General features: G+C 32.2%; 6 protein-coding genes and 1 non-coding gene across 10 annotated transcripts; 5 read left to right on the top strand and 2 right to left on the bottom strand.

The window, feature by feature from the left end:
- The first annotated feature begins 7,355 nt into the window (after positions 1 to 7,355).
- Positions 7,356 to 10,237, top strand: LOC125579145 (protein CUP-SHAPED COTYLEDON 2-like). The gene is made up of 3 exons (XM_048742805.1): positions 7,356 to 8,409; positions 8,514 to 8,797; positions 9,325 to 10,237. The coding sequence occupies exons 1-3, from the start codon at positions 8,220 to 8,222 to the stop codon at positions 9,955 to 9,957; spliced, it is 1,107 nt and encodes a 368-aa protein (XP_048598762.1). The 5' UTR covers positions 7,356 to 8,219; the 3' UTR covers positions 9,958 to 10,237.
- Positions 10,238 to 15,374: 5,137 nt separating this feature from the next.
- On the top strand, positions 15,375 to 17,059 carry LOC125579144 (protein yippee-like At5g53940). 2 transcript variants are annotated; one of them, XM_048742803.1, is made up of 5 exons: positions 15,375 to 15,537; positions 16,140 to 16,183; positions 16,355 to 16,463; positions 16,566 to 16,621; positions 16,707 to 17,059. In XM_048742803.1, the coding sequence occupies exons 1-5, from the start codon at positions 15,442 to 15,444 to the stop codon at positions 16,780 to 16,782; spliced, it is 381 nt and encodes a 126-aa protein (XP_048598760.1). In that variant the 5' UTR covers positions 15,375 to 15,441; the 3' UTR covers positions 16,783 to 17,059. The 2 variants fall into 2 exon arrangements, with proteins under 2 accessions (XP_048598760.1, XP_048598761.1); XM_048742804.1 differs by lacking the exon at positions 16,355 to 16,463 and having other exon boundaries at positions 15,376 to 15,537.
- Positions 17,060 to 20,813: 3,754 nt separating this feature from the next.
- LOC125579704 lies at positions 20,814 to 21,032 on the bottom strand. Its single transcript, XR_007317759.1, has one exon. It is a non-coding gene; the product is annotated as a small nucleolar RNA U3 (small nucleolar RNA).
- Positions 21,033 to 22,648: 1,616 nt separating this feature from the next.
- LOC125578976 lies at positions 22,649 to 25,542 on the top strand. The gene is made up of 9 exons (XM_048742146.1): positions 22,649 to 22,834; positions 23,674 to 23,947; positions 24,049 to 24,163; positions 24,241 to 24,365; positions 24,451 to 24,532; positions 24,613 to 24,724; positions 24,800 to 24,957; positions 25,025 to 25,145; positions 25,246 to 25,542. Exons 1-9 carry the CDS (start codon positions 22,649 to 22,651, stop codon positions 25,540 to 25,542), a joined length of 1,470 nt encoding a protein of 489 aa, XP_048598103.1.
- Positions 25,543 to 29,366: 3,824 nt separating this feature from the next.
- On the top strand, positions 29,367 to 41,637 carry LOC106431088. The gene is given in 9 exon segments (XM_048742145.1): positions 29,367 to 30,567; positions 30,640 to 33,472; positions 40,597 to 40,696; positions 40,801 to 40,842; positions 40,919 to 40,975; positions 41,054 to 41,129; positions 41,132 to 41,297; positions 41,299 to 41,456; positions 41,459 to 41,637. Coding segments are annotated over 9 exon segments (4,758 nt in total). The 3' UTR covers positions 41,584 to 41,637.
- Positions 41,611 to 45,445, bottom strand: LOC106431123 (phytosulfokine receptor 2). 3 transcript variants are annotated; one of them, XM_048742800.1, is made up of 3 exons: positions 45,306 to 45,439; positions 45,098 to 45,218; positions 41,611 to 44,914 (listed from the first exon to the last, which is right to left on the bottom strand). In XM_048742800.1, exon 3 carries the CDS (start codon positions 44,731 to 44,733, stop codon positions 41,731 to 41,733), a length of 3,003 nt encoding a protein of 1,000 aa, XP_048598757.1. In that variant the 5' UTR covers positions 44,734 to 44,914; positions 45,098 to 45,218; positions 45,306 to 45,439; the 3' UTR covers positions 41,611 to 41,730. The 3 variants fall into 3 exon arrangements, with proteins under 3 accessions (XP_048598757.1, XP_048598759.1, XP_022546871.2); XM_048742802.1 differs by having other exon boundaries at positions 45,106 to 45,218; positions 45,306 to 45,438; XM_022691150.2 differs by lacking the exon at positions 45,098 to 45,218 and having other exon boundaries at positions 45,306 to 45,445.
- A 19,683-nt stretch (positions 45,446 to 65,128) lies between these two features.
- LOC106431083 (early nodulin-like protein 2) lies at positions 65,129 to 66,538 on the top strand. Its single transcript, XM_013871891.3, has 2 exons — positions 65,129 to 65,509; positions 65,590 to 66,538. The coding sequence occupies exons 1-2, from the start codon at positions 65,326 to 65,328 to the stop codon at positions 66,351 to 66,353; spliced, it is 948 nt and encodes a 315-aa protein (XP_013727345.3). The 5' UTR covers positions 65,129 to 65,325; the 3' UTR covers positions 66,354 to 66,538.
- Positions 66,539 to 67,873: the final 1,335 nt, after the last annotated feature.

Here is a 67,873-nt window from a genome sequence, read left to right as displayed (position 1 = left end):
TGTATAATCAAATCCCTAAATCGACAAGATCTATTCCGAGGAAATTCCGAGGAAAACCTTTCTGCCCTCGGAATTTCCTCGGAATTTTTAAAATCCCCCCAACGGCTCTCCAACGGCTCTCTAACGTCTATAATATTTCCTCGGAATTCATCGGTTTTTTCCGAGGAATACTATTTTCCTCGGTATTCCGTCGGAATATTCCGACGAAATGAATTTTCCTCGGAATTCCGTCGGTATATTCCGAGGAAATTCCGAGGAAGCCAAATTTTGGGTTTCCTCGGAATTGCCTCGGAAATTCCTCGGTATATTCCGAGAAATTCATTTTCCGTCGGAACGTCCGTCAGAATACCGCTGTTTTCTTGTAGTGTACCTACTCCATGATGAGAACCATAAATATCTGACGAAATCTATCATTTTTACATGCAGAATGGAAGGTTCTGATTTGGATGATGCAGTGTGTGAAGACCCTTAATGTCTTGTAGATAGTGTTTCCGATAGATTGTTCTCAATTGGTGACGAAAATGACAGTTATAATGGATAGCCTTCACTGCCCATATGGAAGAATTTAAGTGAAGTAAAGTGTTCTTCCAATCTATCATATCTCAAGGACAAATAATCTAATGGCTGATAAGTTTTCACATAGTGTTCGGGTTCAGTCCTGTGCTATTATTTATGTTGATCAGTTCCACCGAAATAGTTCTCTAATTCGTAATTTTCTTAGAATTGTTTGGCTATTCTTGTAGAAAAGTATCTTTTGGTGTGCTTCACAATATACAGTCTTAATAAAAACATAAATGAGTGTATGGGAAGGAGAAAGACATCTAAATCACTGAATATTACTCTTTCTATTTCATAAAGAATGTCATTCTAGCTTTTTATTTTGTTTCAAAAAATGTCATTCTACATTTTCAATGTAAATTTTCATATTAAATCTTTTCTACCCTTTTAATAACCAGTAGATGTTTAGCTAAATTATTTGCATTTAAATAATTGTATAATAAATAAAGGTACATTAATATAATTTCTTTTTTTAATCTTCGTGAAATGTGTATAAGTGACATTTTTTATGAAACAAATAGAGTATAAGCAAAAGAGAAGATTAAGAACAACAACATAAAAAACATACAATTTTGATTAATTGATGAGAGTAAACACAAAAGAGTTTATGAAAAATCATACTCCCCCTATTTTTATAGTTAGATTTTCTAGATGTTTTACACACATTAAAATAATAAATACACATTTTTCTAATCAATTTGTGTTTAATCTTCACTCTATTTTTACTAATTATTTGTTGGAATTTTTTTTTGTATTTAAACCATTTTCCACTTACCGTGTATTCACACTTATTTCTAACCATTCATGTTTTTGAAGAGTAAATTTTATGTTCACTCAAGAATTTGTATTTAAGTAAATCATTGTAAAAGTAAATGAAATTTAGTTGATTTATCCTTTTTTAATGAACATTAATATACAAAATCCATCTTTGCGGGATAAGAAAAAATTCAAAAAAAAAACTAATTTCATGAACAAAATGAGTATTAGACTCAAATAAAGAAAAAGAAAGAAGAAAATTCATCATTTTCTTATTCAATGAAAATTGATGAGGATGATATTATCATTAATATCTTCTTGGCAGATGATCGGTCTATAAGCGGTTGCAACTTGATGATTAGACGATTTAACGACTTCGGCAAGAATTGTGGCGATGGTTTATAGAGTCGCATGTTTTTTTAATGATTTTTGTATTTTTAAATAAAAGATGTTTTGGACAAGCCCGCCATGGGATATTACATTTTTGACGAATGTATACATGTGATCATTTTCGAACACTGCATATTCCTTGAGATTTTACTACAGAGAACCTTACATTTACGACCAATGTATTCAATAATCTAGAGATTACAGAGCTTTTGCAAAAGGATTAATGGCTTGGTTTATTTGGGATCGACTAGTTTAATGCAACCTAGAGTTGATGATCAAAAGAAGGGTATTGATAGTTACTTAGTTGCCAAGTATGGTCACAAGTGGGCCAGAACAAGAACCGCTGCCGATAATTTGTGATCGAACGAGCAACATTCTTTCAATGTTTACAAAAAATGTCAGTCTACGCTAATCTAAACATCGTAATCAAAATCATAGCAACGGTGAAGATGGCCACGAAGAAGGGTTTGATGGACAGAGTATCGTCTTGGTCAGCTCAAGGAAAAGATTGCAAAGCTCAGACACAACCGTTAGAGCCTCCAAAATTAAAGTTCAACTTCTTATAATTATAGTTGTATACAAACTTGTGCTCCTTGTAGATGAATCACAGTATCAGACTCTTCATTTTTATTTTTTGTAACTCTCTTCCATATATACCAAACAGGGTTCTAGTGGAGGTGGAGATGGGTTTGAAGTTAACGCATGTCATGGACATGTTCTTATTGGCTTTCCAAGGTCCATCTTTAATCTCTATACTCACATGTATATATGTATTTATTTCAGTCATGGACGTGTTGAACTTATTGGATGTACTTTTTTGTAACTCTCTCCCAAAATCCTTTGCATCATTTTCTTCTTGAAACTGTTTGATTCTCATGTTATTGCTGTAGGAAAGTCCTCTGACCTTGTGTTGATGGTTCTTGATGCCTCCAAAGTAAAATTTTAGTTCTCAATGATTTTTTATTTGTCGCTGTTTCTTTATCTCTATTTGGTTTTCCTTAGAGTGAAGGTCACAGGCAGATTATGACTAATATTGGCAGGTTTACCGAAGGGTGAACACAAGAATAAATCTCATTATATTGCATCAAACCGTGTAAAAATTGTGTGTATTGGATTCAATTCATGTTTATTACATGTGTGTGTCTATTTAAGCGGATTATACATATGGATTAAAAATAGTTGCATGTGTATACAGGATTGAAAGAGAACCGAAAATGTGCGTACAAAATCAAATCCAAATATATATATATATATATATATATATATATACATATATATGCATTTGTATGAAAGTAATTTGTGAAAATTGTTGACTAATAACAAAAATGGTGAAATTTGGAATAAAAGTAATGTTAGAACCAAATAACTTTTTCACTATATAAAGCCAATGCATAATCTTTCACACCCAAAATTTTCCTCTCTTCTAACATATATATAAAAAATTATTTTTTTCTATGATAAGTATGTTTTCTTAAAAGGAAAAGGAAACCGAGAGGCTATAAATATGGGTCTAAGTTATTGTAAAGTTATTCATTCACATAATAATATACAAACCCTAAATGGATATTGCCTCAATCGTTTATGCTTTCTTTGTTTTTTCCAAGTTTTGATTCGTGTTTATTCACAACCAAATCACTTCCCCTGTTTACATTTTCCCTCATTATTTAAGCTCCGGAGCCGTGACACAGGTCTGAAACGAGCTTGGTTCGAACCGGCCACATGGAGCGAGAAGAGACGCCACTGTCGAACTCGGTCTCGGTCTCAGCATTCTCCTCGGGCTCAGGACTCTCACGTTCATGGTCTCGGTTATAAAGTTATATAAATTGTTATATATAATATTTTATTAATGATTTATTTTTAAAATAAATAGTATATATATTTTCTTAATTGAAAAATTGGTGTTACATTGTAGAAAAATTGGTTTTGTCCACACGTGTCTTTTCAATTCCTATTCACATTCACTAAATTGAAATGTAAAAGTCCAAAACCATTGACCAAACATATATCATGCGAGTATACAGTTTGTAAATTAATAATATCTGGTGTTTGTGCCATTATTGACTCTGCTGCATTTTTCGTGAACCAAGCTTAGCATTCTCCTTCCACATTTCTTCCAAGCTCAAGTGGATCTCTATCAATTCCTCTGAATAATTTATCATTTCTAACTTTTTAAAGATACCATATTATCCACTTATAATGATCTCTATTGAGCTTAAGATCTTCAATATTATATTTTGCCATACAAGATAATCCTTATTGGTGTATACACTCGAAACCTGAAATAAGTTTGGATGAGAAAGTGTATTTGATAAGGTCCAAGTTTTTCTATCTAGGAGGTATTCAAAAATGGCATGAGTAACAAATTTATCAGGTATCTAACACTATCTGAACCCAAACTAAAACACTTACTTTGGGTCAGGTTCGGTTTGGTTTGGATATTGGTTATTATGTCAGGCCTAATCACATCTATGACTAATGTAAGAGTTCTTGTTACAACTACATTTCATGTTAGTAGCTGCCAAGATGACGCATTTTCTTAGGAGCATTAAGCGTGGAGTTTAGTAATACTAGGCTCCGAATATACAACCTCAATTTAGAGCTTCAGGATATTGCTAGCAACCCAGTATCTTTATTTAACAATATATTGTACACTCTTTGTAAAGCTCCAACAATATCGCGATGTCTAGTTTGGCTTATGGCCAAGCTCCAAATTAAGGGTATATCTTCTGGAACAACAAAACTTTCGAGAATTTCCACATCCTAATCCTTCAAATTACTCTAATAAAATCAGTGACTGTCATTTTGGGATGAATTATCGCGGAGCGTTAGGTATGTCCAACCTAGGTAAAGTTGGAATCCAAGGATCCTCCCATGCATTCACCTCCTAACCTGAATGATTCTTCTGTCTAATTTCCAACAACAATAATTGCGTTGCAGCTGAGAGGATAGTCCATATATATGAAGGGATATTTTAAAAACTTTTTCTCAAAAGCGAATTTAGTCTATAATATTTACCACACAACATCCGAAACCGTTAAAATCAAGAGATTGTACTAAACTCTATAATTATTTTGCCAATTGTGTATAGAGCAACATTTTCAAGATTTATAAATTTCTAAGTAAATAATAAATTGGATTATGAAATAATCACACTTCTCTCAATTCACATCTAATACAAAATTCAAAATAAAAAGATATTTTTTTCAGAAGAGACATAAAAATATATTGTTTTAATCTTGAAAATAAAATATAATTGTACTTCCTTTTGTTGGCTCAGGAAAATGTTAATTGGTTTTGGACTGGACATATTTTAGACTGGGCAAATAAATATGTTTGGACTAAGATGAGTTTAAATTGATTAATCGGCTAAGCAGGCTTGCTTGTTACTTGGTCGTAATTTCAATTCCATGTATTCCATGGTATTTAAACGACCCAGTGATTTATTCAACCATAAAAAAGGGTAGTGGGTTGTCTTTTTTTCCCGTAGAGATGAATGCTCCGGTGGCCAGCGTGGTCTTACCCAGGTGACTTTCTATATTGGAGCCGAAGCTCCCTCAAGTAATCACCACTGCATCAGCGCGCTGGTTGATTTATTCAACCAAATTTAAAAAGTTCTCACCACATCCAATTAAGCGAATAAATGAGCTTTAGAACCAGCAATCAAGAAAAACGTTTTTCATGGGGATGAGGAATTGCATGGATATCTCTCCATTAAATCTCATGGTTTGACCGAAAAGTTTTTACCAATATTGTGAACATTTTATAAGTATTCAGTCTAGTTTTTATCTAAAAAGAACCAACTAAATATTATATTTTGGTTACGCGTCCCTTGGTTTTTTTTTATTATGTACTTATTTTATTAGAAAATACAAAAATTTAAAACGATTTAAATACAATTTTTAAATAAAAAGGTGGTGTTATTTAGCAAAATGTGAAACTAATGAAGAACAAGAACGAAATTCTGTTTTGTTTCTTTTCTCTAAACAGTTCTATAGAAATATGCCACGAATAAAAAATTAATCCTCACACGTTAGTTTCTACGAAAAGAATTGTATTTGATTTCTTCTTTAATTCATAACACGATTTTAATGTGGAAAAATTATATTATTTTAATATAGTTTCAACACTTATAAAATAATTCACCAACCACAACACCAAACTTTATACTAAGAATTTTTATATTATTATACTACTAAATTATAATTTTGTTATTATTTAATATTTAAAATACAAATAATTATTATTATATAATATTAGTACATAAAAATAAATTACAATAAAAATATTTCAAAATAAGATATTTATTATTTAATATATTATAATATTTATATAACAGATTTAAATAAATTATTTCAGTATACATAATATTTTACTATAAATATTCAGTTATATTTTATATGTGTTTATTTTCTTAATTAAATAACTCTTGTAACACACCACATTCTCTAATTATCTTAAATTATTCATTTAATAGTTAATTACTTAACTAATTAGTAACAAATATATTATTATTTTTTGTCAATATGACACTAATTATGCGGAAATTATATTCAATCAAACAATTAAATCGGGGCACTGAGTTAAGATCATCTGTAATGGTACACAAAAATGTTCTCTATATTTTACTCTAAAATAGAGTAATTTTACTATAGAATTCGATTTGTTCCAGTGATTCACTCTATAATAGAGTTACTTTATAATAGAACTACTTTATAATAGAGTGAAATATAGAGTAATATTATTCTTTTACTATATATTTGGAGTAAAAAAACAGCATTACTCTATATTTCACTTATTATAGAATGAATCATTGGAGAAAATCTAACTCTATAATATAGTTATTTTATTTTAAAGTAAAATATAAAAATAATTTTTATGTGCTATTGGAGATGCTCTAACATACATCGCATCTGAAAGTGGATCCCAAGCATCACGTCATTTTTATGTGCCTTCTGTATATGTTGAATCGTTAAAGTGTGGAAAAAAAAATTTATATCGTTCAAATTCTCTAGAAAAAGTTGGTCAATACTTGGGTTAATACACCATTTTCACCATCTAGAAGTAGTCTTTTTCAAATATTATCATTATATTGTAAAATACTCAATGGAGTGTTTCACCACTAGGTAGAATATTTCCAATGTAAAACTATTTATTTTTCTCTAAAATAGAACAACATAAAAGCAAAAGAGTATCTCTTATCCTACTCTATGTTGTGTCAAGATTCTTTTTCCTTGAAGATCCAAACTTATGTCGTTTTACGAGGTTTTGCACATAAAAACTATTAATTATATGACAAGCAAATGAAATTGTGATGTATCTTATCACTGCCCTAAACACGTGTATAAAATTTATATAAGCTTGAAAAAGTATAACCAAACTAAATATCAATATTATATAAATAATGATTAAACAAACCTAAAAACCCGCCTGCAGCAATATATTCTAGTGGCCCTATATTCTATTTGGTATGTTTGGTTCAATTATTGTTAAATCTTGCAATGACATTCATAAAACTCAAAAATAACTATATGTGTTTTTCTCTCTGATCTTACAAATTTGAAGCCAATACATATTAGAACCCCATCACATGACAAAAGAAAATGGGAAATGAAAACAAAGTCTAGATAAAAGAAAAGAAAAAGACAGAGGGGTGAAAGGTGGAGAAGGTGGTGGCGTGTAGTAACGAAATCTCTGTCAATTTTTTGATAATTTTAATCATGTACTATGCTGACACTCCAAGATTTGAAACAGCCTTATCTATATAATATCCAAATTTTAATTAAAATAAAAGGAAAACTCTTCATTGTCCGAATTACTAGTGTATGCGTCTAATAATCCCTTACTACAAGTCCACAGTATATTGTTTCGATTAGTCGTTGTATCCACAATTAATAATATGGTTCCCAAACGCAATAATAATATATAGAAAAAAACAAGATCCTAGACAAAATAAAAGACTCATAAATAAAAAGATACAATCTGCATCATCTCTTATATTTTCATCACTGACAGGGAATACCACTGCACTTTTTCTCATGCACGCACGCATACTCGGATAATAAAAACCACGGACGCTTCATGATTAATTTGGGTTTTTAATTCGTTTAATTAAAAAACCTCGACTCTGTAAAACAAACTATAGATAAACTAAAAAGTGATGTAATAATCTACTTTTGGCTTTGCTCTCTTTACTACAAGACAAGGTAGAGAAAACCCCCAGATTCCTATGAGAGAATAGACGTACCTGTCTTTTTATTACAATTATTATGGTCTCTACGATCTTTTTTTGTTAATTTAACTACAAAAAAACTCCATATATTTCGCCGTTTTTGTTCTATCAAATCCCAATGTATAAATATATACTAATAAACAAAATAAAATATCGTCGACATTATAACCACATCCTCACTCAAGAACCATCTATATCCGTATCCGTGTATCCTCCCCTTCAAAACAGTTTGTGTCTCCTTAGGGTTTAATATTTCTCTCCCAAAAAGTTTTAACATCAGTTCTTCATGGACATTCCACTTTACCACTATGACCACGGCGGAGACAGCCAATATCTTCCGCCAGGTTTCAGGTTTCATCCCACAGATGAAGAACTCATCACCCATTACCTCCTCCGCAAGGTTCTTGACGGTTGCTTCTCAAGCCGCGCCATTGCAGACGTTGATCTCAACAAGTGCGAGCCTTGGCAACTTCCCGGTAAGTGAAAACAAACCAACTTAACTTACTAACATATATTTCTTGTCATTTTTTTTGAAGCTTTAGTTTTCACTAATTGAACCACTCTCCAATCAACTTTTTAGGGAAAGCTAAGATGGGAGAGAAAGAATGGTACTTTTTCAGCCTCCGTGACCGGAAGTATCCGACGGGATTGAGAACGAACAGAGCAACGGAGGCTGGTTACTGGAAAGCTACCGGAAAAGACCGAGAGATCTATAGTTCAAAGACTTGTGCACTTGTTGGGATGAAGAAAACTCTTGTCTTTTATAAAGGAAGAGCTCCTAAAGGAGAGAAAACTAATTGGGTTATGCATGAATATCGTCTTGAAGGCAAATTCTCTTATCATTTAATCTCTAGAAGCTCAAAGGTATTTTAATTAAATTTGTAACCTTTTTATTATTTTCTTACTAGAAACCTTTTTTTATCTCTGATTAAACCCTTAATAAATTAGTATATAATCTTTTGCTTCTTTATTTTGTTTTCTAAGAGTATGACATAATCGGTGACGTTGAGTTCTTGTTTTGCTTTTTTCTGCATTTAATATCGATAGCTGAAAAAGCATGGCTATTTATTAGGGTTGAAGTGAGATCATCATGGATCATAAAATAGAAAAGATCTGCTGGTTTATTTCTTGGGATTTCAATCATAATGGTGTTTTCTTAAAGCATGAAATTTTTGAACTTTTTGACAAAATAAAAAATAAATACATCCTACTTTTGGAAAGCTCAATGCGAAACCCAAATCGTAAACCCATATTCAGGATTTTCTGACATGTCTTCAGGATTTTCTGATATATATTAAATATTAAAATTTCAGTAAGTCTATTTTAGGACCCTTCTCTTTTAATTAATTTTACTTAACGTTATTCTCCCAAATTTCTTTTTACTCCCTCAGGACGAATGGGTGATATCTAGGGTTTTCAAGAAAACCGGTTTAGCCAATACCGGGGCCTCCGGGGGAGAAGCAAGTGCTAGCGTAAGCAGCTGTACCGGTGGGTCTAAAAAGACGAAAGTACCCTCAACCATCTCCACAAACTACCGTGAGCAACCAAGCTCTCCTTCCTCCGTCTCACTCCCTCCTCTCTTTGACCCCACCACAACACTCGGCTATACCGACAGCTGCTACTCCTACAACAGCCGTAGCAGCAATACAACCCTCACAGCCACTGCGATAACCGAGCACGTGTCCTGTTTCTCCACTGCCACGACTACTACTGCCTCAGGCTTAGATGTTAACGTTGACTCATTCAACCATCTTCTACCGCCTGCTCCGCCTGGGTTTGACCATTTTTCTCGTTTTGTCTCTAGAAACGTTTCAACTCTATCTAACATAAGGTCGTTCCAAGAGAACTTCAATCACTTTCCTTACTTTGGTTCGTCTTCTGCATCGACCATGACCCCCTCCGTTAATTTGCCTTCTTCCCACGGTGGCACCGGAATGAACTACTGGCTACAGACAACCGCGGAAGAGAACGAGACAAAGGCTGGTCTACTTAATGGTGGACTAGATTGCGTATGGAATTACTAATCAAAAGAGGCGTTAACTACATAAGTGTGTTCCCTTCAAGGTTTTCTTAAAAAAAATCCTAGGACGGTTATGATATATCTAAGTGTGATAAGGAGCTTAATAATATGCCCCTAGCTTGATTTTTCGTTTAATTATGTAGCTTTTAAGTGTATCGTCCGTGTTAGTTTAAGTTAAGAAAAGTGTTAAGTGGACTACTTAAAGTATGTAAAAGCTATCGTCGTTATGTATTAATGTTTATCATCATGTTAATTTCATGGTGTCACTATATTGATATTTCCCATGACTCTGGGCATTGAACACGTTGTGTCAATCGTATATAATCCGACATAATGAATTCAATTAATCGATAGCCTTTTATGTACATTGGTTTCGTCTTGAAGCCAAGGCAGATTTGATATGGCGGTTATCATAACCGGGTTATGCATAGGTTTCTAGAACTAAACTATATGGCGTATTTCCCATTATCTTTTCCGATAGTAAAACGTATGGTAACCTGTTTAGATGATTGCCCATTATTAGCTAAACGTATGTGGCTAGTAATTTATGCAATAAAAGATGATCCAATGTAACACGACGTGTATGTAGAGCTGTTCGTTAATGTTAATGTATAACTTCTCTCGGTTCACATCATGTACACAAAATTTCAAGTTTTAATACCAAGTAACAAGTATAAGTACTTTCTAATGTAATACAGTGGTTTAATAAGTCTATCAATCGAAATTGAAAACCAGTTCCAGTTATGAGCAATCTCTTGCTATCCAACGACCAAAGACAACATTTTGGGAATAAATATGGTAGTTATCGATTTAGTTATGGCACAACTGGATGAAATATTCGTTTTCATTTTCAGACTTTTAAAAAATTTACATACAAATCGCATAATCTCCAAATTATTAAAAAAACATTAATTTATAATTATTTATAACTTTCTAAATTTTAGATTCCGCTCTGCGTTTATGCATAGGTTTCCAAGACAAACTATTCCGAATTTCCGAGAATAAAAAGTTTGGTAGCTCATTTTTGATGATTGCATAATTAGCTAAGCGTATAATGTGCCTACTAATTTATGCAATTAAAGATAAGTTAAAAAAAAAAATTATGCAGTTAAAGATGATCCAGTGCAACACGTGTATGTAGACTTGTTCATTTTATGTTTCTAGCTAATGTTGACTTATAAGAGAAGACACTCGTTGGACATTTATAACTTCTCTCGGATTACAATCGCGTATACAAAGTTTCAAGCTTTAATACCAAGTTACAAGTATAAAGTACTTGTGTACTTGGTGTCCACTGGTTTAATAAGTCTATCAAATAAGCTTTTTCTTGCTATCTAAAGATTAATATAATATGCTTGCGCGTGTTGTTAATATCTTCAAAGAATAAAAGTGACATTTCGGATTAACGTCATGCATTGTTTAACAGTTAAGATATTAAATAATCACAAAGATGAAGTAGTTGCGATCAAGGATTTTAAAACGGGGATGGTGACTATGATGGGCAGGTTGACGAACGGACAACTCTCAAGTTCAGGTTCTGTACAACAATCCACCTCATTTTTTAGAAGGATGGCTTTCGTTTTTCTATTTTTAGAAAGAGACATAATTAATAATACAGATTATTACCATTATGCGTTTTCATTTCACGTGTGTATAGTCTATGCCTACATATATATATATATATATATGTGTGTGTGTGGGGTTAACACTGTGCCATCATCAAAATCATTACCATCATCAGTTATGGCTTTTGTTGCATCACCAACCTATACTACCTAGTTCTAAGACAAATTTGTAGTCACAGACATGTACGTCTCGCTAAATGGCAATTTTTCATGATGCCAAGGGGTATACATACTTATGCTTATGATTTTGAGTTTCCTTTGGAGACAAAATTAATCTCTCTTTTTCCTTTTGATTCTCAGACCTCAGCTGAAATGACTACAAGTCTACAAGATTTAGTATTACGTTGCTTTTTCAAAGGCGTCTGATTTAGTACGTCATGACGCCCACACTGATTACAGCAACGTAAGAGTTATTATGTGATTTAACGGCTGAAATTGTTTGAGAAGAATAAATAAAAAGGGTTTTCTGCAAAATAAAAACCTTCAAGTGATTTTGTTTTGCAAGTTTATCCTCCAAATGAAAAAAATGCAAGTCAAACCTCCATTCAATCCGCAATATAACCCTTCCATATAGTAGCCGTGTATGATATGTGTATATTTTGACGGATTTTAAAACTACGTTTGACAAGAAATTTTAACCACTGATGCAACTCACGTTTAATGTAATATTGACATATTGTTGAATATACTAGATTATATAACTAACCTAACAGTGGAAATAACAGATCTTCATCTTCTTCCTCGAGAAATCTCGTGAAACCCTTTAGTCACCAACCTTCAATGTCACGAATGCATCTACAAATTTTGCTTCTTCTACCATTCTTCTATGTTTATTAAATAGGATTAATCCGAGAGAGGATGGTTCTTGGATAGCTCAAATTCACGGGATTAATTCACGGGAGTATCGAAGAGCTTACCGAACATATGCGTTAATTCCTGCAAATTCTGAAAACTTGAAACTACCTAGTTTTGACAAGAAATTTTAAAACTAACAAATCTTTTTGATATTACGCTAATATCAAAACTAACAAATCTTAGTTTTGATATTACGCTAATATCAAAACTAACAGAGACGTCTCTTAGTTTTTTTAGTTAAAAGTATGTCTCTTAGTTTTTTTAGTTAAAAGCTAAGAGACCGTATCTTATATTACGCTAATAATTCCATTATAAGAGACTTGCATTAATCATGCAATATAAATCTTTCACCAATATAAAATTATAAAAAGTGAAAAAGTAAGAAATTAAAGAGAAACAAAATGTAGAAAAGAGAAGAAAGAAACGTATCATCTTAAAGAGACTATATTCGAAGATTAGAATAAGTGTTTTTGACATATGTCAATTTGTAAACCACTCAGCTGATTTGAAAAAAATAAATATAATTATCTGATTAAAGTAACATTTTTAAGAGACCAGAAGAGGTACTCCACAATCCTGATGCTCTAAGAACCGGTTGAGTATAAAAGAAAACATATGTTACTCCACTATTGTTTCATTGGTATAACTAAACCTAAACAAAAATAAAATGATTATACTAATAATATTTTTTTTCTTTAAGAAACTTGCACGGGTTCAAACCGTTAATGGTGCTCTTAATATCTTGTTTGTGTTGGTGCAATGATATATATGGTATCTGCATACATACAGAGATACTGCTTTAGCTGCATAAAGAGGTAACAATGTAAGGGTTGTTTTGTCGGACTAAAACTGATTTCAAGTATTTGTAATCTTCCCACGAAGAATATTCCCAAATTTCTATTTGTATCAACCAATAATTTACAAGAACCCTAAGTATTCAGATACAAGGACATGGCAATATTCATGTTTCGCAGCAAATGACAAAACCTGAGAGGGAAAAGGATATTAAAACACATCAAACTTAGACGATGATGGATCCTTATGTGGTTGTGGACCTTGTGGTCCCAACAACATCGAACGTTCCATATCGCGACAAGTGGCCGGTGCACAACCGTTGATGGACTTGGCCGGCGTCGGCGAAGTAACGGGCGCACGTTATACGGGCATGCATGCGGTGTGTTTACTCGTCCTAATGAGTGGAGAGAGTGGGCGTGGTGCAAGGAAATGGCAATCCACGCGTCGTACGAGATCGGAACTTGTTCCTGGACGATATATCATTCATGTAATTAAGTTTCAGGATAAACTAGAAAACCCAAGTAGAAATGAGAGATATTTAAAGTTGGAAAAGAGACGTAAACGGAAATTGTTTTAACAAGAAATAAATTGAAATTAAGAGTAAAGCGAAAAAGCAAAGGCTTGGACGTTTTCGGAAGGAAAGACAGCTGTATGTGAGAATAGGGATATGGGTTTTGATGAATGACATGATCATATATATAAATGCATGTTCTTATGACACTCATTAACATACGGGCATGCACGAAACATCCAATCAAATTATACGGGCATGCACGAAATTAACATACTTACAGTTACAAATAAGAGGGAAAATGTTATAATTTGAATGATTGAATAACATTGTATCATTAAAAGAAATTGTTATAATTTGAATGATTGAATAACATTGCATCATTAATTGATTAGTTCTTATGACTTTAAGTTAGGTTTACAAAAGAAATGATGATCAAATTATAACATTTTCCCTCTTATTTGTAAGTATGTTAATTTCATTAAAAGAATGTGTGTATTTAGTGGATTTCAAAAATAAGGTTAATTACCAGCCATGAGTCTAGAACCTTTGCTAGAAAAAGGTAGCATACAAAGCGTAAGTCTATTATAAAAGAGAGTTGGACCAGATGCTACCGTCCTTCACTTTTCTCTTTGATAAGTTGGTGTCTCGCAAGCGGAACGAACGATGTCGTTTTTTTTTGTTAGATTTACTCACATGAAAAGTTTCGATGCTTCTTCACTACATATAGTCATGGCAAATAAAAATTTTTAGATTTCAAAATTGTTGAACTGATATATTTTACAATGTTCTTATTGAGTCTCATATGCAAAACTATCGAAATTGTCCATGGCGTTCTGGTGGGACTTCACATAGATAATATAAATAGATGGTTTTATGCGGCGTGCGCAGAAATAATAATTGTTAAACTATTTTATTTATTTATTTAAAATATATTTTCATTAGTTTTAAGTTTATTAATTTTATGAAGTAAAAATTAATCTTGTACAGTATAAATTCTATAAATTAATACTCTATAAATTAATAAACACTATAAATTAATATTTTTTTCGGTCCAAGTTGAACCGGTTCAAATGATACAAATCGATAAAATAATAAGATAATAATTTTTTAAAAAGTTCTATGTAAATATATGGTCCCACTAAAATCATAAATTAATATTCTATCAATGTATACATTTAATGTAACTACAAACTAAACATTATATTGTTGGTTTTATATTCACAATAAAAAATACTTCTATTTTTTTAATATTTCAATATATTTTGATAATATTTAGTAAAATTATATCAAAAGCACATATAAATTCTATGAAAAAATACATCAAATAATATAATAAAACAATATGAAAATCAAAATTTGAAATCTAATTAATGTATATATGGTAAAATCAAATATTTTTTTATTTTATAAATAAAAATAGAAAAAATCTAAAAAATATAATATTTTTATAAATTAGTAACTCTATAAATTAGAAAATATCATAGTCGTAGCATTACTAATTTATAAATTAGAGTTTTTAACGTAATATAATCAATAAGAAAAGTCAACAAAAGATCCAAAGACTTTTCTTGACGAGGAAAACTTTAAAAAGAGCCCAATAAGGCCCAATATATCACTTATAAGGCCTCTGAGTTCGTAAGTGACTGACTGATAAGAAACAAAACAGAGACAAGAGAGAGAGAGAAAAGGAAGAGCAAGAATGGGAAGGATATTCACGGTGGAGCTTGAGGGAAGATCTTACAGATGCAGGTTTTGCCGAACCCATCTCGCTCTTCCCGATGATCTTATCTCCAAGGTAATACTTTAATCTCTCCTCTTCAACACTTAAATAGTAGATAATTCACTAGTTCCCATCTTTCTTGAAATTACAAACCATTTCTTGAGCTTGTTAGTTCGATTCCTATTGCATAGCGCTATTTGGAAAGTTCGTTATCTTGGTGAATTCTTTGTGGAAGCACTCTATATAGGTTTCTTGGTTTAGCAAGTTAGTCTTCATTCCTCTCCAAAAAAATGAATTGCAAAAAAAAAAATGAAGAAAAAGCTTTATTTAAGTTACTGTTATAAATTCTTAAGTTTAGTATTTTTCTTCTGGGATTAAAGTATAAAGATTGGAGAATTAAACTTATATTTTAAGATAAAACATATACTTTACCTTTTTTTTACCTTACTGAATTTGTTATTACAGTAACTTATACTCAAACACTTGTGTCATTAGAAGGTTTATCATTTGACCAGAAAAGAAAGAAAGAAAGAAGTTTTGTCATTGAAATATGAGAAACTGAAGCAATTATAGCTTATGGTATAATGTTTGTTTAAGCTGCATGTTGTGCTTATGAATATATCCATTTGGAGTGTAAACCTTATTCTGAGTCACTGACTCATCTTTTTTTTTTGTAGTCTTTCCATTGCCGCAGAGGAAAGGCTTACCTCTTCAATCGTTCGTAAGTATAAACTTTTTTTGATATTATTATTTACTCAGGTGTTCTGTTTCTTCAATGTCAAGTTGTGTAAAGTTTCACTTGGCTATTTAACAATATTAGGCTTTAGCATTCTTTTTTCTCTGCTCTGTAACTGTAATGCAATCTTTATGCAATGAGTTTGGATATGTGTAGAGTGAACATAAGTATGGGTCCTTTAGAGGAAAGAATGATGCTTTCTGGTATGCACACTGTTGCTGATATTTTCTGCTGCTGTTGCGGACAGAATGTTGGTTGGAAATATGTAAATCTCTCACCTAACTCTACTCTTTCTTGTTAGTCTCACTACCACGTTTCTTGGGAGTTACTCATTTTTCATTGTGGCTTTCTTGTTTTTCTTTTGTAGGAATCAGCGCATGAGAAAGCTCAGAAGTACAAAGAAGGCAAATTTGTTCTGGAAAGGTAACATCTTCTCTTCTGAAAGTCCACCCGGTTTCAGCCATAAACTCTGGTTTTATTGCAATCAATTTTCTTTTTGTTTTTATAGGGGAAGGATCGTGGATGAAATGGATTTATCAACAGAGGTTTACATCGATACTCGAAGCGACACAGAAGATTCTTGAAATGTTAGCTTTAGATTCTTACCTTTCTTGTGTCCGTGTGTGGGGGATAATGTTCGTCAAGATCAGAGCTTGCTAGTGTAAAATATGTAAAGTGAGGTTTATAAAGGGATGTGTATGGTGATTGAAGTTGTTGTGTTGTTTATTGTCTCAGAGACCCTCAAAGACTTTTTTGATCGCGGTCTCTTTGTTTTTTTACCTTTTTAACTTGTGTAAGAACTCTTCCAAGAGGTTGAATAAATGCTTTGATCAGTTAAACTAATAAAATATATTACATTTATTTTTCTTCTTACAATTAATCAATTTGCATTTTCTTGGACTAAAAGGTTATACAGGTAACTAGTTGCTTAGTTACTTATCGCCTCTTTTATAACGAGCTGATGATAGTATTGTTTGACTATGTTTTGTAGGGAAAAACTCCTATTTCAACCTGAACTTTACAATATTGCATAATTCATACCAAATTACATAAAAATTCAAAATACACTACATGAACTTTAAGAATTGCGCCTTTTCCTTCACGAACTTTACAATAAATAATATTTCATACTGAACTAAAAAAAATTCAAAAATACTACATGAACTCTCAAAATCGTGCTTATATATATATTGACAATCAAAGATGTTAGTCATCCGTTAATTTATCAAAATGACATCATTTTGGATAAAATTTGTAAAACTAATTGTGACCGTGACTGAATCATTGGGAAAGTACTTATTTCAACATGAACTTTACCCGTCATGCTTATTTCCTCCTGAACTTTGAAGTGGTGGGTATTCCATACTGAATTACATAAAAACTCTAAAATACTACATAAACTTTAAGTGTTGTGCCTTTTCTGTTCCGAACTTTATAATAGTGCATATTTCATACTGAACTAAACAAAAAAAAATTCAAAAATACTACATAAATTCTCAAAATTGTGCTTATATATATATATATATATTAATCGTCAAAGGTGTTATTCAACCATTAAGCTATCAAACAACGTCGTTTTTGATAAATTCTGTAAAAAGTAAAATTTAAAAATACTATATAAACTCTTAAAATTATGTTTATATATATTGGCGTCAAATATATTAGTCATCCGTTAATTTATCAAATGACGTCATTTTGGATAAATTCTGTAAAATTAAAAATTAATTTTTGGAAGGTTCAAATTCTCATACTGGTGGACAAGTAAGATCAGATTAATTACTAGACCAAAGTAAATTTCTTGTATAAATTTGTAAACAGTAACTGATATTTAAGTTTTATTTTAATCAAATAAATATTATCAAATTTTTATTGTTTATCATTAACATTTTAATTTAACTTAAAAAAATCATTATTTTATAAATTTAAACCAATTATTATTAATTTAAATATTTACTTTAGAGTATTACTAAAAATTGAACTATATTGTATAATTTAAGAATTTTGTGTTGGTTTGCCTTTAGATTAGAGGCAAAAGATTTTGTTTTTGATAAATTATGTAAAATTTAAAATTTAAAAATACTACATAAATTTTCAAAATTATGTTTATATATATATTGACAATCAAAGATGTTAGTCATCCGTTAATTTATCAAAATGACGTCATTTTGGATAAATTTTGTAAAATTTTGTACTGTAGTTGTAATAGTTCAAGGTCGGTCCAGGAATTTCGCCCTTTCCGAAAAGCAATCCTGAGGAGACCAAACATAAAGTACAAGAATAACACATTGTGATAGTAACAAAGATTTTACAAGTGTCGAATTGAAAAACCAGTTTGCGTTTTTAGCTTTCGACATGCAGACAAATTAACAAATCATGTTTGGTTAAACACTTAAAAAGATTATCTATATCTTGAATCACTTTCTTTAGAATTTTTTTTGTCATTTTAGATATCGATATCAATATTTATAGGAACGGATATCCAATTTGATCCGTTATATGCATATATATACATATATTTAAAAGAATTATATATAAGTTATATATTACAGTTTATATAAACTTTACAATATTTTTTTGAATAATTTCATTGTAAGAATTTTATTTTCATGTATTATTTTGAAAAATGTCATTTAATATTAATTAAGAGTATTTTTATATATTTATCAACCATCTTTATATACTTTTACATACACAAACATGTGCACATTAACGTGAGCACCTTATAACTAAGTATTTACCACTACTGAAATATTTAACTTTTTTGGAAGATAAAATATTCTTTTTCTTAATGCTTCTTTCACTATCGACCAAATTGTAATAAAATGATTTGTTTTAATAATTTTTTTTTTTTTAACTATTATCCGTTTAGAAACTATAATATGAAACAATTGGTTCGACATCATGACTATCTAAGATTTATAACATGAAAATAAACAAACCAAATAAATATTGATTTAAAATGATAGTTATATTTTAGGAGATTAAAAACCAAAAAACAATCTAAAACCGAACCGATGTGCAGATTAAACAGATTAATGTCTCCTTATTAAAAAAATAACAAAACTAATAATCACATTCCATGCAAGGCGCAAATTATTACCTAGTGGTTTATTATAGTTGAGGGCTCAGGTATTTTTATATAAAAAGCCCATTTCTGATTATTTTTTACACGTTGCTCCACTACTTTGTAACAAGTCTCAGAAGAAGACAATTTATTTAAATCTATTTATTAATCCATTATACATGACACTAATCTGGTTGAAAGAATCAGTCACATACAGATCCATCAATGCATCCATGAAACACAAATTTGGAAAGAAAAGCTTGAGTTAGAGGAAAAGCGATAGCTCACATCTGAAGGTCATCCATCTCAGTAACATAAACTAATTCCTGATTAGCTTATCCCAATATCTCGCTCTGATTATTTCTACTCTCTTCTAATGAAAATAAAACACTAACTTAAAATTCAGACTCCGTTGAGACAAATACATCACCGAATTGTAAAGGAGTAGAACAAGTATACAAAGTCCAATGATACTTACAACAAGGATTAAAAATAAACATTTTTTCACTTGAGACATTAAATTCAAATTTTTGTTGGAATCACAGCAAAAAGCCTTCCAGTATTCTAACTTGAGCAACACATAATATTTCGTTACTATGATGATCTTAATCTGTTACATACAAGTTTCATGATCAGAGGTCATTTCAGTGGGTATAATTAAGAAGTTGATCAATATGAAACAGAAATAATATGTGGTAGTTAGATATAATTTTTCACACGCACTGGTAAGACTGTGATCTACTTATGAAGATATAAAAGCTTTTAATTTTGGAAGCATGACTCGGTCTCAATTCCAACTAGTTTATATTTTGAGGTGGAATATAGTGAGTAGCCAATAATGTACTAGTTTTATAAGCGATGGAGGTATAAGCATCCAGATTGACAAATGATGTTAGGTTCTAACTTCCAAGCCGGGAAAATAAGTAGAAGGGACACAGGAAGATTCAGACTTCGAGGGGAAAATGTCTACAATGTATTGCGTGTAAATCACGCTTCCTTCTTTGTATGCCTTGAACACCGTTAAATATTTGATGTTAGTTTTGGCTGTTACTCCATGTGTTGACTCTTGCAGGATGAATTCATAGGCTCACGTCTGTTGTCGGACTTGTAAAAGTCGTGGAGATTTGATCGTGTCGACTAACATAGATAATGAAAGAAAATTACAGCTTTTGATTTACTTAATCAGCGCTAGTTTTCGGTTTACAGCTTTTGATTTACTTAATCAACACTAATTTTCGGAAATTTGGAAAGGTTAAAAAGGTCGATTTTGATGTCTACAGTGTATTGCGTGTAAACCACACTTCCTTCTTTGTCTGCCTTGAACACCGTTAAAGATTTGATATTAGTTTTGGCTGTTACTCCATGTGTTGACTCTTGCAGGACGAATTCATAGGCTCACGTGTCGGCCCTGTAAAGGTTGTGGAGATTTGATCGAGTCGACTAACATAATAATGAAAGAAAATTACCGCTTTTGATTTACTTAATCAGCTCTAGTTTTCGGAAATTTGGAAAGGTTAAAAAGGTCGATTTTCAAGTAAAAACAAAAAAAGGAGCCTGTCAGACCGCCGTGCAACCGCCCCTGCAAGGTTTAGACCGAGCCGGGTAACGATCCTCTACAGCACCGGATACATCTAGAGATGATCTTAGCCGTTAATCACGCTCTGGTTGCACGGTCATGGTTCATCAACCAGGATATAGGGCATGTCTCCTTAGAAATCAAGGATACAGAGGTACGAGCCTATAGAACAAATCATGTTCAAGTAAGGTCGTTTTCATTGTTGATGTCTCTTGGTTATATATACAACGAGGTCTTTTACTATTCTAGCGATGTGGAAGTTTGCGCATCAGAAAACAGAACTTAAGTCATATACTACCATAAATGGCTTATGGGAGAAGGCCCACTTATTTATGAAAGTCCATCTCTAACTTATTTTTCCATGTTCCTCAACCACATGCAGATCCATCAAAGCAGGGCTAAGCGGCTATGAAACTCAAATTTTGAAAAAAAAGAGCTTGAGACAGAAGAAAAGCAATAGTTCAGTTGGGAGAACAGAGTGTGAGACTGAAGATCTTAAAGGTCATGCGTTTCATTTTCAAATGAACAGGACATGCATGCTTCATCACCGAGGTACCAGACGAGTTAAAGAATCGAACCGTTTCATAAAAAATGTACACAATGCCATTATGAAGGGATAGACATTGGGATCCTTGTTCGGGTTAGGTTCGGATCTATTCGGGCTTTGAGTTTTCAAGATAAGAGATTTAAATCCCATTCTAGTATTTATAAATTTTGGTTTATATTCGGTTTGGATCTTTGTGATTCAGTTTGGATCTTTGTGGATTCAGCTTAGATTCAAATATCCATTTAAATTATGTAAACAAATTAAAAAATCTCAATATACCATATAATCCTTAAAATCCAAAAATAAAAATAATATACAACATATAAATTTGAATAATTTATGTTAAATATCTAGTGGCGGAGCTAGAAATATTTGACTGGAGTCATGATATATAAATTTAATATTTAAATAAGATATATATATATATATATATAGGAGTATATTATTGTAACAAAAATGCTTGTTTTACAAATTAATAGAGGCACATAAAATTTTAAATACAAATTAGTGGGGTCAAAAGAAAATTTTTGACTAAATATTATAGTAATTTTAAAAATAAAAACACCAAAAAAAGTTTCCCAAATTTTACTGGGTAAGTGACCCCCACAATTCCTTCTTTTCCTCCGCCCTTGTAAATATCTAAAATCCCACTATATAATAGGGACTATTTTAAAGCTCCCTAAAGCTATCCCCAAGGTCAAAATATTCCCAGCCACTGATTTTGCCACGTCACTGGCTGATTCTGTTTGAAATTAAAATCGCATCATTCACGATTGGGCTCTGTGGGCGCATCCTCATTCTCCGACTCCGTTATTTCGTTTCCAGCTCAAGCCAAATCAATCAGATAATTCACTTTTCACAGCCCAGCCCACTAACCCATCTGCGAAACCCAAGCCAAATCAAACAGATAATTCATTTCTCCCAGACCAGCCCATTTATTTATCCTAATCTACGTATTGGCGAGACTGAAGCCAAAGCTTCGAAAGCTTTCTCCTCCTCTCGACAACCCTAATCGCCGCTCCCCATTTCTCTGTCCCTCATGTCGATTCACTTTCTCTTCCCCAAATCTTCCCGTAAAACGCCTCCGATGAAAGGGCTGGAACTTCAATGTTCTCCCTTAAAGCCTCTATTCAAGATCCCTACAGACCTTCCACCTCCCACCCTCCGCCTTATATCTAGATGCCTATTTATATCCTCATGTCTTTTACCTCAGATCCTACCCTTATCTTTCTCTCATCGGATCGTTAGTTCTAAATCGTAATCATGTCGAAAGAGGCCGCAATCCGCACCGGCGAATCTTCTCCTCTCCTCCTCTTCCGACAAGTTTCACCGGGACCCGGAGATTCCACCATGCAGTTTCGGCTTCTTCATTTCTGGGATGCTCGCAAGAATGTCAAAGGAGGACCAGGGATCATTCTTGGGATCGAGCTCCTTCTGATCGACGCAGAGGTATGTTTTCATGTTTCCTTTTGGATGTCGTTTCCGTTTCTGAACCGTGATTATTTAAGCGTGTTTTAAAAAAAAAATTAAATCAGCTATGTTGAGATGTAAATATATAGGCGTATGTTGATCAAAACTTAATTGATTGGTTTGCTATGAAATTATATATGCGTCTGTTGATAGAAAACTTGATTGGTTGGTTCAGGTCTTAAGCGTATTTTAAATTTAAAAAAATTGATCAGTTGTGTTGAGACGAAATTATATATGCGTATCGTACTATACAACTTGATTTGTTGGTTCTGGTCTTAAGCGTAGCGTTTTTAAAAAAAAAAAAAAAAAAATAGATCAGTTGGTTTGAGATTTAATTATATAGGCGTCTGTTGATAGAAAACTTGATTGGTTGGTTCCGGTCTCAAGCGTATTTTTAAGCAAATAAATTGATCAGTTGTGTAGAGATGAAATTATATAGGCGTATCTTGGTAAAAACTTAATTGATTGATTTGAGATGAAATTAAGCCCTTTAGTAGGATCTTTGAAAAATAAAATGATCAACTGGTTTGAGCTGAAATTGTATAGGCGTATATGTTTTTAAATAACCTGATTGATTGGTTACAATTCCTATTTGTGTATCTTTGAATTGTCTTCATGTTCAAATGAGCGTGTCTTTATCAGAACTTAAACTGTTTTATCAATCCTGTTTTGTTGTTTTGCTAACTCACCGCAACTATCTTTGTAAAAAAAAATTATTTATCAGCTTGAAATCAGACTAGCGTATCTGTGATAGGTATACGACTGACCCAATACTTTTAGATATTCGACTGACCCAATATTGACTCTATGTTATGCAGGGTACTGTGGCTCAGGGGTTCATTGGTCAGAACCGTCGCAACCAATACGAGAAAGAGCTTAAGCGTGGGATGATCTACACACTGACAAACTACTATGCATCGAACAACAAGGTGATGTACCATGTTGCTGACCAGAGGCTGGTAATTTGCATCTCACATGCCTCTGAGCTGAGGAAGGTGGAAGAAGACATTGAAGCCATTTTGACAGAGCGCTTCAGAATCCATTCCTTTGCAGATTTTGAAGCAAACTGCGATCTCAGAGGAGATCTTCACGGTAAGATGTAGATGTTTTCTTACAAAGGTTCACCCATTACAGCTTCTCTATTGATTGTTTGTAACCGTTTAATTAACAATGAGTCTAACTTTGTGTTGTAGATGTTGTCGGCCACCTTAAGCTGGTTGATGGGAATCCTCTCCATCAGCGTCCGGTTTTGTGCATCAAGGATGACTCAGCTTCTCGGAAAATCTTGGTTCATTTGCAACTTAAAGAGTAAGCTACTATAATTCAGCCATTGTTTTAAAATTTATGATCCTTGCTGAACGATCTATTTTTTTCTTAATTTGCAGTGGTCCAGTGATTAACGTCTACCTATGGGACGAGGCAGCGGAGAATTTCCGCGTCAAGTTTGACGCATGTGCAGACACTCCAACGGTTCTTTTGGTGACAACAGTCAATCCTAAGAGACTCGGTGGTAATATTTCTCACTCCATATTAGACTTCCTAATCACTCAAATCCAATTAGATAACCCTATAACTAACTGCTTCTGTGTTGCCAGGGAAGTTATGCTTAAGTTCAATGTCTTCATCAAGAGTGTTCTTCGATGAAGAGGTTGACCCCACCAAAGAATACTTGGCCTGGTTAGTACTTTATTTCTTATAGATTAGTCGATTATGTGTTAACCCCTTTACTGATCGCCTCATTTTAAATTACCTGCAAGGCTGGCCACGAACCCTTCTGTGACTTCTTTGGTGAACCCTGTTGAGGTGGTCAAAGCTGAGACTCTCACAATAGGTGAGATTGCCGCCTTCATCAAGCGTCAGCCTGCTCAGGTAATCCCATTCTGTTATTACAATCAAACACTTTTCTCAATGTAGTTGCTGACAACGCTTAGAATGTGATTACAGATTGCCTACTTTGACTGCATTGCCACAATTGATGATGTCAAGCTTGGCACTGAGTGGTATTACATTGCTTGCAAGGATTGCCAGACCAAGTTAAACCGTGGGCCTACAACGTTGCTTTGCCCAAAATGCGGGAATGAAAATGCTACTGCAATAGCCAAGTAAGTTTCTCCTCTCAAATAAGTTTTCAAGGGAAAATGTGTATACTAATCATTTGGTTTTAACCAGCTATCGTGTGGAGCTGTCTGTCTATGATAATGATGAGCAGTGCACGTTCATCATCCTCGGAGATGCTGGGAAAGATCTCACAGGCAGGAAAGCAACAGAGTTGATCGATGCTTATGTTCAGGTAATGGTTTCTCTGATGATAAATGAAACTTTCTATAATCTTCACACTTATGTTAATCATAGCGTCTACGGAAGTTGATGAATGCGTTTTGTTATATTAGGAAAATGGTGGAGATGAGGCTGAGATTGAAGTTCCACTGCCACAGTGTTTCATTGATGCAATAGGCCAGACAAAGAAATTCAGGATCAAGGTGGCTCACTACAACTTCACTTCCAGCAGGCTGTCCTTAACCGCCACCAAGATAGTCTCAGCAGCAGAGTTACCACCAAAGAACCCCCCACTCAAGACGCTGCCAGGAACTGAAGTGGAGAACACAGAGTTGGGTGAGAGTAGTGGTGGTGGCGCTTCAGCTATTGAAGAGGAGAAGAAGGCAAAACGTACCAAGCGTAGTGGCTAGATGACATGCTGAATGATCACTCCATCAGTGGCTGGTACAGACTGCCCAGTCATGATGATTCTCTAATAACAGTCTACTTTATCTCTCTTTAAACAGTTTTTTCCTTCTTGCTAAAACAGTTTGGTATTGGAAACACTTTATGGTTTCGTTTGCTTATTTGAGTTGTTTTGTTTTTATTCATAGCTTTGTTATGAAGTTTAAGAATGATCAGCATAATCATATTAAAGTGGTTTGATTTTCATTCCTAACTTATTTAAGTTGTTTGATCAGCTTGCATTTTTGCATACGTATACGTAGTTAAGAGCCTAATGCATGCATGCATTTCGTATTTATCAATAACAATTTCCTTGACAGCAACTGTAATACTGTCAATTTATTTACGTATGGTCATATTTTGAAAGTCAATTATTAGTCAAATAGTATCTACTGAATTTATTGAGAATTAAATTTAAAATATTCTGTCATTAAGTCAAATTAATGACGGCATTAAACATATTATATGTAAAATAACATCAACAATTCTAATCTCATAAACACAAGTCCATCGCCCCTTTTCAGAAATTCACGAGCCCTCAACAAATTCATTCCTATTTTTTTTGCACAACCAGATTCATTCCTGTCTATCCGTTGAAGTTCTGTCCTTACAAAAAGTTATCCGTGTAAGTTATTTTTTTTTAAAAAGGAGTTGATTAGAAAGTGCAAAGGTTATTTGTTTTGATATTCTTCATTCTGTTTAAGGGACAGTTCTCTCTCACCACCATGGGCAAAACAACCTCCAAAGATCCTCAACCTGTAGGAGGTATTTTGTATTTATAAATTCATTTTTGAATTAAAACCTTATTATTATTGATATATTAATTTAATATTTTAATCCAATACTCTAATAATAACAAAAATCAACATTATTAGTATTGATATATTTCATCAATATAAGTGTATTTTCCTATTATCTAGAAGATGTTTTGTATTTTATAATCCTAATTATGCAAAAACCCACATGTATTTTGGTATAAGTATTATTATAGAAGTAGTGATGTTACATAATGGAACAACCTCCAAAGATCCTCAACCTGTAGGAGGTATTTTGTATTTATAAATTCATTTTTGAATAAAACCTTATTATTATTGATATATTAATTTAATATTTTAATCCAAAACTCTAATAATAACAAAAATCAACATTATTAGTATTGATATATTTCATCAATATAAGTGTATTTTCCTATTATCTAGAAGATGTTTTGTATTTTATAATCCTAATTATGCAAAAACCAACATGTATTTTGGTATAAGTATTATTATAGAAGTAGTGATGTTACATAATGGGTTCTTGGGAAAAAAATGGCTTTACAGAATAAACCACATGTATTTTCGTATATGTATTAGTATAGAAACATGTTGATCCTCTTCATCATTTTTTAATATCTCAGAATGAACCTGTTGTTCAGGATTAAATATTGTCTTACACAGCAAAATATCGCAGACTTATTTTGCAAATTTTTAAAACTCTACAAATAAACAATTATTAAGGTGATATCTTCACGTGAAATATTTAAAAAGTGAACAAATAATTATTTTCAGAATTACAAACGAAATCCTACAACAAAAAATCATACAGCGTCAACCAAGAATTATACACCTATAACAAAAATATTTACAGTATTAATTATACAACAACATATTTATATTTTACCTTTTGAAAATAAAACATCATCAGTACTTATTCTTCGACCAGAACTAAATTTAAATGTATAATAAATAACTATTTATCAAGTTCTGTACGTAATACAATTATTTAATATATTTGTTTACTCTTTATAATCATAACTTTATATTTTAATATTTTTTTTCTTTCTAATATCAGAGTCATCAAGTTCAAACACAACGAAGCGAAAACGTGGACGGCCGCTAGGAGTACGTAATAAAGTTAAAGGTATACCTTAAATTCAATCACTCAATCCATCAATGTTCTGTATTACTTACTTATTAAAAAAACCCAAACATCTCGACTACTTGGTCCAACTTTTCTAATATCATTCATTTATTCTTATTCTTCCCGAACAGCTCCAGCTGCGGGAACTATGCCACAACATTTTGCCCCACAATACTTTGACTGTGAGTTATCCAGCTATATCACACAAAAAACAAATTCTATATTAATATATTTATGATGGTTTGTGATTATGCTAAGTAGACACAAATATTTTACTTACAATGCTTTTATGGGTAAACATTTTACCCTCTATAGGTGGCTGCGACATTTGCGCGTTATACGGTACAAGATTCTAAATGATAACATTTTCATTTTTGTTAAATATACCATCTGATTATTAACATATAATTAAAATATTAATACATGCAGTGGCAAGAACAAATGCCCGTGCCATGCGAAGGGCAATATTATTATCAAAACGTACATCAAGAAGGATAGAAGGTAACCATCAAATAATACAACTACAACTTCACAATAAAATAAATAATTTATGTGGAGTAACCAACAACAAATTTTTTTAATAGGACCCAGCGCAGCTACGCCCGCACGAAATCAACGAATCGGCAGAGCTAAAGGAAAAGGTACATATTTTCCTACTTTAGATACATTTTATGTTTACCTATTAAACCGCCAGTAGAATTAAAGAAAATTAACGTGTGCAATTCTCATATATAGAATATTTTCGACTTTTGGTTACAAAAATAAACCCCACAAGGAAAATCACCAAAATGTCATCAAGAGTCATGGAGTCTCCTATGTCTCTCATGACTCTTACATACTTTGTCTAATACCCTGAATATTTATTACAAAAAGTCAAGAAAATTATCTTAAACCATTATTTTAAGATAACATGTTCTCAAATCTAAATTTTAAATATTTTCCCTCCCAAAATTAGGAATTTTCCAAACTTCATAATGTAAAACCCATATTACCGAATACATAATATACGATTATATCTCAAATTTCATAAAACTGATTTGTTCACTCTTTTATATATAGACTTCAACCTTTTGGCTGCAGCATAGCTTTCGTTTTTATATACAGATCAATCATCTTCTATTTATGGGCCCGTATAGTTTGAGTCTAAACATTATCATAGACCCATAGGTAAAAATATAAACGAAATCCTGAATCAAATTTGTTTAAGATATCAAATAGATACGCCTTCGAGCTAGAAGTTCCTAAGTTATAACAAACAAACAAAAAAACTATCTATTTGATCTCTGAATGTCGCCATGCTATAAATGCACAGAAATACTACATACTAATTTCTAATCCCATAGAATCAACTTAACAATAGTTTAACAAGTTATTTTCAAAATTGATTTCCCACCTCTTGATATTTATCAATTAATTTACATAATTTTAAACTTCAATCCCCAATACCGACCTCTTGATACTTACCAATAAGTTTCAAATTAGGTAACCCCATAAATATATTTATATGCCTATTTTCTAATGAAACATTTTTCCTGTGATTTAAATATGAAGATAGGTACAAATTTTTTTTATTAAGTAGTCGTTTAGAGAAATCTGTTGAACACAAATTAAAAAAAAAAATTTCTTGGGTCAACTAACCACTTACCGGATAAGGGAGTTGCCACTTATTCCCAATAACTATTAAATCATCTAATAGTCGTGTCTCGACTATTTAAATTTTACAGCCCCTTCAGATGCGTCATCCTCCTCTGAAGCAACAAACAATCCAATTTTAGAATGTCCATCGTGTGGTGCTTTGGTCTGGCAATCCGAGAGCACCGGAAGAGACCCTAGAACGAAGGAGTTACGCTTCACCATTTGTTGCAACCAAGGAGAGATTAAACTTCCGCCTATGAGACAACCTCCACCCGTGTTAGAAAAGCTACTGCAATGTAAACAATTTCGCGAGACCATCCGAGTCTACAATGCCCTCCTAGCTTTTACATCTATTGGGGCGAATATAGATTACAGTGTTGTTTTCGGGAGGGGGCCATTTACATTCCGTATTCAAGGGCAAACCTACCACCGTATCGGATCACTCATTCCTAAGCCAGGTTTACCACCCAAGTACCTGCAGCTCTATATTTTTGATACGGCAAACGAAGTAAAGAATCGGCTGGAAGCTTTGGGCCAAACAACCTCTGAAGGAAAAGCAACCGAAGCAACATTAAAAGTCCTAATTGAAATGGTGGATACCAACAACTGCCTGGCAAAAGTTTTTAGGAGGGTTCGAGATCGGTACGAGGCAAACTCTGAAGAAGATTTTACAATCAGTCTCATATCTGATAAAGGGAAAGGCAAACAATATGACTTACCCCAATCATCTGAGGTTGTTGGACTAATTGTCGGCGAAATGTCAGACACTATATGTGAGAGAGATATAGTCGTCAAGTTTCAGTCAACTAATTTGACAGAGATACGAGATGATCATCCACTCTACATGAGCCTCCAATACCCACTTCTGTTTCCTTATGGTGAGTATGGTTTCAATACCGAAATTCCGTTGCATTTAGAGGAAGGAAGCTCGAGGACAAGAAAATTTGTCAGTATACGGCAATTTTATGCCTCCCAAATACAAACTCGGTTAAAAGAAGGAATGACACTCATTAAGTCTGGGCGCCTCCTCCACCAATATGTTGTCGATGTATATTCTTCAATCGAGGAAGATCGTCTTCGATGGCATAGGCTCAATCAAGACGTTCTAAGGGCTGAATTATACAGTAATGTTTGTGATGCAGTCGGAAAAGGTGACACCGATGCAAGGACGGTTGGTAAGAGGTTTATCCTACCACCGAGTTTTACTGGTGGGCCCCGTTATCTGATTGAGAAATATCATGATGCAATGGCGATATGCAGACAGTTTGGGAATCCAGATTTATTCATCACAATGACGGCAAACCCAAATTGGAAAGAGATCAAAGACCATCTAGCAGCTTACGGTGGTGATAGCCCGAATGACAGACCAGATATTGAGTGTCGAGTTTTCAAAATGAAACTAGACCAGCTGCTAGATGATTTTAAGAAGGGTACATTCTTCGCCCCATACACAGCAGGTATTCTCTTTAATTGGAAAATTAAATTCACATTAATCTTCATATAAGTAATTAAACTCTTTTTTATACCAGCTCTTCATAGGATTGAGTTCCAAAAAAGAGGTCTTCCCCACGCACATATTTTGTTGTGGTTTGGAGACCACTCTAGGACACCCAGCCCTGAAGAAATCGACAAGATTATTTCGGCCGAGCTTCCGGACAAGCAGAAAGACCCCGAAGCCTATGAATTGGTTGCAAAGCACATGATCCATGGGCCATGTGGACTCGATAGACCTCGATCACCATGTATGGAGAATCATGTATGTGCGAAGAAATTTCCCCGCCCATTTACCGAGTCTACATCAATTGATAAGTCTGGGTACATAATATATCGTCGCCGGAAGAACGAAAATGCGAATGTTTTAAAGGACGGAATTCTTCTAGACAATGCTTCTGTCATCCCTTATAACATAGAAATCCTGAAGAAGTATGCAGCTCATATAAACGTTGAATGGTGCAATCGGACATCCGCTATCAAATACCTTTTCAAATACATCACAAAAGGAGTCGACAGGGCGACAGTTCTGGTTGAGAAAGGCCCCGACCCACCGCCATCCGAGAATGGAAGCGACCCCCAGACATCCGAGAAAGGCAAGGAAAAGGTCAAGAAAGCAAGGAATGAGATAAAAGAGTATCAGGACTGTCGATACTTATCCGCTTGCGAATCCATGTGGAGGACTTTCGCTTATTCTATACATAAACGCCAACCATCCGTCATGAAGTTGGTTGTCCATCTGGAAGGTGAACATAATATCACTATCAAAGATACGGATAACCTAGGCAGAGTTATACAGAAGCCAGGCATCGAAAAGACTATGTTCACCGAGTGGATGGTTCTATGCAGAACATCTGCGTTCGCCCGCACCTTAACGTATGTCCAGATTCCTGAGTTCTTCACATGGAACAATAGCTCAAAAGTCTGGTCAGAGCGAAAGAGAGGAACTTCAATTGGTCGGGTTGTTACTGTACATCCCGCTTCAGGGGATCGATACTATTTGAGGATACTGATAAACAAAGTGAAGGGCCCGAGAAGTTACACTGAGCTTAGAACCTTCAACGGTGTCACATATCCCGATTTCAAAAGCACCTGCTGCGCACGAGGTCTTCTCGCTAACGATGCTGAATGGCACGAAAGTATGGCCGAACTCAACACATGGGGTACACCTTCTCAGCTAAGAGAAATGTTTGTCACGTTACTTATCTACTGTCATGTTGCTAACCCTAAGGAATTGTGGGATAAGTGCTGGAAAACCCTGAGTGAGGACATCCTCTACAAGAAACGTAAGGAATTCAAACACCCACAGCTAGAAATAGATGATGCTAAGCTCGAGCAGTATACATTACTTGAACTCGAGAAGGCTTTGCGGAACCAAGAACACACCCTTACTGATTTTCCAGGAATGCCTACTCCTGATCCTCTCCTACTTAAAGAGCTAGGTAATACTTTGTGGCAGCAAGAGCTACAGTATAATGTCGCCGAGGAGAAGAGTAGACATGACACCCAGTACACGTTGCTCAACCGTGAACAATTGGACGTCTATCAGGCTATTATCGAGTCGACTCAAGAAGACTACGGGAAGCTATTTTTTGTCTACGGGGCTGGAGGCACAGGCAAAACATTTTTATACCAGACAATCATTTCGAGACTACGGTCAGAGAAAAAGATAGTCCTTCCCGTTGCTTCATCTGGAATAGCAGCCCTACTACTACCAGGCGGCAGGACTGCCCACTCCCGTTTCAATATCCCAATCGATCTAAAGGCCACATCCACCTGCCACATTACACCTGGAACTATGCTCGCAGAGTTAATAGAAAAGGCAGCTCTAATCATATGGGATGAGGCACCTATGACACACAGGCATGCTTTCGAAGCCCTCGATAGGTCCTTAAGAGACATTCTTTCTTTACATGATCCCAAAGCCAAAACTCTCCCATTCGGCGGAAAAACTGTTCTCCTAGGAGGTGATTTCAGACAGATCTTACCAGTCATCCCACAAGGCACCAGAGCTGAAATTGTCTCTGCCTCCATAAGTCATTCATATCTATGGGGATCATGCCATAAATTCACCCTCCAGAAGAATATGCGCCTCAGCGAAGATGAGAAAGAATTCTCCAACTACGTCCTAAGAGTTGGCGATGGGAACCCCCTACCTACTGAGGTCAATGAATTTGATGAAGATGAAGAAGATCAGCTCATTTCTATTGACCGAACATTGGTCGAGGAGGTCAGCTCAGATCCTCACAAACAAATTCTAGAAGCTACTTACGGGCGAACTGACCAGTGGAAAGGAACCAAGCAAGACTATACAGAAAGGGCTATCCTCACACCAAGGAACGAAACGGTGGATGAGATCAATGAATACATGATATCTGAAGCTGACGGTGTTTCAAAGGAATATCTCAGTTCCGATAGCTTCGGTGTAATAGACACCGACTCTGCGAACAACGAGACATTGTACCCGGTAGAGTATTTAAACTCACTGAGCTTTCCAGGCCTGCCTGCACATAAGCTTACATTGAAAGTGGGTGCCCCTTTCATGCTCCTAAGGAATTTAAATCAGAAGAAGGGGTTATGCAACGGAACACGTCTGATTGTCACTTACCTAGGTGAGCGTGTTATTAGAGGTGAAATAGTTACAGGCTCCCATATTGGACATAAAGTGGACCTTCCAAGAATCATACTATCGGAATCAGTAACTAAACATCCGTTCACTCTAGAAAGGCGGCAATTTCCGATCAGGCTATGTTACGCAATGACAATTAACAAAAGTCAGGGTCAGAGTTTGAAAGGTGTCGTGCTGTATTTGCCCAAACCCGTTTTCACCCATGGGCAGCTCTATGTTGGTCTTTCCCGAGTTACTACCAAGTCAGGCCTCAAAATTATACAAGGAAAGGATCAAAAGATAGGAAGGGTCAAAAACATTGTCTACAAAGAAATATACAACGGTTTACCAGGTAATCAAATATTATTTGCAACCCAGTTCACAACATCAACCATAAATACTCAGCTCATTTCTCTATCTACTCCAGAATCAATATCCGATGATCACCCAGAGCAGGCTTCCCGGAATCTTCAACAACTTTCTATACCATAAGCTGCAAGCTACCAGTAAGTCTTCCGGTCCGAAACTCTTCAAACCCATTAATGAACCTGTGCTAACAAAATTGTTTTTATCTATAGGTCCGCCCGCAAAAGAAAGTGGCCGCTCTACAAGACCATTCACAATAACCCTACAAGCCATCGTCTACGGCTTATCTTATTTTATTTTATTTTCGCTACCTACCACTTACTATTTCCTTCGGACAATTACATATTTCAACTGTCAAACTATTATCTTTTGCATTTTCTATTATTTCAGACAATTTTTAATTTCAAATGTTTTCTATAATAATGTGCGAACCCCCTAAATTCCCTTTAATCTTAAAATACTACGTCCAAGATAATAAAATCTCCTCATTTCACACACAGCCCCTGTAAATTACTAAAAAAAACTAAATTCTCATATCAAACCCACCCAGCAAATTTACTACTACCACCTATAATTATGGCCCATCCTACTTAAAATTTTAAAAAACCCTGACAATACTTAAAAAAAAAAACACCCTAACTATGTTCACTTCAAAAAAAATTAAAAAAAAAATTGTGCAATAATAAAAAAATTATCATTCTAACCGATGTAGCACATGCAGCAGAAGATCAAATCAACTGGGGCAACACCCTCGGACCTCATCCAATAATCGTTAGGATCCTTAGGGTCTGGCCCATCATAAATCATAAAAATAAAGATGCTTTCCTAGGAACAACTTTCATCTGTCTTGACATCCAGGTATGCCTAAAATTCATATTTTTAATTATTCCAACTATATTTCAAATGATTGCTTCTAACCACTAAACAGGAACAAAAAATGGAGGGGAGGGTGCCTATATCTACGTCTGACACAATGTACCAACGCTTCGAAGAAGGGAAAATTTATCACATTAGATATTTTAATCTCCTCCCCAATAACCAACGTTACAGGCTTACCAACCAACCATACATAATCAATATCAAAGAAACAACAACTATTACACTGATTCAAGAAAACATTCCACCGATCCCTTCATACATATTCCACCCCCAACGCTACACCCAGTTGCTCAGCTCAGCAAGTGAAACCAACTTCCTACCAGGTAAAAAAAAACCAAAAACTCTCTCACATAAAAATAAATCCTACTTTTTTTAAAAACAACCAAATTATTCCTACAGATGTTGTCGGCCGCATTTGCCTCATCCAAGGTAGTGATTTATATAACCACTACACAAATTCAAAAATCATCATTGGATTGCGTTTAGACCGGTACAAACATTTAATTAAGTAATAATTGGTTTACAACTAAACAAAATCTAATACATTAATTATTTGCAGATCAAAATTGGTACGTCTAACTTTATGGGACAAGGAGGCGTCTAATTTCAGGGAGTTACATGGCATATCAACAAGGAAAAACCATGTCGCAATCATCACAAGTATCATTCCACGGATACATGAAGGTAATAAACTAAACATAAACTTTACAATAAACTAAATGCTAACAAATATTTCACCTTTTTCAGGAAAACTATCACTCACAGCAACACCTGGAACCCGCTTCTACTTTAACAACGAAATTGAAATCATTCAGCGCTTCCAAAAGAGGAATAAACTGCTATCCTAAGCCTCATAGCAAACAACACCGGTCAACTTTTAAACCATTTACATTACCACTTCCTACATCAATTAAATTGTCAGACACATAGATTAATTTCTCATTCAAATATCGAATTCCTCAAAACTATTTATTACACAGCCTTACAGTTGTTTTTTTAAAATGATCACCGCTTCAAACTTCTCCCCTGTATAAAAAAAAAATTAAACTTATCCTTTAAAAAACTTTAAAACACACAATTTTAATTCACATCATCTATATTAACCATGTAATCCGCGCGAAGCGCGGACACCGACCCTAGTTAACATAAAAATTGGTATGGTTTAGATATTTGGACATAGAACAAATATGTATTTAAGGTGTTTCGGTGTTTTGACTATTTTGAATAATTAAAAAAAATTACTTTTAACTATTTTAAGTATTTGGATAATTCAGACTGTGATTCACGTATTGTGTTTCTTATACCGTTTTATTAAATACATAATTACATTACATGGTCAGCAATATATATCTTATTCGTTATTACATAGTGCAAATACTCTTTATTAATAGTGCTTCTATTAATCTTCAAACAAAAACTTTCGATGACCGTGGACCCACTGTAAGTTTTTGTCTTCTCTAACGTTTCGCCCACTTGCATACATGTAAAGCCCATCCACCCCTTATCTCATTACTCATATTTGTTCTTACACATAATAGCAAAGATGCATAGTGTAAACTTTGACGTATAGTCAAAACAGTAACATAACAGCAAAGATGCATAGAGTTTTTAAAAATCGGTCTTCAAATTAGTAGTCTACATTTAGAAGTATAAAATTAGATTACCAAAAGAAGAAACTGCAACAAGGAGGAAAATATTGTTACAAAATTAAAAGGAAAGTAGGTAAAGTGTAGTTTTTCACCTTTTTATCTTTTGGTCTGAAGAAGAAATCAGAAGGTGGAACTTGGAAGTGGTCTTTGTATGTACTTTTGTAAGTTCTGGTTCGCACAGAAGATATAGGTTTGTATGCACGCTCTACTCTTAATAACATCAGAATCAAATGTATGTATTAATTAGGCCTGTCAAGCTAACTTTGATTATCTGTTGTAGGGGCAGTGAGGACTCTCCTACGGACCTTGTGGACCTTACAGCCGAAGCAATGACGCACATGACAATGACTCTTCCCTCATTTTTGCCTATCTCATCCTCCAACTTCCATTTTCTTTCTAACAGCAAATTTGTATATATGTACGTGCTTGCATACATATAAATCAATGCAATGTGTAACGACTGATAGGAAACATTCATGATCATCTAAGGAATGAGGAAAGGGTTATGTCATTTAGAATCAAAGAAAAAACATGAGAAATTATAGGTTTGAGAGGAGCTAAACGTATGACTGTTAAATATTTTTTAGAAAAAGAAACTAGCAGATTTGTTGCTTTTATATTTAAAATTGTTGAAAAAATAGTTTTTTTTTACATCGAACAACTATTCTATTACTCAAAGAACTTTAGGTGGTCTGGATAACCAGACAGGAATAGAACAACCAATAACCAATGTAACAAAGCTTCCTATGAAAGGATCTAGCAATCTTAGCTAACGAATCTGATATTCCATTTTGTGCTCTTGGGATGTGAGATAACTTGAATTACGGAAAGCATAGCTGGAGCGTCTTTATCGCCTCCAATTTGATTGTAAAACTTGGCCAAGCTTGAGGTTCTTCTATCATTGCTATTAAATCCTTATAATATGTGCCAAAGCTCCGACACGAAGAATGTAGAAGCATACTCTCGAGTGCCCATCGCAATGCCTTCACTTCTGAATGTAGAGTAGACTCTCGGCTAATTAAATTTTGCGTTTCCATAAGTTGTATTTGTCCCAGACTATCCTTCCAAACCCATCCGCAACTGTTAAACTGTTCCATGGAAGTCCATCATCCATCCACCATACATATGTTATCCAAGCATATGGCTTGAGGTTCCTCGTTGTGAAGCTCTTGTGGAGTATCCAGTACCATCTTATTCGCATTAAACTAAGCCTGGCATTCGCTTTCAGCATATCTGACTAATTCCAAAGGATCTCTATCAATTCCTCTGTAGAGTTTATCGTTTTGAGCTTTCCAGATATACCAGATTATCTATGGATAAGGGTCTCTGTCAAGTTCTGGCTCAGCAATGTCATTCTTCCTCCAAAATAAATAATCCATGCTGGCATAAATATTAGGCAAAGAAAATATGTTAGGAGCAGATGGTGTTGATGCTAGGGACCATACTTGCAATGTTGGAGGGCATCAAATATGGCATAAGTAGCCGTTTCTTCTGGATGCCCACATCTTGGACAATAGTTGTCACATCTAATGTTCCGGCATATTAAATTTCTTGTAACATCAACTTGTCTTGCTATTAGTTGCCACATAAGATGGCATATATCTTCTGAGATGCTTTTACTTTCCACACAAAGGCTTAGAGTTTGGTTATATCTCCATTTCATCATCGTTCCTCATTAGGTTACGAGCTATCCAATATTCCGATTTAATTGTGTACTGGCCATTTTTAGTATAGTTCCAGCAGAAGAAGTCTCGGTGGTGAGTTGAGCTTATGGCCAAACTTCTTATGAGGGGTATACCATCTCGAGCCCATAAAAAATATTGAAAAAATGAAAATATCTGATATAAAAAGTTTTCGGAAACTTTAGGTTGTCATAAAATAAATATTATAAAAATTGAAAAACGTGTTAAAAACTAAAACCTTAATAATTTAAGGTGGACCAAATCTTATTATATAAAGTTTGGTTCCTCAAAGTTGTTAATTAACATGATTGTGACACATGGCAATTATATATTTACTTTTTAAAAATCTTAATCAAAATATTATTGCAAAATATTATTTGATAATAATTTTCCTTCTAATAATTATTTAAAAACAATTTATTTAATATAATTTTCCTTTTTTAAAATTTTAATAAAAATATAATTATAAAAGATTATATCAAGCTTGGTTCTTCAAAATTGCTAATTAACATGATTATAACACATGTAAGTTATATATTTAAAAATGTGATATATCTTAAACTATCTCATAAACAAAAATATATATACTAAAATAATAAAAATGATTTTTCTTAAAAATTAATTATAAATATTAATAGTCTTATTATTATTATTATCTTATTATATAATAATAAGATATGTGAGATAAGTTACCAAGTAGAAGGAGAAGGACAACACAAAGTTGCTAATTAACATGACTGTGACGCATGTCAATTATATATTTTAAAATATGATATGTGTTAAACTATCACATAATCAAAAATATATATACTAAAATAATAAAAAAAGTTTTTTCTTAAAAATTAATTATAGTATTCTTTTTTTATTATAATGTTTGTTTCTTTTTAATATATTGACATGTGTTAAAATCTCTCATGATTAAATATATATATGATCAGATAATAAAAACGAATCTTTAAAATTATTTAATAGTAAGAATTAATTTCAAAAGTTATTTAATAGTCTTTTTTATTATAATGTTTTTCTTAAAAATTAATTATAGTAGTCTTTTTTTATTATAATGTTTGTTTCCTATTAATATATTGACATGTGTTAAAATCTTTCATGATTAAATATATATATGATCAGATAATAAAAACGAATCTTTAAAATTATTTAATAGTATGAATTAATTTCAAAATTTATTTAATAGTAGCTGTTTCTAGAAAATTTCATTTTTAATAGATAACTAACAAAAAAATTGTAAAATTATTAGTGATATTGAAAAAAACAATTTAGTAACAATAATGAGAATTGTAAAAGTATTCTTATTATTTTCTTATAAGTAATAATAGTATTTTCCTTGATAAACATAATAGTAACATTAACAAGAAAAATTGTAAAAATATTAGTGATATTGAAAAAAACGAATTTAGTAACAATCATGAGAATTGTAAGAGTATTCTTATTATTTTCTTTGAAAAAAACTAAACTTTAAACAAATAATATTACCTTTTTAAATGGCTAATTAAAAGAAAATTGTAAAAATACTCTTATTATTTTCTTATAAGTAACTAACTTTCCTTTTAAATAGATAATTGTATGTTAAGAAATTATGACCAACAATAGCTACAAATATTTCACCTCTATATTTAGATTTAAGCTTGCACATATTATTTTTACAAAACATAATAGTATTTACATAAAAGTATTACAATAGTATTTTGATACAATTCAATTTTTTATTATCGTTATTACATTTTATGTTGCTAACATAACTTTTAATTTTGATGTTGTTGTCATACATGAGTATGTGTGAATATGATGAATATGTTTGTATGTATAAGAAATAGTATATAAATAACTGAACATAATTTTTTTCAATTAAAAATAAAATAGTTGTATAAAAACCTAAAAGAAAACTAATTATAGAATAATTAATTTCCTTTATAAAAGTCTAAATAAAATAAAAACGTGTTTTCCCGCTAAAACCGCAAAACGTGTTTTCCCGCCAAAACTGAAAAACCCGTTTTCCCGCAAATTCCGCAAAAACGCATTTTCCCGATAAAACCGAAAAACGTGTTTTTTCGCCAAAACTGCAAACACACATTTTTCCGCCAAAAACGCATTTTTCGGCCAAAACCGCAAAACGAGTTTTTCCGCCAAAACTGCAAAAAAAAAAGAGTTTTTCCGCCAAAACTGCAAAAATGCGTTTTCCCGCCAAAACTGAAAACGCGTTTTCCCGCCCAAACCGCAAATACACATTTTTCTGCCAAAAACACATTTCCTCCCCCCAAAACCGAAAAACGTGTTTTTACGCCAAAACCGCAAACGCGTTTTTCCGCCAAAACTGCAAAAACGCATTTTACCGCCAAAAATGCATTTTCCCGCCAAAACCGCAAAACGCATTTTCCTGTCAAAACTGAAAAACGTATTTTCCCGGCAAAACCGCAAAACGTGTTTTTCCACCAAAACCGCAAAAACGCATTTTCCCGCCAAAACTGCAAAAACTCATTTTTCCGCCAGTAGCCCATCTAACTCATTTAATTTAATGGGTCATGGGTCAACACAACCCATTTAATAAATGAGTTGGATTGATCCATGACCCATTAACAATCAATCCATTTGGGTTATGGGTTGGGTTGACCCATTTTGACACCCCTAAGGTGGGTAATGGGTAGGTGGTTTATATAAGTAATTATGGAAGAAGATAATTAGATTTATACAAAGACACACACACCCTAATCGCCTCATATTTAACAAAGCTTTTGATTAATTAATTATCATCTTGTGAATATCTTTTGTATGACATCTGCACATTGATGGGTAAAGACGTAAAGTTGCTTCTGATAAATGTCACAAATGGGTATTCAAAGAACCATCTGAATCTGAACCCAATCTTGCTAATTACTGGCAGAGTTCTTTTGATGCTGTACGTTTTCCCAAGACTTCCATCAGATCTTTAAACCATTTCTTTGTCACATCTTGATGGTTACCTTACACTTTAGCTTTTGGTTGTTCATAAATTTAATGCAGATTCCTCCAGAATGGCCCGACCAATTTGAATCAGGCATCCAGGTCAACATTCAAACTTCCATTTTTAACACTGTTTCTTGATCTTACTTACCTTAACACTGTTTAAAAATTTGACCAGACAATTGCTGTGATTCAAGCAGGACATGGTCTGTTACAGCTAGGTTCTTGCAAGATTGTGAGTTTTTTTTCTTTCATATTAGCTTATTCTATTTGGCTATATGGTGTGACAACTCATTGTTTTTATTGTATCCAGATTCAAGAAGATCTTCATTTTGCGCTGAGGATGAGGCAAATGGTTGAATCAATCGGTTATCAATCAGGTTTATACCTCTTCTCTTCAACGGAACCGCTGCTACTCCATCTTCTTCCTCAGTTCCAAACCAGCAGCTTCAATCCCAAGGTTTTAACTGGGGATCACATTCTCCGTTGTTGCCTTCCTCTAGCTTCCAAAACCAACTACCTGCATCAACAAGATATGATTTCCTTCAAGAAAGCAATGCTTCCTCCAGTGGAAGAACAAGAAGACGACATCAAATGGCCCAATGGTTTATCTTTGTTCAATGCATTGACTGGCCGTGCAGAGGAAGCTAGTAGGCACCAGGAGCAGAACCAAATGAATATCGAAAACCAGAACGAGTTGTTGAGCCTTGAAAGTCATCATTACCAGCAAGAAAGGACTCTTCGGCATCAACGACAACCTCGCTCCATCAGCAACCACTAGAGTTCAGGAACAACTCCGGAAGCAATGCAGGAATGTGCCCTGACGTTCTTGAGATGATTTGACAAGTTCAGTATTCAGGTTTCAGAAGATAATTAAATGCTAGTTTTAAAGCTTAATCTGTTTAAGACTGTTGTTTCTTTCTTACATCTCCTCCTCCTCGTTTTTTTTTTCTGTTGTGTCAAAACTCTTTTAAACATTTTGAAGACACTTTATTGATTTGGAAAATCTTCAAGCCAAGCAACGACGTCTTCAATGAACGGCCTCCTTCTAGGGTCATGATCAATGCATTTGCACGCAATCTCCAACATCTCCAAAACCTCCTTCTCCTCCACATCCTCACGCATCGTTGCATCAATAAGCTCAGCTTCACGCTTCTCATCCTTCATCCGAAACACCCGAGACACCAAGTCTCTGCAACCTTTCCCTTTACAAACCTCCACCGGTCTACAACCCGTAACAAGCTCCAAAAGCACCACACCGAAACTGTAAACATCTCCTCTACACGTGGCTATCAAAGCCTGGCTATACTCCGGAGGAATATACCCCAACGTCCCCACCAAATCAGTCGTCACGTGAGTATCGTACGGCCTAAGCAGCCTCGCTAACCCAAAATCCGCAAGATGAGCTTCGAACTTCTCGTCTAATAAAATGTTAGACGACTTCACGTCCCTGTGGATGACGTTAGGTTCACAGTCTTTATGCAAGTAAGCAAGCCCACGCGCCGCTCCTCGAGCTATCTTCAACCTCACGTCCCATCTGAGAGTCGTACTCCCATCGACACGCTCGTGCAGCCAATAATCCAAGCTTCCGTTCTCCATAAACGAGTAGATGAGCAGCCTATCGTCCCCGTGCTTGCAGTAGCCTTGAAGAGAGACGAGATTCTCGTGTTCGGCACGCGACAATGCTTCAACTTCGGCTTGGAACTCACGTTCCATCTGCCCGCAGTCGCCGGAAAGCTTCTTGACCGCTGCTTTTGAGCCGTCAGGTAGATTGGCTTTGTAGACTAGACCAAACCCGCCGCATCCTATGATGTTGGCTTGACTGAAACCGTTTGTAGACTTCAGCAGATCCGCTACAGTCAGATCTTTGCATCCGCAGCTGTGGAAGAGGACAATCTTTGATGATAAGGGAGCTTTAGGAACTTCCTCATCAGCGTCGTTGACTCGATCATCACCCTCTTTTCTCGAGAGTCTTAGTAGGATAACAGAGAGAAGCAGAGTGATCCCCACAGCGAGACTTATTGCAAGTACAACAACGCTGCTTCCACCGTTGTGATGATGACTACGAGAAGAGCCTTTCTGCGTCAAGATGTTATTACTCATCGTGACATCGCAAGGAGAGTCAATGGCTCGACATAGTCCCAAGTTTCCTTCGAAGCTCGAGTGAGGGAAGCTGTAGAACTGACCACCCGGAGGTATGGCCCCGGAGAGACGGTTGTACGCAACGCTGAACCTCGACAAGAAAGTGAGGCTCTGGAAAGAGGGAGGAATCGAACCGCGGAGGTGATTGTAAGACAAATCAAGAAGCTCCAGGTTGTCAAGACCAGAGATGGTGTCAGGTATGGTCCCGGTGAAGTTGTTCCTGCTCAAGTCCAGCATGTGAAGCTCTTTCAATCGTCCCATCTCAGGCAAGATCGAACCGTTGAGACGGTTGTTGTTTAAGTAGATAGAGGGAGGGAATCTTGAGACTTGGTTATAGGGAAGACCTCTCGAGCTCTTGTTCCGCTTAACGTACAAAGGGATACTTATAAGAGAGCCGGTACAGTTTAAATGAACCAAGCTCTTAAGCTCGGTTAAGGCTAGAGGGATCTCTCCGGTTAAAGTGTTGTTAGAGAAGTCTATGTAGAAGAGACTCTCCATCTGACCGATCCAAAGAGGGATGGTTCCGTGGAAGCGGTTCCAAGAGAGATCAAGAACCTGAAGCTTCTTGCAACTCAGCAGCCACCTCGGAATCTGACCTCTAAGACCGCAGTTTCCGAGAGCTAGAATCGCGAGGTTGTTCAAACCTGTGACGTCTCTCGGTACTTCCTCGTGCATGAAGTTCTTTGAGAGGATCAGCGTCGAGAGGTTTCTGCAATGTTGCAGCACGTTCATGGCCTCTGACAGATCCACAAAGGTGTTGTTAGATAAGGACAGGAAGAGGAGAGACTTCAGGTTCTTGAACGTGTCGGGGATCTTGCCTGTGAACTCGTTTTTCGCCAAACTCAGGATCTTGATCTTGGGGCAACGGCCGAGAGAATCAGGAAGATGTCCAGAGAAGTGATTACTAGCGAGATCAAGAACGCAAAGATCAGACAAACCAGTGAAGTTAAGACCGATAGAACCGGATAAAGAGTTGTTCCGAAGATCAAGCACCTTGAGTTTGGAGCATTGAGATAAGCTTGATGGAAACTCTCCAGAGAACTTGTTGGAGCTTACGTCGAGGTGCTCAAGCTGAGTGAGATTACTAAACACATCTGGGATTAAACCAGAGAACCGGTTCTCGGATATCAAGAAAGACTTGAGAGCAGTGAGATTACTCAACCTCTCCCTTAACTCTCCTGATAAGTAGTTTCCGGAGACTGACAGCTCAACAGATTTGCTGCAGCTGTACAATCCATCAACACTCCCCACCAAACGATTCATCGACAAATCAAGAACCTGAATCTCACTAGACAAGCTGCATAGCTCAGGATAAATCTCACCTTGGAACAGATTGTTGCTTACGTTAAGCATCACAAGACCGGGAAACACTCCAACAAAGGTTAGATTCCCGGTTAGCGAATTGCTGGAGATGTTCAGTGACTTAACTAGCTTTAAACCGGAAAGTGCTTCAGAGACTGGCCCTGATAACAGATTATGGCTCAAGTCAAGAACTTCAAGGTGCTGCAACTTTGAAATCTCTGCTGGCAATTCGCCTTTGAGGTGGTTGTGAGAGAGATCAAGTGATCTCAGCTCACTCAACTCGCCTAAAGAACCGGACATCACACCTTCCAAACCTTTTCCAGACAGAACCAGGTTTGTAACTCGACCAGGAACATCACTCCCTTGACAAAACACACCGTCCCATTGACAGCAACTCGAATCTTTGAACCAAGATTCAGTGACAGACCTGTTCTTCAACGCTCCTGCGAACTCCCGGAGCGCAGATAAGTCGCTGGGATGACAAGGCAGCGTAGGTTGGCTCAGAGATGAACCAACAAAGAAGAGCACCAGCAGGAGAATGATCATCATAGCAAAACAAAGACAAGAAGAGTCTTCTCTAGCCAAGTGCAATAATATCACAGCAAAAGAGTACAACTTTCATAAGTGGAGTTGAAAACTCACTGCCACATGGTCATGTCCCAAAAGAAGCAAGCTTTCACAACTTGTGACTGAAGCAACAATCAAATTGAGATTAGCAACACGTTTCTTCCTGAAATCGAATCCCAAGAAAGAGACTTTAATTAGATAAGCTTTGCTTGTAATTAAAGTATAAACTAAAATGCTCATATTCCCAGAAAAACACTTCGAACTCTATTCAAGACTTGTAACTTAAGCAACAGAAAGAAAAAAAAACAAATTCAAAACAAAAACAGACAGAGAGTAGAGTAATAACAGTTAAACCCCTAAATTGCAAAGCTTTCTTAGATAAAACTAGGAGCTTTCAAGTTCACAGCCGCCATTGAATGATCCACGAAAGTGTTTTCTTTTGGAGGGTCATTTTATAATGGTGTAATCTGCAAGTGCGGGCTTTTTCTAGGTGAGTGAGGCAGAACCAATCTCAAAAGCTATAAAGCTAAAGCAGAGAGTAGTTGGGGTTTTACCAAATTTGTCAATGTTTTATTTTCATTTTGAAGATAACAGTAGAGAAGACAATACGAAGAAGATTTTTGAATAAAAAGAAAGCTCTTTCGTTTTCTCAACAACAGTGAGAGAGAGGTCTCGTCTCTTCTCAAAAGTCTTCTGTGCGCAGCGCACCTCTTTAACTTTTATTTTATTTTGTTTGTTTACAAATTCTATTTAATTTCTGTGGACAGAATCCTGCACAACTATTTGTTGCATGTCACAGTTTTACAATAGTTATTTTTCATAAATTTCAACCATTATAACGGGGATTAATGGTTCAGAGAAAATATTACATGAGTATAAGAAGTTTCATTCAATAAAATATATATTTTGAAAAAAATATCATAAGCATATGGAGACAAAGCCGTTGTCGTTTGTTGGAATTCTATATGTTTTTGTACATATTAGTGGGAAACAAACTACATTTTTAGGGGGTGTTATTGGTTCTATGATTTTAATGGATTTGAAAATCCAAACAAAATCTAGTGTTATTGGTTCTATGATTTTAAAATCTGTATTCAAATTCATTGTTATTGGTTCTATGATTTTAAAATAGATTTCAAAATTAGGTGTTATTCAATAGTAAGGATTTGATTAAGCATTTGATTTGAATTTGGATTTGAATAGATTTATAAGTGTTTTAGAGAGTAAAATACAAAGAAACAAATATTGTGTTATAGCTTGTTATTTTGAATGGATTTGTCTTATAAATTTTTCTCTAACAAAAAATGTTCAATATCTCACGTATACAACAAAAATTTCAAATAAGTCATGGTACTTCCATCATGCAATATTCTATTATAACACCAACTTCTATTGAAACATGACAAGCACATGTGTCTTGCATACAAACATATTAGATGCACTAAGCACATGTAACTAATATTACGATGCACTAAGCACGATGCACTAAGCACAAACATTTTTTTTTACTTTTTAATTGAATGTAAAGTCTGTGTAAATAATTTTCTTCGAAAGTTTTGTAGAACAGATAATTTTCTTGAAGAAAAAGACTCTAAGGATGTAGAAGATGTCGAAGAAGTTAATAACAATGATGAAGAAATTCTTGTAACTCAGGATCAGCAAAGAGAACATGCCAATCAAGTGAGAGCCACAATAACAACAGATATGTGGAGAGCTTTTATAAACGTATGAAATATGAATGTGTTTTACTTTTTATATAATTGGTTTTATTATAAAGCTGAATTTATTGCAAATCCATTTGATTGATTTTAATAATCCATTTATTTTGATTTTGAATTCCGTATGTTTGATTTTGAAATCTATATGTTTGATTTAAGAATCAACGGATTTCTTAAATCCTAGAAGAATTCTCAAATCCATTAAAATCATAGAACCAATAACCCCTACTTAGTTGGAACAAAGTCAACAAAAGCTTGTGGTTAGGTCAAAAAATATCTTACAGGCTTTCGTTTTCTTCTGTAGTTTGTCGCTTGAAGGTAAATAATGAACAAAAAGTTAATAGTATTCCGAAGTAATTCGATTACTAGATATTTTAATTATTTTAATAAAATATGTATGAATTTATAAGTATAAATTTATAATTTTTATTAAAAATAAATAATTTTAAATTATATTATAATATTTGAGTTTTAAATTTTATATTTGATCTAAATCCATGGTCGAATAAATAAATCCAACGATCTATATATAACATGTATATAGCATATACTAACATATATAATTTACAATATTATTAATTTTTTTAAATTTATCTAAAGTTAATATAAATATAACTATAAATATAAATATATGAATTAAAATAGTATAATTTGTCTCTTTAGGTCTAACCTCTATTATTTTTAAATGATTTTTAATATTTTAAAATTAAATATAATTTTTAATGATATAAAAATATATATTTGACTATTTTTTTAAGGAATATAATTTTGTTCTCACAAATTCCCAATTTTTAATATGTTAAGTTAAAAGATTTTATACACATTAATAAATTGTTTGTTAAGATATTTGTGTACATAATTTGATATTTCTGACATATTTATAATATCAAATTTACATACTAAACTTTTATTTTTAAACATTTTAAACTTAATAAACTTAATAAATTTTTCATCATCATTTTTAATAAAATATAGATTAGTTTATTGTTTATAAAAAAACTCTACATTGCAAAAGAATAATATTCTCAAAAATTATTATATAAAAATTTATATATAGCGTGTATGTTTTTTAGAATATTTTTGTAAATAGCTTTTATGATAATAAATATAGTGGTATGCTTTGAAAAGGAAATGATAAAAGACAGAGATTATACATGATTTAATTGTTTTTAATCTAAATTAATTTTTTGATTGATATTAATTAATTATGATATGCATTAATATAAGAGTAGCATGGCTGAAATTGATATAGCTAGTATTCATATTTTCCGAAATTGATATAGTAAAACAAAATTCAAAATAAAACGACTATTGTTGAATAAGTTGGTAAATATTGGATATTAATTCGATTATATAATAATCATGTAGCTAATATTCACATTGTACTTCCGAAATTGATACAGTAAAACAAAAATCAATATATAAAATGACTATCGTTGAAATAAGCAGAAATGTAATTAATTTTTATTCATAAAATTTATGTAACATTTTAAAGTTTCTTCGATAAATATGAAATGTGACAACGGTTTCTAATTAAACCTCAGATTACAATTTGATATTATTGTAATCGGACCTCTCGTGACCGCTGTGATGCATCGTGGCTGTTTAAGATGCACGTGGCGCGAGGAAGGTGCCGTTCCTTAGAGTCGTGTGGGTTTGGTTTGAAACTTTTAGGCCGGACGTCACGTGTCCGATGCCGTGAAAGAGGTGGAACCATTGAGATTCTAGGGAAAAGGCCAGACGCACAGGTCCCACGTGACTTATTCATTTTTGCATTGATGATAAGTGCTTATATGTTTATACTACGAGGAGAGTAGCGAGACTCTTGATTGTACTTGCATTTTGAAGTACTTTACTGTCAAGGCCGTCTAACGGCATGCGTACGCGCAAGTAGAACGGTTGAACAGGATCCGAAATATAAAAAAAATTAATTTTTAAAAAGATATATATAGATAAATTATGGTAAATTTTTTTAAACTTTTAGATATAATTCTAAATTCAGAATTTTTAGTTAAAAAAATTAGACAAAATTATTAAATTTTAAAATTACTTGATAAAATGTACAATTTATAATTTTTTTGAACAGTATCTAAAATTAATTTGAGACGGCTCTGTTTACTGTTACCCAATAATTTTGTAGAAAATATGAAATTACTATTTGATCATTTGAATGGTAAAATAGTATTTTGTGAGTCTACTGAGACTGTTCGACTTTCTGCTACAAATATACAATATTATGTGAATTATCTTTTGATAATGTATTGTATAGTCATCTCTAATAATTAAGACCTGTCGCTTTCCTTCTCAATCCTGCTTCCGGTTTCGACAAACTTCATCTTGTTTGAAGTTATGCTTGTGCTCCAGCAGGCGTTTAGCCTCTTTTTCCTTCTTTTGTCTCTTGAGTTTGTAGAATATGTTTTAGTGTAAGCGTTTGGTTCCGGGTGGTAACTTGTACACGCCGGCTTGTGGCTCCAGAAAGAGATTATACCTTTGCTGGTTATGTTGTAAGAACTGTTGAAAATCTATCATTAATCTACCAGATGACAAAAAAAAAAAATGTATTGTATAGTCAACTGCTCACACTTCGCAAATCACGTCACGTCCTCGAATTGTACACCCGTTTTACTCTCACTTTGTTTGTTTTTCAAGTCTTCTCTACGAATCAAACCTCGAACCCATCGCACTTCAATCACTATTTTTTCGTTAGTGGCTATTTAATTTGTTTTAATCACTCTCCTTTGTCATACTCTTCATACTATTCGGGGCACTTAAACTTTCTTTTTTTTTGGTGTAAACGGGGCACTTAACTTTTCAACCAGCACCTACACTACATAGCTCGCTAATATAATCGGGTTTGGTTGTAGTACTGCAAAGTGTTTGCAGAAGACAGCCCAAAGAACATTTATCATTTATTTTCGTTTATATGGACGCAAAGTTACCGGCTTGATTTAGAGAGCATTAGTTGAGTATGTTTATGTTGATGACAAAAAACAATAAACATGCAAAAAGTTGAACAAAATAAACTAAACTCCATCCGTAATATGTTTAGATGTTTCTACAATAAATCTCACATCAAATTTATTAACTAATCTCATATACAGAGAACCTATTTTTGTGTTTGTGTTTTTGTTTTTATTTTGGTTTTTGTTTTTGTTTTTATTTTGTTTTTCGATAACCTAAGACTGAAATGACACGTTCTACTTCACAAACCTATATATACTTCTACTCTACACTATATGTTTAGATGTTTTTACAAGTGTTCCTAAAAAAATAACTTGCAACTCTATATCTCAATTCTAATTCGTTCAATCATAAATGAATCCTAAGGAAATCCGAGTGACAAATTGGATGGTCTGTTATGGCTTACTATATGATACCATAAATCATTGCCCAAACTCTAAGCCTAGCCCATATTGTTATGCAACACCATTAGGAATCAATGAGCCGGAAAACCTAAATGGATGTATAAGATGCAACTAGATTAAGACCCGCGCCTTGCACAGGATGAACATTATATATATATATATATAAATTATTGTATATATTATATGTTTATAGTATATTATAAAATAATAAATATATATTGAATAATTAAAAAGTCATTATCTACTACTTATATAATTAAATTGGTGCGAACATATAAATAAATTTAATAAATCGAAAAAATATTTTTTCTATTTGATATGATATATAATTAAATTTAAATGATAGTAACATATATATGGTATATGTTAATATTAATATTTATTAGATGATGTTTTTTGCTCATATTTTTTTATCATTTGTATTTGTTATTGCAAAAAGTCTAAATTAGTGATAACAAAATTTTCACTATGGGAATAATGGTTTAAGTAATTTATAATATTTTCAAAAATTAAGTTGCCAATATTTTTCAAATTTTTTATCAAAAAATGTTCAAAGTAAATTTCAAAATTACGATATTTATGTATTTTTATATGGCATATAGTGTAATTTAAAATGATACATATATTTATATATCTTTTATTTTGATACTTATTAAATGAAACTTTCAACTTATATTATTTTTCAATTATTTGTATCATGTCATAACAAAAGTTTTAAATCATAGATCACAAAATTTGAATGTGAAAGTTTTAACAATTTTAGTAATTTATACTTGTTTTTTTAAAATTCAAAATATAATATATAAATATTTTTTTTAATTTTTATTATATGGTTACTATTATTGTTTAATTTATTTTAATAGCTTAAAATTAAACAAATATAATTATAATACACACTTATTTTTATCAAATCTTTATTAATCAAAATTATTAATTGTCATATATACTTTAGCCACATTAGGCAATTCCGTAATCTTATTTAAGGAAATAATGAATCATATTAATAATGTATTTATTGTGGTTTAATAAAAAGCTTATTATATATTTAAATGGACCAATTTATTTCTCTAAGAATTCTAAGAATCATTCTAGTGATGACACGTGAGTACAAAAAAATGTTACAATGCTTCTCAAATAATATATAGGGGATGTTGAGTATATATCAAAGGTATCTACTCTATTAAAATAGAGTTTTTTAATCACCTGTTATCTAATATTATTAAATTATACTACTTTTGTTTAATTTTACTTGTCGTTTTAGGTTAATACATATAGATTAAAAAACATTTAATTTTGTATATTTCTAAAATAAAAACACAATTATCTATACACATAATCTAACCATATTTCAAGCAATATAAAAATAAATGAGAAAATATTATTAATAAATTTCGCATTAAAATTATAAAATGACATTTATTTTGAAACAAAATTTATACTCTACAACGATAATTAAACTGAAACGGAGAGAGTAATAATCCAACTAAAATGAATACAACTATTCATTGTCATATAATATGTTTTTAATCTTAACAATATCAATATATATATACATATCAACTCAATTAATAAATAAAAACTCTTTTTAAATCTACTCTTTTAGTGGAAGTCTCTTTAGCGAGGCTGCTTAGGCCATACATCCTGCTGCTCTCTCCCTCATTGGATTCGTCGTCTTATAGAAGAAAAAAGACTCAAAGAGAGAGATGAAGAGACTAAGTCCCAGAAATTGTAAGAAAATGAGAAAGTTGAACAAAAAAAAGTAAAAAAATGAGAGAAGACGAGGAAGATGATGAATTTAAAAGTTGATGTTATATGTTTGATGACTCAGATGGTACGTCTTCAGAATATGATACTTTAGTTCATACATTGAGTCTCCAACACATATGTTACGGCTGAGTTATGCATACGTTATGGATGAGCTTAACTCTAAACTATAAACCTAAAATCTAAACCTAAACTTTAAACTTTAAAATAATAATAAATATTCGATCTAATGTTCAAAGATAAACTTTATAATTTTTATAAATTTATAGTTCTATAGTTTAGGGTTTGAGGTTCAAATTTAAGAAAATATTAAAGTTTTAATATTGTGTTCAGAGTTGAAGGAATGATCTTGTTCCCGCCAAAATACGAAACGTCGCGAAGCAAATTACATTCGATGGCTGGCTTATATCATTCATATATAGTACATCTGAGTTATGCATATCTTAAGGCTGAGTTTAACTCTAAACTATAAACCTAAATCTTAAACTTTAAAACAATAAAAATATTAGATTTAATGTTCAACAGATAAACTTTATAATTTTTAATAACTTTTTAGTTCTATAGTTTAGGGTATGGCGTTCAAATTTAAGAAAAGATTAAAGTTTTAATATTGTGTAACGAATGATTTTGTTTCCACGCAAAATACGAAACGTCGCGAAACAGATTACACTTGACGGCTGACTTATACCATTCAGATACGTTACGGCTGAGTTAAGCATACTTTACGACTGAGTTATGCAAACTTACGGCTGAGTTTAACTCTAAACTCTAAACCTAAATATTAAATTTTAAAATAATAAAAAATATTTGATTTAATGTTCAAAAGATAAACTTTATAATTTTTATAACTTTGTAGTTCTATAGTTTACGGTTTGAGGTTCAAATTTTTAAAAAGATTAAAGTTTTAATATTGTGTTCAGAGTTGAAGGAATGATTTTGTTCCCGCCCAAAATACGAAAACTCGCGAAAAACATTATACTTGCCGGCTGACTTATACCATTCATATACATTATGGTTGAGTTATGCATACTTTATGGCTGAGTTATGCATACGTTACAGATGAGTTATAATCAAATTATGGTTGAGTTATGCAAACGTTATGGCTGATTTATGGTTACAATACGGCTTTGTTATAATCAAATGTTGAGTTATGGTTACAATACGACTTTGTTATAACCAAGTCGACCAAAAAAGCTTCTAGCAGGCTCAAGATTCATCATCCAAACCTAAATTGAATTTAGAAACCAAAAGAAAAACTAAAAAGACGAGTCCATAGATTAGGAATCAAGAGACAAATCAGTCGCATAAACAACATAGATCTAAAAACTCAAAAATTTGAGACAGATCTATTGCAGTGGTTGTCGTCTTCGACCATGGTCGGTTAGAGAAGAAGCTTTCTCTCCTCCAGTGTCATGTATGGTGATCCGACATCCTGATGCTCCCTCTCTCATCGGATTCGTCGTTTTGCAGAAGAGAGAGAGAGAGAGAGAGAGAGAGAGAGAGAGAGAGAGAGAGAGAGAGAGAGAGAGAGAGAGAGAGAGAGAGAGAGAGAGAGGCTAAGTCCCGTCAATTGTAAGAAAATGAGAGAATGATTTATGACTTTTAGATTTCATTTAATCAATGACCATAAATTGTGATCCTTGAAAAGAAAGATTAACCAATGAGAAAAAATGGGGAGGATAGACAAAAAAAATAATTTGAACCCTTTGATTAAAATCAATCAATCGTCATGAAAAAACAATATAAATTGTAATTTTGGTTCTTTTCAATTTGTTTTAAAAATTTCTTAATTTAAATAATATAGTTACACGTTTAAATAAAAATTTTAAATGGAATTTAAAAATTAAAGATTAAATTTAAAAAATGATTAAATTTTGACTTTAAACCTAAACCTTAAACTTTAAATAATAAAAAAAATCCGATTTAATGTTCAAAGATAAACTTTATTATTTTTATAACTTTATAATTCTATAGTTTAGGATTTGAGGTTTAGATTTAAGAAAAGATTAAAGTTAGAATCTTGTAAGCAAGAATTGTATAAGTAATTGTACGAGAACATATATATATCTCAAAATCAAGTTAAAATCTCAACTTGAAAATTCAAGAAACTATACACATTCAGTTGATTTATATTCATTTGATACGGATAAGATGATCTTCAATATAACTTTTTAACGTACATGAATTTAGTTTTCCGATTTTAGGGTATGTATGAGGTATGTCTGATTTATATAAACGATACGGCTGAGTTATATAAACGACACGACTGAGTTATATAAACATTTTTGGATATTAGGGTATGTTTGAGGTATGGCTGAGTTATATAAACGACACGACTGAGATATATAAACGACACGGCTGAGTTGTGTAAATATAACATAAGTCAAATACAAAATACATGGGTGAATTATGTTTCTTACATAGAAAATCAAAAATACAGGTTTTCTGCACCATTCCGGTGATAACTACTCCATGTCTCCAAGCTTCATTGAAATCCTATGTGTCGTCTCTGCTGAATCCATCACTTCTTTCCGTCTCCTCCATTCTCTTCTTGCTCAATCTTCTCTTTCACTCAGATCTAGAAACAAAATTTAGATTATCCAAATACGGCTATCAAATCACAAACAAACTTAAATGAATATACTCCACAATTTCCAACTTGGGTGTTTTCGGAATGTATTTGCCTTTTTCTCCTCGGAATGCACATTTCTTATAGCTAGGTTTTCGGAGACTGGCGGGAAGTAACTCAGCCAAAACTGTATATATAAACCAGTCGTAAAAGAAAAGTAACTCAGCCACAACATAAATTAAAACTCCGCCACAAACTCGAAAAACTCAACAGAGAAGATGATTTCGGGTGATTGCAGCGAAGAAGATTTCGTAGAAACGCTTGCGGAGAAGATGATTTCGGAGAAGACAGTTCGAGAATTTTGGACGATAAACAACAATATCAACTCAAAAGATTAGGGTTTAAGCGATGAATGATGAAATTTGTGGTATTTTTTTTAACACATGAAGTTTAGTTAGAAAGACGATTCATTGTCTTCCTTCTCTTTTGATCAGAATAATTACAGTTATTAATAACGTGGATATAGTAAATAGTGACATGGATTTGTTATTTAAAAATAATCTCAAATAAAGAAAACTAACCAAAGGTCTTGACTATAATTTAATAGGGGTCTAAAAATGTATGTTTTTTTTAATATTCCATATATATATATATATATATATATTGGAATTTCGTAACATTTGCAAAAACGACACGACATCTATGATTATTAACTTTTACAAAACTTACTACATAAAAGATAAAAAGGATGATTGGTTAGAAAAGTATAACCCGCATTTTGGGATAGATAATATAACCTGCATTTTGTGGTATTTTTTTTAACACATGAAGTTTAGTTAGAAAGACATTCATTGTCTTCCTTCTCTTTTGATCAGAATAATTACAGTTATTAATAACATGGATATAGTAAATAGTGACATAGATTTGTTATTTAAAAATAATCTCAATTAAAAAAAAAGACTAACCAAAGGTCCTAGCTGTAATTTAATAGGGGTCTACAAATATTCTAGTAAAATTTTTAAAAATGTATGTTATTTTAGTTATATTTCAACTTTTCCATAATATTCTAGTAATTTTCTCTCTATATATATAAATTTCATAACATTTGCAAAAACTACACGATATCTATGATTATTAACTTTTACAAAATTTAATACATAAAAGCTAAAAACGATGATTGGTTAGAAAAGTATAATTCGCATTTTAGGGTAGATAATATCCTTGTTGCAGTTAATTTGATTTTATCAGAAAAATCCCTCACAAGGCCCCACAAAAAATTACAAGGTAGAGCAGTGCGAGAAAAATCAGCTATTTCATACATCAACAAAGGTTTGCGGTCCCGATCAGTACATATACACATAAGCTGTGCGAAAACATACACCAACATCATTTTAATTCAAATTTCATACATGAATCAAGAAAAATAGGATTCAACATACATTGACCATTAAACTGTTAGTCAAAAATAACTGAATCTGACATGTCCTTTAAAATTCGCTTATATGTCTATAAAAAAATATTTTATGGGAGTTAAATAATCCTACGTGGTTTTTACATTTAAAATAATAAATATTTAAAAATAATTCCTAAAATAAAAGTGGTGGAGGAGATTTGAACCCAAGTCCGAAGTATTAATCAACAAACACCCAACCACTAAGCTAAACTCGTTTTAGCTTAGTGGTTAGGTGTCTGATTATTTGTTCTTCAGATTCGGGGTCGAATCTCCTCCACATCTTATGAAAGCAATTGTTTTTAAATATTTATTATTTTAAATGTAAAAGCCACATAAGATTATCTAACTGCCACAAAATATTTTTTATAGACAGATAAGCGAATTTTAACGGACACGTCAGATTCAGTTATATTTGACTAATGGTTTAATGGTCAATGTATGTCTAATCCTATGTTTCTTGATTTATGTATGAATTTTGAATTGAAATGATGTTGGTGTATGTTTTCGCACAGCTTATGTGTGTATGTATTGATCAAGACCGGAACCCTCCGTTGATGTATAAATTAGCCGATTTCCATCCACTTGGAAGTTGGAACCCAACATTATATGATAGTGTATACACACAAAGATCCAAAATAATACGTGGCCTGTTTTTTCAAATTACAATAATTATAAATTATATTTTCTCCAGCACTTCATAATCATTGTAAAAGTAATTACTATACATGTGAATTAATACAAAGAAAATAGAGTGTTTCCTCCACCTTTTTATTTAATTAATCATGGTCTCCGACGACCAAGATTAACCAACTATTTGTAGGCTCTAAAAATGAAATGTTAAAAATAAAAGAAAGATAAAAATAAGGAGGTCTGGTTGTCGTCCGCCGGAAAACGGACCATGTTTTGTTTTGGTGAAGACAGAGGCGAAAAGATTTTGTTTCGAAGATAGTGTCAGTATATATGAGAGCGGAGTGTGTGCACATCCTTATATTGTCCTTCAATAATTTACCAATTTTAAAAATTGTATTCCAGAAGATAAAATTGTAACTCAAATAAAATATTGCTTGTTTTGTTAGTTATGTTTGCGTTTCCTTTTTAAGTCTATAATTAGATTTTGATCCGCGATTTTAAAGCGCGGGATGTTTATTGATGAAAAATTATATTAAAGAAGTTACTAATTTTTTTGTAGATTTGTAAGATTTTTTTCTATTTAAATTAGTGCTTTTAAACCGAATCGAGACCCGCATGTTAACCCATTTGATATGTAATCCAATTTGGATTTTAATAAATATTCATTATTTTAAAACCTTATAAAATCTGAAAATGTTAAGGCCTGAGGCTAACCAGTTAAACCGATGGGTGACCGATGTGTAATCCAATTTTATTTTATATTTTTGACAGCACTTTGATTTGAATTTTTATTTTAAAATTTTTAAAACTTATCGATTTTAACCTTATTGTATTTTTATTATCTCATAACTACAACTTGTTATAAAAAAATTTTATATATCTATTTATATCTATAAAATATAATGAAAAACTATTTTAAAATTTTACTATATTTTTAAACATGATTTTTGTATTTTAATATTAATATATGTATTTGTATATTAAAATGAAATAAATTATTGACCAATGGCTCACCCGCAGTCATCCTAATAACCTAATGACCAAAAATATTCCGGTTCAGTGTCGGGTTTAAAAACTTTAATTTAAACATATTTTACTTTTATATTTTCTTATAATGTCATTCATTAAATTTTAGGAAAAAGATATATGATTTATATACTAAATCTTTGTATTGATTATATCCCAAAAGTTAATAGAATTTATTGGCTGCCTCTAATTATAATGGTATAATCCAGTATTAGAGATAAATAAACATTTATATTTTATGGTTAACTAATTTAGAGTTATGGTTTAGATTTGAGGGGTGAAATTTTGGAGCGGGATGAAGTATAGGAAGTTAATAGAATTGTGGTAAAAAAAGGATGTTAATAGATAAATAATATATATTTAAAACATTAAATAAAAAATTTAAACATAGTTTCAAAAAGAATTCTAAAATTTCGAAATAAAATTTATTTATTTATTTTAAATAGTATAAGGTTGTCAATTTTGGTATAATATATAGTTTGAAAAAAAAAAATTCACTTAGACACAAGTTAGCTCCAATTTTGTGCTTCTATTTTAAGAATTAATGATTTTGACACCCATTTCCAAATATGGAATTAATTATTTTTTGTCGAAAAATTTAATTTTTAATTAAAATGTGGACATACTATATATTTAATTTTTCAGTGTGCATAAATTTCTCTTGGCGACATATAAGTAAACAAGTATATAAATGTTGAATTATTTATTATTATATTGTTTTTAAACTGTTATATATTATATTGTAATTTTTTTTGATTATTTGTTTTCGTATAATTTTATCCCATTCCATCTAATGAAATTTACAAAACATTGTTTTAGAATGAGCTATTGTTAGAAGTGGGTGCTGACATAATAAAACTGTAATGAATAATGAGGTATTTAATATGCAGCAGATTTATATAAGAGAAATTCTTTTGTATAGATTTTTTTTGTTTATTTTCAGAAAATAGCTATTAAGGAGGAAAATGACCAAAAGAATAGTAAATATGCACTTATATCCCTATAATTAACTAATTTAGACTTATGGTATAGAGTTAGAGGGTGGAATTTCAAATTAAAAAAAAACTATAAATTTTTCAACATAAAAAATATTATTTTGATCATTTTATTTTTTTGAATATTATTTTTGTGACAAAAACTTAAAGTGGACTATTTGAGAGAACATTAGTTAAAAGTATTTTAAGTTGTGATTTTTTTTGTGATTTTTTTAAAAGTATTTTAAGTTGTGATTTTTTTTTGTTGACCAAAAAAAGAACATTAGTTAAACAGAACAATTCAAGTGGAGACTTATTAGACCCATTAATAAAAACTGATATATATATATATATATATATGTATATGTAGTTTCCTAAAAATATCTGTAGACATAAATCTTAATAACTAAAACTATCAAAAGAAAAAAAAATACTATAATTAAATGGTACACTTATAAATACTAAAGCAAATGAAGAAGACCTGAAAAAAGGGCTTAAATTTTAATAGTATAGATATTAGATTTTGTTGTGAGCAGATGAAGAAAAGTAAAATATTAGTGAATGATTTTCCATTCTCCAACTTGAATCATCCTCTCCAACCGATTGAGATATGATTTTCTAACACCATATAACAAATGATAAGAATGATTGTAGGACTATTATCAAGAAAATAAATAAATAATATAGTAAGAATTTTTTTTTTTTTGGAATAAATATAGTAAGAAGTTAATGAATCCACTTACATTCTTATATGCAATTAATATAATCTCTAACATTTCACCAGATTATGCAGTGTCAGTTTCCAAATATTTAGAGGACGTTTTACTTGGATTCACCAAAGCTATATTGAGTTCTCGGAGTTTGATAAATTAATTGGGGCAGGTTTATATTTATATGAACTGTGTACGATATGGTTCGGATTAGAGTTAAATTAAAATAGATATATTTTCAATTTATTTGAAAGATTTACGGCTACAAATCTTGGTATAATTTATATAACACATGTCAATTATATTAAGGGTGAATTTGCTTACTAACCAAATTCTGACTAGAAATTAAGAAAATAACGTTGATTTTGACGTTATTAAAAAACTAACATTTGGCCCACATTTTATCCGGTAATGCCCTTGTCATTAACAAGTATCCGGTGTTAAAAGAAAAAGAGGAGACGTCTTCGTTTGGAGTAGTGGACAGGAGTGAGTCACATTTATTTACAATCACCTTATGTAAAACCAGCCACGTTAAACACTTATTTACTTCATACATGCACTATGTACAATAAAATAAATGGATAAAATAGAAAATTTCATGTGTATTTCATATCGTCAAAGTAGTATAGAATTTTAATCCTACGTACAACTTCTGAATAGACTCGTGAGTTAAGAATAAATTTGTTAATAACCATAAACCATATTTCAACCATACCCATAACTCCAATCACTAGATCCTAAACCAAAGTACAAAACTAGATCTAACTATAAAACCTAAATACAAATGGAATGGAAGAAAATAATTAATAGTATAGTACATCTTACTGAAATTATAAATGATTATAATTGCATGAGAAAAGATAATGCTAACCCTAACCTTAATCCCCACTTTTAATATACTAAACTCTAAACTCAAATATAAACCCTAAACCCAAACCCAAATATTAACCCATAATCCCTAAATATAAACACTACTCCAACCCTAACTCATAAATACTAAACCCTAAATCTAAATCACTAAATCTCAAAACCCAAATATAAACTATAATATATATTTATAATATTTTACTAAAAATCAAAATTTGTAACTACATAATATATTTTTATGTGCAAGATATAGTATGGATCTACTATAAATAGTATACAACGATGAAGATGTTGTCGATGACATTATTTTCGATGTATGAAGGAGAAGAAAATTGGACCGCATGGTAAACAAATCTTATTAAAATTATTTGTAATCTTTTCCAACATTTGCATGAAATGGCTTTATATTACAAACAATCAAACAAAAAGATAGAGAAGAAAAAATATGAAATCTAGAAACATAGCAGATTGTTATAATTGAAGGAAATAGTATAGAAATATGTGAAATAAAAGACAACATTTTAAATAGTATAGTATTCTTACATGAATAGCTACAATAAATAACATATACTATACGATATAGTATAGTTGCTGATTCCATCTTTTTCATCTCTCTCTTTTTCAGACAAGGCGACATGCACTCACCAGTCCACCATTGTTATTCTTGACCACCAACAGAAACTTATTTGCTTGAAATTATCTTCCTGAATATGAATCGGGAATCGACTTTGCCTTGCAGCCGATGTGGTGCCGTCTTACTCGAACCTTTCAGAATCCCAGAAACCTCGCCATTCTGTCACAGCACGAGACATGGAAATCTGTCTTCTTCTCTCACCGCCGTGACTCCAAACGGTTGCGCCATAGGTCATACATATTCACCTTTCCCTCTTAATTAATCTATCAAAATTTAGCTTCAAATGATATGTGAACAAGAGAAAACCACGATCTATTTTTTACATTACCTAATTATTAATTTTAAATTGTTTTAATTGCAGGTTGTGTCGGTTGTTTAGAAGGGCACAATTGTATTATTATAGAAAATATGTGTTGTATCGTTGTTAATTAGGTCAAAACGTTAGACAATGAATTATAGATTTTTTTTACGCTATAGCGTGCAATTTCTCTTATATTAAATGGTTTCTGGTGCAAATTTGAAAATGTTTAGAATATAATGAAATTAGTAATCTCTTCTATTTCCAGTTTCAGATTTTGTGTTGATCACACATCCACAATCTTCGTGAATATTAGAACCTCGTATGAAACAAATGTATACAGATTTTAGTTTCAAAAAAAAAAAAACAACAAATGTATACAGATTTTGATATTTTCCAGTATGATAGAATATTAGAACCTCATATGAAACAAATGTTTACGCCACTTCTAGAAGACATCAATTATGAGAATATAGCATATCATCGTATTGCTTTGGTGTCACTTCTGCATAAAATTTCATATAGAAAAATGTTTAAATGATTGCTAGAATACCCAGTCATCATATTGCTAAAGCTAAAGCAATGGTTTTGGAATTTTACGTAACATAAAATTAAATGGGTCGGATGTTTTAGAACATTTATGATTTTACAGAAAAATTAATAAATGATAAATCTGGTTCAATCAATACGTATGTTGTTATAGTTCGTATATTGGAGGATCTTGTTTAGTGATGCTGAAAAGGAAAGGAAAAAAAAAAGTTGTTGGATTAAAATATATTGTGTGCAATATATCTAAAAAATAAAAAGTATAGGTTTAAAGTAAATTTCAGTGGTAGATAATTGTAAATATGGTTGAAACAGAAGGACACCTCAAAAAAACCCCTTGTGTTTTAATAGTATTGACTAGATTTTGATCCGTGCTTTCAAAGCGCATATTTATTTTTATTTTTTTTCAATTGACAAATATTTAGTAAATGTCATATTTTCATATATTTGTGTTTTATTTTATAAAAAACTTAAAAAAAAAATTTGTATTTATCGTATTTCATTTTAAATGATTATTTATATTTAAAAAATTAAACTTTATTTCTTTAATAAATTAAGTTGGTATAACTCTGATAAATCAATTTTATTATGTGGTTAATATTTTAATAAAAATAATTTATACTTTAATAAAGATTTATACTTTTCAATGAAAAAATTCAATGTTTTTTTATGAATGCTTAAATTATATTAAAAAAGAAAAAAAATTTAAAATAGTTGAAAATAATTATTTGAACTTGGACTCAATGGTCGAAAGGATGTGAGAATTGAATCTGATTTTTTAATCGATCCAAATGGCCCAAGAGAGATATGATGTAGGCTGAATCCGAAAAAAGACCCAATATAGATGTGTTATTAATATTACTTGATTGCCCTTAATAAAACATGTAATGTTAGTAAATAAAATGGCATGCTAAAGTAAAAAGTACAATATGATTCTGCTTTAATAGTATAGATATTGTTTTATGTCATTTTAGAATGTCATTTTCATCTGTGTTTAGGTTGAATATATAAGAGACTTCGTTCATATGAAATGCATGGTCATTTAGTCATTAACTTATTATATATGTATTAATGGCTATTCCCTGATTATTCTGTAACTATTGTTAGCACAGTCAGTAGAGGAAAAAAAACTGTTGTTTAGCACACAAAAGAGGAAAAATGGTTAATGATTCAGAGTATTCGTAGTGTGAGGAAATAAATAACGACCCATTTCTCAGCTGCCTCCTCATTTACTCTGGAGCAAAAAAAAAACGGTAAAGCTATTGTGTTTTCCCTATCCAACTCAATATGGGTTTCCAACGACCCAATAAGTTTCTTAAAGAATCTTCCAAATCTTTTTTAAGTAGCACATAAATAATGATAAAAATTTAAAAAAAAATGTTCTCTTTACGGCAACATTTTATTTGTTGACATCTATATATATAAATATGTTCACTTCTCTCCTGTGATGCCACGTAGGCTGAAAATAAATGAATGCAGTCAAGGGTAATTGAACCCAACACCTCCAGCACTGGTAATTTCTCTTAGAACCACTATGCTAAAGTTACTTTTTATAAATATGTGGCCGCGAAAATACTTATTATCGTGTCGGCTGGAAGTCCATGCTTCTTCTGCTTGTGGCCAGGACCGGCACTGAACTGACGTCAAGATGAAGACTGTGAAGTTAAAAACTTTGCTCCAAACAGTTTTGCAATGTTTCCAATCTTTATAACTTGATGCATATAATATATATCAAAATACATTTGTTGTACACGCTTTTATTAGTTTTGCTTTTAAAAGAATGTATTTGCAGTTATAAATGTTTTGTGCCAGTGAAGTAATGGTTGAAAAACCTCTATACATATGTCATTTTAAAATAACACCCAACTTCTATATATAGTCAATACATATGTCTATGTTATATTCTAGATTAAATATTTTCTCTTTTAAAAATATATAAAACAGTTTTTTTAGTGTACAAGCAAATGTTGTAGAGCTTTGGTGAGGGTCAAAAAAGCAAATGTTGTAGAGCAAGTATGCATTATACAAAATAATATATATTTAAAATCCATACGCAAAAACATAAAAGTTGTTATATGCCTCTTTCTGACACATGCACACTCCACTATGAATAAGAATTAAAAAAAATAGTATTGTCATCAAACTTTATCACAAATCCACATTTGTACATCTATAATTATGAGTTGGACAATTAGTTAATTTGATACAATACCAAAGCAAGAATAATCGAAAAACAACTATACCACCGCATACTAATAAGTAACACATAACAGATAACCAAATTCTTGAATCTTAAAACAAATTTCAACTCGAGCATTTAGTGAATATCAAATTAATTAATATCCCTACGGGCCGACGCTAGTACATTATATATACACATGTGGTTGTCAACTAATCAACCTCAATGTGTACTAGATGGTTATGAGCAGAAATAATAACTTTCAAATTTATTTAAAAAGAAAAGTTGACTATATTTTAATTATTTTAATTTTAGGTTCATTATTTTTTTAAACCTATAATTGTTTGTTAGTTTAATTTTTTTTTCAATATTATTGTATTTAGATTTATTTTAATTTATTAAAAAAAATTCTTGAAATAATAAATTTATATCTTGTCTAATTATTTAAAAATAGTAATATTACTTTTGTTGTTTTTAATTAAAATATCTAACTCGAAAAAATATTTATTAACCCAATTGTTTGGAATAATTAATCAACGATTTCCGGCTTTCAGACTGGATTTTTTCATGTCTCCAGATAAAATGAAAATCTTCTACTAAATAAAGATATTTTCATATTTTAGAATATTGCGATTTTGGCAAAAAAAACATGATTTTGTGTTTTGCAGAAAAACATAATTTTGGAAATTTGGTGAAAGAACATAACTTGATAATTTTGGTGGAAAATTAATTTTGTAGTTTTGGTGAAAAACTTAATTTTAGCAAAAAAAAAAACACGATTTGGCATTTTGATAAAAAAACATGATTTTACAATTATGTCGAAAAATTCGATTTAACGATTTTATGAGAAACGCGATTTTGCGATTTTGACGGAATAACTCAAATTTACAAATTTAGAAAAACAAATTGATTTTATGGTTTTGAAGAGAAAACATGATTAAGTTATGTTTGCTGTATTTAAATTGATTTAGATATATGAGAAAGAAAAACTTGGGTTAGTGAAATTGGCTTAGAAATTTGGTTTAGTTATCTTTTATTATATATTTGATTTGAGTTTATGTAAGTTATAAATTTTTATTGGTTTGGTTATGGATAACTCAATGTTCATTCCAATTCAAACCATTTTAATCCAACTCCACTAAATCCATTAATTTGTTTTATGACTTTATCCATTAATCCATTTGTAAAAAGGTTTTTTTTTTATCTATCAATAGCTTATATTGGGATGACCCACTAAATCTTACCATTTTAACACTCCTAGATATCCTTAATCAGCAGTGAATAATAAAAATTGGAAATTCTTTATTGATTTGATTATAGATAACTTAGTCCAATCCAAATCACTTTAATCCAGCCCACTAAATCCATTAACCCATTTGATCCATTAATCTATTTGTATTCTAATATTTCTATCTATTAAGATTCATGGTATGGTATGGATTGAACCCATTAACTCTTACATATTTTGACACCCGTAGAAATATCCTTAATCAGAAGTAAATAATAAAAGTAGGTAAAAATCCAAAATTCAATCAGCTGTCATCATGGTAAATGGGTTAATTCGTGAATCAATTCTCACACGTCTAAACATAAATGCCATAAAATTATCTTCACAACGTTCAAAATCCTAAATACATTGCCAAAAGTACTCTCTTTTATTAAACAAAGAAAGCAAGAAGTGAACTGTCACAATTATCTATTTCCATTTCCTTAAGATTCACAAATTTTCTTCATTCTCCTTAAGCTTCTATATAATTAGTACATAACTCTTCCCCACAAATCACAAACAAACCCACAAAACCCTATTCTTAGATCTCTCATCTAGCCGCTTCTCGAAAACCATGGTGGCACTCATGAAAAATCTATGTTTTGCTTTCGTCATCCTTACTTCTTTTGCGACCCTCTTCTCCGTCGCTGATGCACGTCGGTTTTACGTCGGAGGTAGCCGCGGTTGGGTCATGAACCCACGCGAAAATTACAATACTTGGGCTGAAAGAAACCGTTTCCAAGTCAATGATACTCTCTGTAAGCTTCTTTCTTTTCCTGTGGTCTAGATTTTTTTTTTTAAATCTTTGGGACTGACAAAAAGCTTGAATATTTTGCAGACTTTAAGTATGCCAAGGGATCGGACTCAGTGCAACAAGTGATGAAAGCAGATTACTACGGCTGTAACGTTAGGAATCCGTTAGAGAAGTTTGATAACGGAGAGACTGAGGTTGCTCTTAACCGATCTGGCCCGTTTTATTTCATTAGTGGTAATCAAGATCGCTGTCTGAAGGGACAGAAGTTGATCGTCGTTGTCCTAGCCATCAGACATCCCAAGAAGGTTCCTATTTCTCCGGCGAAACCTCCTTCGACGACTCAACCTCCACAAGCTCACTCCCCTGGTTCTCCTGTTGCGCCAGCGAAGGCACCGTCAGCGGCTCAACCTCCTAAATCTCATTCCCCTGTTTCTCCCGTTGCTCCGGCGAAGGGTCCCTCATCTGCCGAGTCTCCAAAAGCTCATTCCCCTGTTTCTCCACCGGCGAAAGCTCCGTCGACTGCTCAACCTCCCAACTCTCACTCCCCTGTTTCTCCGGTTGCTCCGGCGAAGGGACCGTCAACTGCCGAGTCTCCAAAAGCTCACTCCCCTGTTTCTCCAATCATTCCAGCGACCGCTCCGTCAGCAACTCCAACGCCTGATAGTTCACCGGCTTCTCCAGAACCTGAGAATACTCCACCGTCGTCACCAGCTCCTCCTCAATCCACTCCGGCCGATAACATCAATGCGCCAGCGGCAAGTACCAAAAATGCAGCAAGTGTTGTAGCCGTTACTTCGGTTATGACCACAGTATTAAGTGTGGCTTTTACTGTCTTAATGTTCGCTTGAGCTTTAACAAATGGTTGTTCGTGTTTGATTTACATTTCTTTGTTGTGTTGCTGAGTTTTTTATTCGAGTCGCTACTCTTTTATCTGTTTATTATTTGTTCTGAGTGTCGTTATTTTGTTGCATTATTGGACTATTGTTTTTGTTATTAATATCAATGCGTTGTTGTTCTAAAAAGCCTTACTTCATTCAACTCTTGCATGATTTATTTATATGACTTTGTTCTGTTTTTGAATAAAAGTCATCCGATTAAAGTAATATTTGGTTCTGAGAATTGGAGCATTATAAACATTTCTTAAGAACTTTTATAAAAAAAAACTATCTCATAATATGGAAATTTATATCTTTTATCCCTTATACATTAAAAGAGAAGCATTACAATCTTTTATCTATGACTTATCATCACTATAATTATTTTTAGAATCACTAAAAAATTAAATTGGTTCAACTAAACATATACTATATTCTTATTAAACTAATCATAAATTGATTATTAATATATAAAAGAATATTTTTTCTTTTCTTAAATAAAAACTACGGAATTATTTAATATGATTAATATATATATATATATATATATATATATATATTGCAATTAATGTTTTTGAATAATAAAGGTTTGGTAACAAATTTTACATTCTTAATCATTTTTGTTTAGTTTTATATTATTAAAATAAATTCTAAAATCATATTAACGATATAATAAAAAGTTCAATTTTGTTGTATATGTTATATTTTGGACTTTTAAAAATACTTTTAAATTACTAAAACTGTTAAAAGACTCAAATTTAAAATTTTGTATCAATGGTTTATTTTTTGGTTATAGAAAAATACAAATGATCATGAAACTATGTGAATAGAAATTCTCATTTAATAGATATTCATATTAAAAGTATATATATATATATCTTAATACTCTTTAAATTAAATTATATACCATATAAAACTAAATACATATTAAAAGTATATATATATATATCTTAATACTCTTTAAATTAAATTATATACCATATAAAACTAAATAGTTTAGTTCTTAAATTTGCATTGAATTTTTAAATATGATTATAAATTGCTAAAAATATTATAATTCCACATTAAAACTTTTATTTTTAAGGCTTTTTTTTGACAATACAAATGATATAAAATTATATTAGAACGAATTTTTATTTAATAGATAACCATACTAAAATTATACTATCTAGTATGTTAAAATAATTTAAATTTTACTATATACCACAAAAAATAGGTAATTATGATTGTTTTGATTTATTTATCATAAAAATATTGTAATACAAAATGATTATTTTGATATATGGGCTCATGCCATTTTAATTATATATAGAATAGTTACTTACTTCTTAATTATTCAATATATATCTATTATTTTACAATATGTAAACTAACAAAATAAATAATTGTGTACGTAAAAAAAATTGTACACTGAACTCTTAATCTAGTAGTTATATAAAAGACTCACAAAAATTTTAGAGGTTAAGAAGACTAATGAGACCATTTGCCCAAAT

Source organism: Brassica napus, chromosome A10 (genome assembly GCF_020379485.1).
Source record: "Brassica napus cultivar Da-Ae chromosome A10, Da-Ae, whole genome shotgun sequence".
Lineage (NCBI taxonomy): Eukaryota > Viridiplantae > Streptophyta > Magnoliopsida > Brassicales > Brassicaceae > Brassica > Brassica napus.
The sequence above is the reverse complement of the archived record's forward strand: the minus strand, read 5'-3'. Positions and strand labels throughout refer to the sequence as shown.

Bases quoted from the DNA above. Each gene is read 5' to 3' on its own strand.
- LOC125579145 (XM_048742805.1), top strand. From the start codon at position 8,220: ATGGACATTCCACTTTACCACTATGACCACGGCGGAGACAGCCAATAT. The intron at 8,410-8,513 runs GTAAGTGAAAAC...TCAACTTTTTAG, and splicing joins CGAGCCTTGGCAACTTCCCG to GGAAAGCTAAGATGGGAGAG. The intron at 8,798-9,324 runs GTATTTTAATTA...TTACTCCCTCAG, and splicing joins TAATCTCTAGAAGCTCAAAG to GACGAATGGGTGATATCTAG.
- LOC125579144 (XM_048742803.1), top strand. From the start codon at position 15,442: ATGGGAAGGATATTCACGGTGGAGCTTGAGGGAAGATCTTACAGATGC. The intron at 15,538-16,139 runs GTAATACTTTAA...TTTTTTTTGTAG, and splicing joins CCGATGATCTTATCTCCAAG to TCTTTCCATTGCCGCAGAGG. The intron at 16,184-16,354 runs GTAAGTATAAAC...GGATATGTGTAG, and splicing joins GCTTACCTCTTCAATCGTTC to AGTGAACATAAGTATGGGTC.
- LOC106431083 (XM_013871891.3), top strand. From the start codon at position 65,326: ATGGTGGCACTCATGAAAAATCTATGTTTTGCTTTCGTCATCCTTACT. The intron at 65,510-65,589 runs GTAAGCTTCTTT...AATATTTTGCAG, and splicing joins CCAAGTCAATGATACTCTCT to ACTTTAAGTATGCCAAGGGA.
- LOC106431123 (XM_022691150.2), bottom strand. From the start codon at position 44,733: ATGATGATCATTCTCCTGCTGGTGCTCTTCTTTGTTGGTTCATCTCTG.
- LOC125578976 (XM_048742146.1), top strand. From the start codon at position 22,649: ATGTCGAAAGAGGCCGCAATCCGCACCGGCGAATCTTCTCCTCTCCTC. The intron at 24,533-24,612 runs GTTAGTACTTTA...ATTACCTGCAAG, and splicing joins ACCAAAGAATACTTGGCCTG to GCTGGCCACGAACCCTTCTG. The intron at 25,146-25,245 runs GTAATGGTTTCT...TTGTTATATTAG, and splicing joins TGATCGATGCTTATGTTCAG to GAAAATGGTGGAGATGAGGC.